The sequence below is a fragment of the Leptodactylus fuscus genome, unplaced genomic scaffold, assembly GCF_031893055.1.
Source record: "Leptodactylus fuscus isolate aLepFus1 unplaced genomic scaffold, aLepFus1.hap2 HAP2_SCAFFOLD_86, whole genome shotgun sequence".
Lineage (NCBI taxonomy): Eukaryota > Metazoa > Chordata > Amphibia > Anura > Leptodactylidae > Leptodactylus > Leptodactylus fuscus.
In genome coordinates this window covers 274,228-346,316 of record NW_027440904.1, presented here as the reverse complement: position 1 = coordinate 346,316, position 72,089 = coordinate 274,228, and the positions used below count along the sequence as shown (strand labels likewise).

The following is a 72,089-nucleotide window of genomic DNA, read 5'->3' as shown; positions in this document are numbered from 1 at the left end:
TATTATATGTATATTACCCTGTATGAAGTCATATTATATGTATATTACCCTGTATGAAGACATATTATATGTATATTACCCTGTATGAAGACATATTATATGTATATTACCCTGTATGAAGTCATATTATATGTATATTACCCTGTATGAAGTCATATTATATGTATATTACCCTGTATGAAGTCATATTATATGTATATTACCCTGTATGAAGCCATAATATATGTATATTACCCTGTATGAAGCCGCATTATATGTATATTACCCTGTATGAAGCCATAATATATGTATATTACCCTGTATGAAGCCGCATTATATGTATATTACCCTGTATGAAGTCATATTATATGTATATTACCCTGTATGAAGTCATATTATATGTATATTACCCTGTATGAAGACATATTATATGTATATTACCCTGTATGAAGTCATATTATATGTATATTACCCTGTATGAAGACATATTATATGTATATTACCCTATATGAAGCCGCATTATATGTATATTACCCTGTATGAAGTCATATTATATGTATATTACCCTGTTTGAAGACATATTATATGTATATTACCCTGTATGAAGCCATAATATATGTATATTACCCTGTATGAAGCCATATTATATGTATATTACCCTGCATGAAGCCATATTATATGTATATTACCCTGTATGAAGACATATTATATGTATATTACCCTGTATGAAGCCGCATTATATGTATATTACCCTGTATGAAGTCATATTATATGTATATTACCCTGCATGAAGCCATATTATATGTATATTACCCTGTATGAAGCCGCATTATATGTATATATCCCTGTATGAAGACATATTATATGTATATTACCCTGTATGAAGTCATATTATATGTATATTACCCTGTATGAAGACATATTATATGTATATTACCCTGTATGAAGACATATTATATGTATATTACCCTGTATGAAGACATATTATATGTATATTACCCTGTATGAAGTCATATTATATGTATATTACCCTGTATGAAGACATATTATATGTATATTACCCTGTATGAAGCCATGTTATATGTATATTACTCTGTATGAAGCCATATTATATGTATATTACCCTGTATGAAGTCATATTATATGTATATTACCCTATATGAAGTCATATTATATGTATATTACCCTGTATGAAGACATATTATATGTATATTACCCTGTATGAAGCCATATTATATGTATATTACCCTGTATGAAGACATATTATATGTATATTACCCTGTATGAAGTCATATTATATGTATATTACCCTGTATGAAGACATATTATATGTATATTACCCTGTATGAAGACATATTATATGTATATTACCCTGTATGAAGCCATATTATATGTATATTACCCTGTATGAAGACATATTATATGTATATTACCCTGTATGAAGACATATTATATGTATATTACCCTGTATGAAGACATATTATATGTATATTACCCTATATGAAGTCATATTATATGTATATTACCCTGTATGAAGACATATTATATGTATATTACCCTGTATGAAGACATATTATATGTATATTACCCTGTATGAAGTGTAAGAAAGTGACAGGTAAAGTCCTGTAAGGACGCTATATCTCCCCCAGAGTCCTCTCCTATGTGTGGTGAGTGAGGGCTTCATATAGCAGTGTAACCTCTTCTCATCCTACTGCAGGAAGGCACGTGCACAGGTGGGGACAGTTAGGCCTAATCACAGGCCTATAAAGCCTCTCCAGACTTCTGTCCTGGGCAGTTCCTGGGGGAGAGTGGTGGAGCCAGGTCCTGTCCATCCTAACGGAAAACTGGTGAGACCAGTGGCTGCTCCACAGCTTGTATTTTGTTGATTTCTTTTATCCGTGTGGTTGAAGCAAGCCACACGTATAGACAGAGTGCTGGTGTGTAGTTAGTCGCCGCCGGGCAGGTATTTGTGTTTCTGTTTTGCCTGAAGTAAAGGCCTGTTTATTTTGTTTGCCAACACCTTTAAACTTTTGTTGCAAAATAAACGCACAGGTAAACCCTATTGAACCTGATTTTGGTGTCTGTCTCTGACTGTCTGGGTCTGCTACTGCTACCGCTGAGCCTACCTCCCCCACAGAAGCCGTATTATATGTATATTACCCTGTATGAAGACATAGTATATGTATATTACCCTGTATGAAGCTGTATTATATGTATATTACCCTGTATGAAGCCGTATTATATGTATATTACCCTGTATGAAGACATAGTATATGTATATTACCCTGTATGAAGCTGTATTATATGTATATTACCCTGTATGAAGACATAGTATATGTATATTACCCTGTATGAAGCTGTATTATATGTATATTACCCTGTATGAAGACATAGTATATGTATATTACCCTGTATGAAGCTGTATTATATGTATATTACCCTGTATGAAGCTGTATTATATGTATATTACCCTGTATGAAGCCGTATTATATGTATATTACCCTGTATGAAGACATATTATATATTACTCTGTATGAAGACATATTATATGTATATTACCCTGTATGAAGACATATTATATGTATATTACTGTCGCGGGATGGTTAGAGTCTATACTATAGGCCATGTGTAATATATATTTCATGTGGAATGTATTCTCTAACCTGTTATATACATCAATGTGTAGTTGGCTGATTAGGGTCTAGTGTGTTAGCACATTGTATGCAAATACCTCTAACTAGTGAGGACCAGTGAGGACAATGGGTGGAGATAATCTGATCAGTGTCTCCAAGAAGATGTTGGATGGTGCATTGTCCATAGTAGACAGGGAGTCTGCTCTCCTTGGTATAGGTGAGGGGGGAAGGATCTGTGACTCAGCCCTTCCCCCCCACAGATATAGGTGTAACAGTCTTAGTATATAGTATATAGCTAGCAGTTAGTATGTGTTAGCCGGCCTGTGCACAGCTCTGCAGAGAGCCAGGATTTAGTTACAGGACCAAGGAGCCAAAGCTATCATTGGATTGTGACTTCTGTGGACTTATTGTTGTTACGGTTGATGTGACCGCTGCCGGCTACTAACTTTGTGGATTACAATAAATTGCTGTTGTCTCCCGACCTCTTGCGTCCGTGTTGATTCAAAAGACCATCCGGAGGAAGACGTATACCTTTGCTCCGTGACAACTGGTGGCAGCGGTGGGATCAACAGCGGACAGCGAGATGGACTACAGCAGCTCAGCGATTAATGGAGCCACAACCTCAGAATACAGGAACTGGACTATGGCAAGTCTACAAGTAAGGGCCCGGGAACTAAACCTGAGTTACCAGGGAAGAACGAAAGATCAACTGATCGAGGCACTGGAGGAGATGACCCTGCAAAGCGACCATGAGGAGGGCTGCCCCCAGGAGACAGTAGAGATACGGGAGTGGCAGGTACAGACCCAAAAGAGCAGATGGGTTGTTTTGTATGAGGAGGAATTGGCAGTGCTGGGGCTAGAAGCAACTGGAGAGCAAAGGAGTAGAGCATTACAGAGGGCTCAGGAAACGGAGAAGGAGGAACAGAGAATGGCGCATGAAAAGGAAAGAATGGCGCATGAAATGCGAATGGCTGAGATAACTACGCGGAATTATAATCAAACGTCGACCCCCAGCCCAACAGTGAGAGAACCACCATATGTCTCCCATAAACACTTCAAGACCTTTGATGAAGCGGCTGGGGATGTTGATGGATATTTTCAGGACTTCGAACACCAGTGCCACCTGATGGAAGTCCCAGAGAAGGATTGGGTCCGGTATCTGGTGGGGCACCTACGAGATGGGGCTGCGGAAGCTCTCAGAGCCATGGACCCTAGTGATCAGCGGGACTATGAGGCCATTAAAAGAGCGGTGCAGAAGTATTATGCAGTCACTCCAGAGACCTACCGAGTTCAGTTCCGCTCTTTGTCTTACAATGGGGGAAGCTCCTTCCACATGTTCGCCCACAAGTTGAAGCAAGCATGCAAGCGCTGGCTAGAAGGAGAGGAGGCTGTCACAGTCGATAAGATCCTCCAAGTCATACTTAAGGAACAGTTCTTTTCCCAGTGCCCCGCTGAGATCCGTGAGTGGGTGCTGGAACGGAACCCAGCCACAGTGGAGCAAGCTGCTTCCCTTGCAGATGAGGGCCTGACCATCAAGCCGCAGTGGAAGAGGTTGTTTGCAGAGGAGCGGAAAACTACCACAGTCCGCCAGACACCCTTCATCCAGCCACCCACCTTTCGTGTCCGGCCTCAGGATTACAATTCCCCCTCTACCCCTGCCCCAGCCCATCGGCCTCCAGCTATGAACAACCCTGTCCCTAGACAACGACCTACTGGAAGAATGCTAGAGCGCAGATGTTTTGGGTGCGGGCGGCCTGGACATTTGCAAGCTAGCTGCCCTGCTAACTTGGGGGCACGGGCCACCGTGGCATCCCGGCCTATTCCCTACCTGGGAACCACCCCTAGGACTGAAAGTTTGGCCCCATTTCCAGATGACTCCATGAATGACCCATCTGTTCCACCTCCAGGGGTCTATGGGATTCAGCCTTCCGCCACACATCCCGCAAACCTTCAGCGGAAGCACTTGCAGGAGGTCCTACTGGATGGCCGAACAGTTGTTGGATTCCGGGACTCGGGAGCTTTCCTAACGGTAGCGGACCCCCGAGTGGTTCGACCCGAGGCCCTAGAGGAGGGCCCTGGCATTTCTATCGAGTTGGCAGGAGGTACTCGGAAACGTATTCCTAAAGCTACCGTGGAACTCGACTATGGTTATGGACCAAAACGATGCACAATTGGTGTGATGAGCGGGCTGCCGGCCGATGTTCTGTTAGGCAACGATGTTGGAAATCTACAGTGCCACTTTGTGGGAGCAGTGACCCGAAGCCAAGCTCAGAGAGACGCCAACATGGATCCACCGGATTTTCTGCCAGATGCCAGCCCTTCAACCCAGGGGTGAACCTACCCCTTTCGCTGCCCGAGGCGAAGTGCAGAAAGCCGCCCCCCCCCCGCCGGGGGGAGGGGGCGGAGCGGGGCGTGGCTTAGCGGGGGCGTGGCTTAGCGCCGTTCGCCGGCAGAGAGCAGACCCGGAGACTGCCTGCGCTCTGCCTGAGCGTGCGGGGAGGCTGCTGGAGCAGCGCTGCTCCAGTGGCCTCCCCAAACCACCGCTCGGTTCTAAGCCAGTCCAGGACAGCTTGTCCTGGACTGGCTTAGATTAGCAAAAATGCCGCCCTCCCTGAGGCCCTGGCATAGTGCCGCCTGAAGCGCTCGCTTCAGGTCGCCTCATGGGAGGTGCGGCACTGCTTCAACCCTACAACTTTACCATTCAGTACCGCCGAGAGAGCCAACACCAGAACGCAGATGGGTTATCCCGGCAGGAGAACATATGAGCTATAGAGACTGATGTGCATTCCCCAGTTCACCTGTGTAGGCCAATTGTGTCATGCACATGTTGTGAGAGGGGGAGGGGTTGTCGCGGGATGTTTAGAGTCTATACTATAGGCAATGTGTAATATATATTTCATGTGGAATGTATTCTCTAACCTGTTATATACATCAATGTGTAGTTGGCTGATTGGGGTCTAGTGTGTTAGCACATTGTATGCAAATACCTCTAACTAGTGAGGACAATGGGTGGAGATAATCTGATCGGTGTCTCCAAGAAGATGTTGGATGGTGCATTGTCCATAGTAGACAGGGAGTCTGCTCTCCTTGGTATAGGTGAGGGGGGAAGGATCTGTGACTCAGCCCTTCCCACCCACAGATATAGGTGTAACAGTCTTAGTATATAGTATGTAGCTAGCAGTTAGTATGTGTTAACCGGCCTGTGCACAGCTCTGCAGAGAGCCAGGATTTAGTTACAGGACCAAGGAGCCAAAGCTATCATTGGATTGTGACTTCTGTGGACTTATTGTTATTACGGTTGATGTGACCGCCGCCGGCTACTAACTTTGTGGATTACAATAAATTGCTGTTGTCTCCTGTCCTCTTATGTCCCTGTTGATTCAAGATATCTCCGGAGGAAGGACGTATACCTCAGCTCCGTGACATGAGGGACATGATGGGGTTATTCCTATTAATATGGGACACACAGGGGTTAATATGAGGGACATGATGGGGGTTATTCCTATTAATATGGGGCACATGGAGTTACTAAGACTAAACTAATAACCCCAAGTGCCGGACACTAATGAGACCAGTAATCCTATGGACCTGTGTGATTTTCAGTGTTACTTTGCTAGCAGCTTCCTCTCCTCCTCGGGGAATTTTTAGGGACCTCGGACTTCATGTAACTCTTGCAGGTCTTGTGCTGCTGGCGTGCCAGTGAAATATGGCAGGAGTGCCACTCTTGTGCCAGGGGTTGCCGATCTCTGCTGTAGAGGGTAATATGAATTTTGTGGCTTGCTATGGTCCAAAGTGTGTGAGATTGCAGAGATAGTGATGTGAGTTTGGGTTTTGTGGGGGTCCTGGGAAAAACATATGTGCGCTATTGTGACGAAAAGTAGCCTATTGCGCAATCCAGTGTAGTGACTATGTTTGTGGAAAATTTCAGCCAAATCGGTGGAGCGGGTTTTGCGTGATTGAGGAACAAACATCCGAACATCCAAACACACAAACTTTCACCTTTTATAATATTAATAGGATTATCCTTTATGAATGTGATCAGTCACATGGGGAGCGGCTTATGTACCCCCGGACCAGTGATCGGTCACATGGGGAGCGGCTTATGTACCCCCGGACCAGTGATCGGTCACATGGGGAGCGGCTTATGTACCCCCGGACCAGTGATCGGTCACATGGGGAGCGGCTTATGTACCCCCGGACCAGTGATCGGTCACATGGGGAGCGGCTTATGTACCCCCGGACCAGTGATCGGTCACATGGGGAGCGGCTTATGTACCCCCGGACCAGTGATCGGTCACATGGGGAGCGGCTTATGTACCCCCGGACCAGTGATCGGTCACATGGGGAGCGGCTTATGTACCCCCGGACCAGTGATCGGTCACATGGGGAGCGGCTTACGTACCCCCGGACCAGTGATCGGTCACATGGGGAGCGGCTTACGTACCCCCGGACCAGTGATCGGTCACATGGGGAGCGGCTTACGTACCCCCGGACCAGTGATCGGTCACATGGGGAGCGGCTTACGTACCCCCGGACCAGTGATCGGTCACATGGGGAGCGGCTTACGTACCCCCGGACCAGTGATCGGTCACATGGGGAGCGGCTTACGTACCCCCGGTCCAGTGATCGGTCACATGGGGAGCGGCTTACGTACCCCCGGACCAGTGATCGGTCACATGGGGAGCGGCTTACGTACCCCCGGACCAGTGATCGGTCACATGGGGAGCGGCTTACGTACCCCCGGACCAGTGATCGGTCACATGGGGAGCGGCTTACGTACCCCCGGACCAGTGATCGGTCACATGGGGAGCGGCTTACGTACCCCCGGACCAGTGATCGGTCACATGGGGAGCGGCTTACGTACCCCCGGACCAGTGATCGGTCACATGGGGAGCGGCTTACGTACCCCCGGACCAGTGATCGGTCACATGGGGAGCGGCTTATGTACCCCCGGTCCAGTGATCGGTCACATGGGGAGCGGCTTATGTACCCCCGGTCCAGTGATCGGTCACATGGGGAGCGGCTTATGTACCCCCGGACCAGTGATCGGTCACATGGGGAGCGGCTTATGTACCCCCGGACCAGTGATCGGTCACATGGGGAGCGGCTTATGTACCCCCGGACCAGTGATCGGTCACATGGGGAGCGGCTTATGTACCCCCGGACCAGTGATCGGTCACATGAGGAGCGGCTTATGTACCCCCGGACCAGTGATCGGTCACATGGGGAGCGGCTTATGTACCCCCGGACCAGTGATCGGTCACATGGGGAGCGGCTTATGTACCCCCGGACCAGTGATCGGTCACATGGGGAGCGGCTTATGTACCTCCTGGGTTAGGTTTTGCAGCTTGGGTAATAACTGTCCTGAACCTGCACAGTCATGTCTATGGGGCAGTAGGGGGCACCGTCCTCTCTCTGGCTGCCCCATTAGCTCCAGGACTTGTCTTTCGCAATACGCAATTTCTTCACTGCAAGAACTGTCTCCCCTTTTAAGTGTAAAACCCTGGAATTAGCATTTCCCCCAGAGCTGCGCTCCCTAATTAGAGGCAGGGTGAGAGGCCGCTGATTGGCATTATAAAAGCGCTAGTTTGCCTTCATCTGTCCCAGGTGAGGCGCTGCTGCTGAGGAAGGGGCTGCTGTCGGGGGGCTACTGGTGAGGAAGGGGCTGCTGTCGGGGGGCTACTGGTGAGGAAGGGGCTGCTGTGGGGGGGCTGCTGAGGAAGGGGCTGTTGTGGGGGGGCTGCTGCTGAGGAAGGGGCTGCTGTCGGGGGGCTACTGGTGAGGAAGGGGCTGCTGGAGAGAGCTGGTGAGGAAGGGGCTGCTGTCGGGGGGCTACTGGTGAGGAAGGGGCTGCTGTGGGGGGGCTGCTGAGGAAGGGGCTGTTGTGGGGGGGCTGCTGCTGAGGAAGGGGCTGCTGTCGGGGGGCTACTGGTGAGGAAGGGGCTGCTGGAGAGAGCTGGTGAGGAAGGGGTTGCTGGAAGGGCTGCTGATGAGGGGGCTGCTGTGTGGGGGGGGGGCTTCTTGTGAGGGGGCTGCTGGGGAAGGAGAAGAATTGGAATGCTAATGATATCTACCTCTCCTTCATTGTTCCTTAAAGTTTTCATGTGAATGCAGATAAGAAACCATGAGCCACAGAGCCCCCTATCATCGGAGCCCCCTCTCATGTGCCGCGGAGCCCCCTCTCATGTGCCGCGGAGCCCCCTTCTCATGTGCCTCAGAGCCCCCTTCTCATGTGCCTCGGAGCCCCCTTCTCATGTGCCTCGGAGCCCCCTTCTCATGTGCCTCGGAGCCCCCTTCTCATGTGCCTCGGAGCCCCCTCTCATGTGCCTCGGAGCCCCCTCTCATGTGCCTCGGAGCCCCCTCTCATCTCCACAACTTCAGCTTGTTATCTTTTGTTTCTGAAACAGAAACTCCTGAGAGTGGACGGAGGAGCCGCACAAAGGTTACCGGAGCGGCTGTCAATACCAGGCGGGGGAGAGGGAGGGGGCACTTTGATATTTTGGAATGTTAGAAGGGTGAGTGTGAGGAATCAGAGGTTGGGGATCTAATTACTCCTCCATAATTGGGGGCTGGGGAATAAGCTGCGGAGTCCTCTCAACCCACCGCAGATCAATTATGTTAAGAGAACATCTGTAAGCAGCGCTTAATGAGCTCCATTAGAGCCCCGAGTAGACTCCGCGGCACATCCTCAGCTCCTCCAGGTACATCCGGGCACATCCTCAGCTCCTCGGAACCTCCAGGTGCATCCAGGCACATCCTCAGCTCCTCCCGGCACATCCTCAGCTCCTCCTGGCACATCCTCTGCTCCTCCAGGTACATCCGGGCACATCCTCAGCTCCTCGGAACCTCCAGGTGCATCCAGGCACATCCTCAGCTCCTCCCGGCACATCCTCAGCTCCTCCTGGCACATCCTCAGCTCCTCCAGGTACATCCGGGCACATCCTCAGCTCCTCCCGGCACATTCTCAGCTCCTCCCGGCACATTCTCAGCTCCTCCTGGCACCTCCTAGCACATCCTCAGCTCCTCCTGGCACATCCTCAGCTCCTCGGCACCTCAAGGTAAATCCTCGGCACATCCTCAGCTCCTCCTGGCACATCCTCAGCTCCTCCCGGCACATTCTCAGCTCCTCCTGGCACATCCTCAGCTCCTCCAGGTACATCCGGGCACATCCTCAGCTCCTCGGCACCTCCAGGTGCATCCGGGCACATCCTTAGCTCCTCCCGGCACATCCTCAGCTCCTCAGCACCTCCTGGCACATCCTCGGCACCTCAGGGTAAATCCTCGGCACATCCTCAGTTCCTCCCGGCACATCCTCAACTCCTCTTTGCTCTTCCTTGGCTCCTCCCGGCATATCCTTGGCTCCTCAGCTCCTCTTTGCACTTCCTGGCATATCCTCAGCTCCTTGGCACATCCTCAGCTCCTCCCGGCACATCCTCAGCTCCTCCTGGCACATCCTCTGCTCCTCCAGGTACATCCGGGCACATCCTCAGCTCCTCGGAACCTCCAGGTGCATCCGGGCACATTCTCAGCTCCTCCCGGCACATTCTCAGCTCCTCCCGGCACATTCTCAGCTCCTCCTGGCACCTCCTAGCACATCCTCAGCTCCTCCTGGCACATCCTCAGCTCCTCGGCACCTCAAGGTAAATCCTCGTCACATCCTCAGCTCCTCCTGGCACATCCTCAGCTCCTCCCGGCACATTCTCAGCTCCTCCTGGCACATCCTCAGCTCCTCCAGGTACATCCGGGCACATCCTCAGCTCCTCGGCACCTCCAGGTGCATCCGGGCACATCCTTAGCTCCTCCCGGCACATCCTCAGCTCCTCAGCACCTCCTGGCACATCCTCGGCACCTCAGGGTAAATCCTCGGCACATCCTCAGTTCCTCCCGGCACATCCTCAACTCCTCTTTGCTCTTCCTTGGCTCCTCCCGGCATATCCTTGGCTCCTCAGCTCCTCTTTGCACTTCCTGGCATATCCTCAGCTCCTTGGCACATCCTCAACTCCTCCTGGCACATCCTCGGCACCTCCTTGGCAGCTTCTTGGAGGAGAAGCCACTGTCGCTGTTGTCAAGTGTTTAACTGAAGGCTAAAGCTGCCACCCGAGAGGACTCAGCCCCGGACCCCCCTCCTCTCCCCCACAATTAGGACTTGGACCTTCGTGGATTCTGTACTTTATGAGCTGCCCTGCCCCCGAGGTGAGTGTCCAGCTCAGGGCTTCTCGGATTTGGCTGAATGACCCCCAGTTTCATGGTTGGGAGGGTTCATTGTTGCTTAACTTACCAGGAATACAATAACCCCCCCCCCCCCCCCCCGATCAGCAGTCACCGGGACACAGCAGCGGTGACCCCAATAATTACCAGCAGAGAAAGGGACCTCCAATATCTCTCTCAACCTAGACCTGGTTAGTGAAGGGTTAATAACAGTACATTAGGTCTGAGGTCTCTAACCCAGCACCTAAGGGGTTAATACCCTCTAAGATACAGAGATCTGGTCTAGCACACAGAGGGTTACCTGAAGTCAGTGCCCCCCTGACCCCCCCCCCCCCAACACAGACAGTGCCCCTCTGACCCCCCCAACACAGACAGTGCCCCCCTGACCCCCCCAACATAGACAGTGCCCCCCTGACCCCACACACAGACAGTGCCCCCCTGACCCCACACACAGACAGTGCCCCCCTGACCCCACACACAGACAGCGCCCCCCTGACCCCACACACAGACAGCGCCCCCCTGACCCCACACACAGACAGCGCCCCCCTGACCCCACACACAGACAGTGCCCCCCTGACCCCCCCAACATAGACAGTGCCCCCCTGACCCCACACACAGACAGTGCCCCCCTGACCCCACACACAGACAGCGCCCCCCTGACCCCACACACAGACAGTGCCCCCCTGACCCCCCCAACACAGACAGTGCCCCCCTGACCCCACACACAGACAGTGCCCCCTGACCCCACACACAGACAGTGCCCCCTGACCCCCCCACAACACAGACAGTGCCCCCCTGACCCCGCACACAGACAGTGCCCCCTGACCCCCCCAACACAGACAGTGCCCCCTGACCCCCCCAACACACACAGTGCCCCCCTGACCTCACACACAGACAGTGCCCCCCTGACCCCACACACAGACAGCGCCCCCCTGACCTCACACACAGACAGTGCCCCCCTGACCCCACACACAGACAGTGCCCCCTGACCCCACACACAGACAGTGCCCCCTGACCCCCCCAACAAAGACAGTGCCCCCTGACCCCACACACAGAGAGTGCCCCCCTGACTTCACACACAGACAGTGCCCCCCTGACTTCACACACAGACAGTGCCCCCTGACCCCACACACAGACAGTGCCCCCCTGACTTCACACACAGACAGTGCCCCCCTGACCTCACACACAGACAGTGCCCCCCTGACCCCTCACACAGACAGTGCCCCCCTGACCTCACACACAGACAGTGCCCCCTGACCCCCCCAACACAGACAGTGCCCCCCTGACCCCTCACACAGACAGTGCCCCCCTGACCTCAGACACAGACAGTGCCCCCTGACCTCACACACAGACAGTGCCCCCCTGACCTCAGACACAGACAGTGCCCCCCTGACCCCACACACAGACAGTGCCCCCCTGACCCCACACACAGACAGTGCCCCCCTGACCCCTCACACAGACAGTGCCCCCCTGACCCCTCACACAGACAGTGCCCCCCTGACCTCACACACAGACAGTGCCCCCCTGACCTCACACACAGACAGTGCCCCCCTGACCCCTCACACAGACAGTGCCCCCCTGACCCCTCACACAGACAGTGCCCCCCTGACCTCATACACAGACAGTGCCCCCCTGGCCCAACACACAGACACCGCCCCCCTGGCCCAACACACAGACACCGCCCCCCTGACCTCACACACAGACAGCGCCCCCCTTGCCCAACACACAGACACCGCCCCCCTGACCTCACACACAGACAGCGCCCCCCTTGCCCAACACACAGCGCCCCCCTGACCTCACACACAGACAGCGCCCCCCTGACCCCACACACAGACAGCGCCCCCCCTGACCCCACACACAGACAGCGCCCCCCTGACCCCACACACAGACAGTGCCCCCCTGACTTCACACACAGATAGTGCCCCCTGACTTCACACACAGACAGTGCCCCCCTGACCCCTCACACAGACAGTGCCCCCCTGACCCCACACACAGACAGCGCCCCCCTTGCCCAACACACAGACAGTGCCCCCCCGACCCCTCGCACAGACAGTGCCCCCTGACCCCACACACAGACAGCGTCCCCCTGACCTCACACACAGACAGCGCCCCCCTGACCTCACACACAGACAGCGCCCCCCTGACCTCACACACAGACAGCGCCCCCCTGACCTCACACACAGACAGCGCCCCCCTGACCTCACACACAGACAGTGTCCCCCTGACCTCACACACAGACAGTGCCCCCCTGACCCCACACACAGACAGTGTCCCCCTGACCTCACACACAGACAGCGCCCCCCTGACCTCACACACAGACAGCGCCCCCCTGACCTCACACACAGACAGCGCCCCCCTGACCTCACACACAGACAGCGCCCCCCTGACCTCACACACAGACAGCGCCCCCCTGACCCCACACACAGACAGCGCCCCCCTGACCCCACACACAGACAGCGCCCCCCTGACCTCACACACAGACAGCGCCCCCCCTGACCCCACACACAGACAGTGCCCGCCTGACCTCACACACAGACAGCGCCCCCCTGGCCCAACACAGACAGCAGCCCCCTGACCTCACACACAGACAGTGCCCCCCTGACCTCACACACAGACAGTGTCCCTCTGACCTCACACACAGACAGTGCCCCCCTGGCCCAATCCAATCTGCAGACCACCAACCATGTAAAATCTTTCTTGGATCTCCTTGGAGCAAACGAGCACTGACTGGGTGGCCCTTAGAAGAAGTTCTGTCTCTGGTGTTTGGGGTCCAGTGTTGGCTTGGGTGGTTTTTAGTCCAGCACCAACTGGGTTGACAGTAGAATAAGTTCTGTTTGTGCTCTTTGGAGTGACTCTGCGTCCTGCACTAGTGAGGATAACTCTGGGTCCTGCACTAGTGAGGATATCTCTGGGTTCTGCAGTAGTGAGGCTATCTCTGCGTCCTGCACTAGTGAGGATATCTCTGGGTTCTGCACTAGTGAGGGTATCTCTGGGACCTGCACTAGTGAGGATATCTCTGCGTCCTGCACTAGTGAGGATATCTCTGGGTTCTGCACTAGTGAGGATATCTCTGGGTCCTGCACTAGTGAGGATATCTCTGGGTTCTGCACTAGTGAGGATATCTCTGGGTTCTGCACTAGTGAGGATATCTCTGGGTCCTGCACTAGTGAGGATATCTCTGGGTCCTGCACTACTGAGGATATCTCTGGGTCCTGCACTATTGAGGATATCTCTGGGTCCTGCATTAGTGAGGATATCTCTGGGTTCTGCATTAGTGAGGATATCTCTGGGTCCTGCACTAGTGAGGATATCTCTGGGTTCTGCACTAGTGAGGATATCTCTGGGTCCTGCACTAGTGAGGATATCTCTGGGTCCTGCACTACTGAGGATATCTCTGGGTCCTGCACTATTGAGGATATCTCTGGGTCCTGCATTAGTGAGGATATCTCTGGGTCCTGCACTAGTGAGGATATCTCTGGGTCCTGCACTATTGAGGATATCTCTGGGTCCTGCACTAGTGAGGATATCTCTGGGTCCTGCACTACTGAGGATATCTCTGGGTCCTGCACTAGTGAGGATATCTCTGGGTCCTGCATTAGTGAGGATATCTCTGGGTTCTGCATTAGTGAGGATATCTCTGGGTCCTGCACTAGTGAGGATATCTCTGGATCCTGCACTAGTGAGGATATCTCTGGGTCCTGCACTAGTGAGGATATCTCTGGGTTCTGCACTAGTGAGGATATCTCTGGGTCCTGCACTAGTGAGGATATCTCTGGGTCCTGCACTACTGAGGATATCTCTGGGTCCTGCACTATTGAGGATATCTCTGGGTCCTGCATTAGTGAGGATATCTCTGGGTCCTGCACTAGTGAGGATATCTCTGGGACCTGCACTAGTGAGGATATCTGTGGGACCTGCACTACTGAGGATATCTCTGGGTCCTGCACTAGTGAGGATATCTCTGGGACCTGCACTAGTGAGGGTATCTCTGGGACCTGCACTAGTGAGGATATCTCTGGGTCCTGCACTAGTGAGGATATCTCTGGATCCTGCACTAGTGAGGATATCTCTGGGTCCTGCACTAGTGAGGATATCTCTGGGTCCTGCACTAGTGAGGATATCTCTGGGTTCTGCACTAGTGAGGATATCTCTGGGTCCTGCACTAGTGAGGATATCTCTGGGTCCTGCACTAGTGAGGATAACTCTGGGTTCTGCATTACTGAGGATATCTCTGTGTTCTGCATTAGTGAGGATATCTCTGGGTCCTGCACTAGTGAGGATATCTCTGGGTTCTGCATTAGTGAGGATATCTCTGGGTCCTGCACTAGTGAGGATATCTCTGGGTCCTGCATTAGTGAGGATATCTCTGGGTCCTGCACTACTGAGGATATCTCTGGGTCCTGCACTAGTGAGGATATCTCTGGGTTCTGCACTAGTGAGGATATCTCTGGGTCCTGCACTACTGAGGATATCTCTGGGTTCTGCACTAGTGAGGATATCTCTGGGTCCTGCACTAGTGAGGATATCTCTGGGTCCTGCACTACTGAGGATATCTCTGTGTTCTGCATTAGTGAGGATATCTCTGGGTCCTGCACTAGTGAGGATATCTCTGGGTTCTGCATTAGTGAGGATATCTCTGGGTCCTGCATTAGTGAGGATATCTCTGGGTCCTGCACTACTGAGGATATCTCTGGGTCCTGCACTAGTGAGGATATCTCTGGGTTCTGCACTAGTGAGGATATCTCTGGGTCCTGCACTAGTGAGGATATCTCTGGGTTCTGCACTAGTGAGGATATCTCTGGGTCCTGCACTACTGAGGATATCTCTGGGTTCTGCACTAGTGAGGATATCTCTGGGTCCTGCACTATTGAGGATATCTCTGGGTCCTGCACTACTGAGGATATCTCTGTGTTCTGCATTAGTGAGGATATCTCTGGGTCCTGCACTAGTGAGGATATCTCTGGGTTCTGCATTAGTGAGGATATCTCTGGGTCCTGCATTAGTGAGGATATCTCTGGGTCCTGCATTAGTGAGGATATCTCTGGGTCCTGCACTACTGAGGATATCTCTGGGTCCTGCACTAGTGAGGATATCTCTGGGTCCTGCACTAGTGAGGATATCTCTGGGTCCTGCACTACTGAGGATATCTCTGGGTTCTGCATTAGTGAGGATATCTCTGGGTCCTGCATTAGTGAGGATATCTCTGGGTTCTGCATTAGTGAGGATATCTCTGGGTCCTGCACTAGTGAGGATATCTCTGGATCCTGCACTAGTGAGGATATCTCTGGGTCCTGCACTAGTGAGGATATCTTTGGGTTCTGCACTAGTGAGGATATCTCTGGGTCCTGCACTACTGAGGATATCTCTGGGTTCTGCACTAGTGAGGATATCTCTGGGTCCTGCACTAGTGAGGATATCTCTGGGTCCTGCACTACTGAGGATATCTCTGGGTCCTGCACTATTGAGGATATCTCTGGGTCCTGCACTAGTGAGGATATCTCTGGGTCCTGCACTATTGAGGATATCTCTGGGTCCTGCACTAGTGAGGATAACTCTGGGTCCTGCACTAGTGAGGATATGTCTGGGTCCTGCACTAGTGAGGATATCTCTGGGTTCTGCACTGAATGGTTGACTGTGGGTCCATGACTTGATATGTTGACTATAGATCCATTTTTGGTTGGGTGGTTTTGGGTTCGGCACTGGTTACGGTGCGTTTGAGTCCCACACTGGCTGGGTGACCCTGGGTCCAGCAGTGTGATGACCATGTGGAGGACTTTAGGGAACAGTATGGTGGTTGTAAGTTTGAGTTTCTGGTCTTGTGGTCTTCAGGGGTGGAGTCAGATGTCTGACCCTACAGAGGTAGATTGAGGGTGTAGAGGCTAGTCTTTTGGGGATGTCCATTCTGAGATGACTCTGGACTGGGTGAGGGTCTCCAGCATGTGTGATGAGGGTGTGCTGTGGGAGGGGGCAGAGCTGGAGCTGGCAGTCATTTGCCTCTTCTCTCGTAGCTCTTTAGGATGTCTATTATGAGGCTCTCTGACTGGTGAAGCGCTGAGAGAGTAGCACATGGTGTCACCTCCTACCCTCTGGCCGCCCGGTAAGTGTCGGGGCACCTGCACTCACTCACTAATCCGCTTCTCTGCTCCATCGCCCTCCTTGTGTCCTGCAAGTTGCTCCTTTCCTTCTGAGGTTGGAGCAGTCGGTGTCTTCTGCACTACAAGTTGGTGGCGCTTCCTTGTCCTGGGGGGGGGGGGGGGGTGCAGCAGCTGGTTTTATTTACCTTGTTGCCTGGGTGCTGGGATGTTTTGGGGTGCACTATTGTGGATCTTGTGGTCTGTGCTCTATTGGTATCTGATTTCAGACTTTGCAGGTGGCTTCTCCTTCCTCAGTGCCGAGGTGGTTGTAACTGTTGGTGAGATGCTTTACATTGGGGTGCATTGCAGAGTGTAATCGGGGTGCTGATCTGGCTGGCATTGTCCAGTATAGGGGGGCTGCTGTCCTCAGTGCTGATCTGGCTGCAGTTGGTCAGGGGTGTATAGTATTGGGGGTCATTCTCCATCATGGGGGGCCGCTGTCCTTAGTGTAAGTACCAGGCTTAGTACAAGGAGCTGTCCATCCCTCAGTGCTGATCTGGCTGGGCGTGCGTAGTATTGGGGGTCATTGTCCAGTATAGGGGGGCTGCTGTCCTCAGTGCAGGGTCCATCGCTCAGTGCTGATCTGGCTGGGGGTGCGTAGTATTGGGGGTCATTGTCCAGTATGGGGGGGCTGCTGTCCTCAGTGCAGGGTCCATCACTCAGTGCTGATCTGGCTGGGCGTGCGTAGTATTGGGGGTCATTGTCCAGTATAGGGGGGCTGCTGTCCTCAGTGCAGGGTCCATCGCTCAGTGCTGATCTGGCTGGGGGTGCGTAGTATTGGGGGTCATTGTCCAGTATGGGGGGGCTGCTGTCCTCAGTGCAGGGTCCATCCCTCAGTGCTGATCTGGCTGGGCGTGCGTAGTATTGGGGGTCATTGTCCAGTATAGGGGGGCTGCTGTCCTCAGTGCAGGGTCCATCGCTCAGTGCTGATCTGGCTGGGGGTGCGTAGTATTGGGGGTCATTGTCCAGTATGGGGGGGCTGCTGTCCTCAGTGCAGGGTCCATCACTCAGTGCTGATCTGGCTGGGCGTGCGTAGTATTGGGGGTCATTGTCCAGTATAGGGGGGCTGCTGTCCTCAGTGCAGGGTCCATCGCTCAGTGCTGATCTGGCTGGGGGTGCGTAGTATTGGGGGTCATTGTCCAGTATGGGGGGGCTGCTGTCCTCAGTGCAGGGTCCATCACTCAGTGCTGATCTGGCTGGGGGTGCGTAGTATTGGGGGTCATTGTCCAGTATGGGGGGGCTGCTGTCCTCAGTGCAGGGTCCATCACTCAGTGCTGATCTGGCTGGGCGTGCGTAGTATTGGGGGTCATTGTCCAGTATAGGGGGGCTGCTGTCCTCAGTGCAGGGTCCATCGCTCAGTGCTGATCTGGCTGGGCGTGCGTAGTATTGGGGGTCATTGTCCAGTATGGGGGGGCTGCTGTCCTCAGTGCAGGGTCCATCGCTCAGTGGTGATCTGGCTGGGGGTGCGTAGTATTGGGGGTCATTGTCCAGTATGGGGGGGCTGCTGTCCTCAGTGCAGGGTCCATCACTCAGTGCTGATCTGGCTGGGCGTGCGTAGTATTGGGGGTCATTGTCCAGTATAGGGGGGCTGCTGTCCTCAGTGCAGGGTCCATCGCTCAGTGCTGATCTGGCTGGGCGTGCGTAGTATTGGGGGTCATTGTCCAGTATGGGGGGGCTGCTGTCCTCAGTGCAGGGTCCATCGCTCAGTGCTGATCTGGCTGGGCGTGCGTAGTATTGGGGGTCATTGTCCAGTATGGGGGGGCTGCTGTCCTCAGTGCAGGGTCCATCGCTCAGTGCTGATCTGGTTGCAGTTGGTCGGGGGTGCGTAGTATTGGGGGTCATTGTCCAGTATGGGGGGGCTGCTGTTCTCAGTGCAGGGTCCATCGCTCAGTGCTGATCTGGCTGGGCGTGCGTAGTATTGGGGGTCATTGTCCAGTATGGGGGGGCTGCTGTCCTCAGTGCAGGGTCCATCGCTCAGTGCTGATCTGGCTGGGGGTGCGTAGTATTGGGGGTCATTGTCCAGTATGGGGGGGCTGCTGTCCTCAGTGCAGGGTCCATCGCTCAGTGCTGATCTGGCTGGGCGTGCGTAGTATTGGGGGTCATTGTCCAGTATGGGGGGGCTGCTGTCCTCAGTGCAGGGTCCATCGCTCAGTGCTGATCTGGCTGGGGGTGCGTAGTATTGGGAGTCATTGTCCAGTATGGGGGGGCTGCTGTCCTCAGTGCAGGGTCCATCGCTCAGTGGTGATCTGGCTGGGGGTGCGTAGTATTGGGGGTCATTGTCCAGTATAGGGGGGCTGCTGTCCTCAGTGCAGGGTCCCTCGCTCAGTGCTGATCTGGTTGCAGTTGGTCGGGGGTGCGTAGTATTGGGGGTCATTGTCCAGTATGGGGGGGCTGCTGTCCTCAGTGCAGGGTCCATCGCTCAGTGCTGATCTGGCTGGGGGTGCGTAGTATTGGGGGTCATTGTCCAGTATGGGGGGGCTGCTGTCCTCAGTGCAGGGTCCATCGCTCAGTGCTGATCTGGCTGGGCGTGCGTAGTATTGGGGGTCATTGTCCAGTATGGGGGGGCTGCTGTCCTCAGTGCAGGGTCCCTCGCTCAGTGCTGATCTGGCTGGGGGTGCGTAGTATTGGGGGTCATTGTCCAGTATGGGGGGGCTGCTGTCCTCAGTGCAGGGTCCATCGCTCAGTGCTGATCTGGCTGGGCGTGCGTAGTATTGGGGGTCATTGTCCAGTATGGGGGGGCTGCTGTCCTCAGTGCAGGGTCCCTCGCTCAGTGGTGATCTGGCTGGGGGTGCGTAGTATTGGGGGTCATTGTCCAGTATAGGGGGGCTGCTGTCCTCAGTGCAGGGTCCATCGCTCAGTGGTGATCTGGCTGGGGGTGCGTAGTATTGGGGGTCATTGTCCAGTATGGGGGGGCTGCTGTCCTCAGTGCAGGGTCCATCACTCAGTGCTGATCTGGCTGGGCGTGCGTAGTATTGGGGGTCATTGTCCAGTATGGGGGGGCTGCTGTCCTCAGTGCAGGGTCCATCGCTCAGTGGTGATCTGGCTGGGCGTGCGTAGTATTGGGGGTCATTGTCCAGTATGGGGGGGCTGCTGTCCTCAGTGCAGGGTCCATCGCTCAGTGCTGATCTGGCTGGGGGTGCGTAGTATTGGGGGTCATTGTCCAGTATGGGGGGGCTGCTGTCCTCAGTGCAGGGTCCATCGCTCAGTGGTGATCTGGCTGGGCGTGCGTAGTATTGGGGGTCATTGTCCAGTATGGGGGGGCTGCTGTCCTCAGTGCAGGGTCCCTCGCTCAGTGCTGATCTGGCTGGGGGTGCGTAGTATTGGGGGTCATTGTCCAGTATGGGGGGGCTGCTGTCCTCAGTGCAGGGTCCATCGCTCAGTGGTGATCTGGCTGGGCGTGCGTAGTATTGGGGGTCATTGTCCAGTATGGGGGGGCTGCTGTCCTCAGTGCAGGGTCCATCGCTCAGTGCTGATCTGGCTGGGGGTGCGTAGTATTGGGGGTCATTGTCCAGTATGGGGGGGCTGCTGTCCTCAGTGCAGGGTCCATCGCTCAGTGGTGATCTGGCTGGGCGTGCGTAGTATTGGGGGTCATTGTCCAGTATGGGGGGGCTGCTGTCCTCAGTGCAGGGTCCATCGCTCAGTGCTGATCTGGTTGGGCGTGCGTAGTATTGGGGGTCATTGTCCAGTATGGGGGGGCTGCTGTCCTCAGTGCAGGGTCCATCGCTCAGTGCTGATCTGGTTGCAGTTGGTCGGGGGTGCGTAGTATTGGGGGTCATTGTCCAGTATGGGGGGGCTGCTGTCCTCAGTGCAGGGTCCATCGCTCAGTGCTGATCTGGCTGGGGGTGCGTAGTATTGGGGGTCATTGTCCAGTATGGGGGGGCTGCTGTCCTCAGTGCAGGGTCCATCGCTCAGTGCTGATCTGGCTGGGGGTGCGTAGTATTGGGGGTCATTGTCCAGTATGGGGGGGCTGCTGTCCTCAGTGCAGGGTCCCTCGCTCAGTGCTGATCTGGCTGGGGGTGCGTAGTATTGGGGGTCATTGTCCAGTATGGGGGGGCTGCTGTCCTCAGTGCAGGGTCCATCGCTCAGTGCTGATCTGGCTGGGCGTGCGTAGTATTGGGGGTCATTGTCCAGTATGGGGGGGCTGCTGTCCTCAGTGCAGGGTCCATCGCTCAGTGCTGATCTGGCTGGGGGTGCGTAGTATTGGGGGTCATTGTCCAGTATGGGGGGGCTGCTGTCCTCAGTGCAGGGTCCATCGCTCAGTGCTGATCTGGCTGGGCGTGCGTAGTATTGGGGGTCATTGTCCAGTATGGGGGGGCTGCTGTCCTCAGTGCAGGGTCCATCGCTCAGTGCTGATCTGGCTGGGGGTGCGTAGTATTGGGGGTCATTGTCCAGTATGGGGGGGCTGCTGTCCTCAGTGCAGGGTCCCTCGCTCAGTGCTGATCTGGCTGGGGGTGCGTAGTATTGGGGGTCATTGTCCAGTATGGGGGGGCTGCTGTCCTCAGTGCAGGGTCCCTCGCTCAGTGCTGATCTGGCTGGGCGTGCGTAGTATTGGGGGTCAGTGTCCGGTATCCTAGCATGGTCCTGCTGCTCTGCCCTCTATTATACTGGGAGCAGTCCCCTCCCCTGCAGTTGGTCTGGGGTACATAGAATTGGGGGTCAGCAGAATATGAGGCTGAGGCCTGGGTCATTGTCCAGTATTAGGGGGTCCGCGCCGCTCTGTGTCTGCTCCTCCTCCCTCCGCCCCTCTATGCTGGGATCTGTCCCCTCCCCCAGTGCTGATCTGGCCATCACTGCTGCTGCTGGTGACACATTTGCTAGGATTAGGGGATTATTCTCCTCCGGACAGAGTAGGGGACATGCGGCTTTGTGGCGCTCGGGGCTTCGTGTGACATTGTGTCCGGGGAACAAAAGGTTCCAGGCCCAGCTGCTCCCAGAGACCCCCAACCCGAGCTCCATGAGGGGCTTCTCCCACCTACCCATGCACAGAGGGGAGAAAAGTTTTGGTACGTAAGTAATGCAAGGCATGTATGTATAGTGTGTGTATAATGTGTATAGTGAGTACAATGTGTGTATAGTGTATGTATAATGTGTGTATAGTGTGTGTATAATGTGTATAGTGTATGTATAATGTGTATAGTGTGTGTATAATGTGTATAGTGAGTACAATGTGTGTATAGTGTATGTATAATGTGTGTATAGTGTGTGTATAGTGTACAGTGTATGTATAATGTGTATAGTGAGTACAATGTGTGTATAGTGTGTGTATAGTGTACAGTGTATATAATGTGCATACAATATGTATAGTGTGTATATAGTGAGTACAATGTGTGTATAGTGTATGTATAATGTGTGTATAGTGTGTATAGTGTATGTATAATGTGTATAGTGAGTACAATGTGTGTATAGTGTGTGTATAGTGTACAGTGTATATAATGTGCATACAATGTGTATAGTGTATGTATAGTGTATAGTGTGTACAATGTGTGTATAGTGTGTGTATAGTGTACAGTGTATATAATGTGCATACAATATGTATAGTGTGTATATAGTGAGTACAATGTGTGTATAGTGTATGTATAATGTGTGTATAGTGTGTGTATAGTGTACAGTGTATATAATGTGCATACAATGTGTATAGTGTATGTATAGTGTATAGTGTGTACAATGTGTGTATAGTGTGTGTATAGTGTACAGTGTATATAATGTGCATACAATATGTATAGTGTGTATATAGTGAGTACAATGTGTGTATAGTGTATGTATAATGTGTGTATAGTGTGTGTATAGTGTACAGTGTATGTATAATGTGTATAGTGTGTACAATGTGTGTATAGTGTATAGTGTGTACAATGTGTATAGTGTGTGTATAGTGTACAGTGTATGTATAATGTGTATAGTGTGTACAATGTGTGTATAGTGTGTGTATAGTGTACAGTGTATGTATAGTGTGTACAATGTGTATAGTGTATGTATAGTGTGTATAATGTGCATACAATATGCATAGTGTGTGTATACACTGTGTACAATGTGTGTATAGTGTATGTATAGTGTACAGTGTATGTATAGTGTGTATAATGTGTATAGTGTGTGTGTATAGTGTGTACAATGTGTATAGTGTGTATAGTGTATGTATAGTGTGTATAATGTGTATAGTGTGTGTGTATAGTGTGTATAGTGTACAGTGTATGTATAGTGTGTATAGTGTATGTATAGTGTGTACAATGTGTATAGTGTGTGTGTAGAGTACAGTGTATATAATGTGCATATGATAAGTATAGTGTGTGTATATAGTGTGTATAGTGTATGTATGTGTATAGTGTGTACAATGTGTATAGTGTGTATAGTGTGTGTGTATACTGTATGTATAATGTGTATAGTGTGTATGTATACTGTATGTATAATGTGTATAGTGTGTGTGTGTACAGTATGTATAGTGTGTATAGTGTACAGTGTATATAATGTGCATACAATATGTATAGTGTGTATATAGTGAGTACAATGTGTGTATGGTGTATGTTTAGTGTATGTATAATGTGTATAGTGTGTACAATGTGTATAGTGTATGTATAGTGTGTGTGTGTATATACTGTATGTATAATGTGTATAGTGTGTGTGTATAGTGTGTACAATGCGTATAGTGTATGTATAATGTGTATAGTGTGTGTGTATAGTGTGTACAATATGTATAGTGTGTATATAGTGAGTACAATGTGTGTATAGTGTGTATAGTGTACAGTGTATGTATAATGTGTATAGTGTGTACAATGTGTATAGTGTATGTATAGTGTGTACAATGTGTATAGTGTGTGTATACACTGTGTACAATGTGTATAGTGTATGTATAGTGTGTATAGTGTGTACAATGTGTATAGTGTATGTATAGTGTGTATAGTGTGTACAATGTGTATAGTGTGTGTGTATAGTGTGTATAGAGTACAGTGTATATAATGTGCATATGATATGTATAGTGTGTGTATATAGTGTGTATAGTGTATGTATGTGTATAGTGTGTACAATGTGTATAGTATTTGTGTATACTGTATGTATAATGTGTATAGTGTGTGTGTGTGTATAGTGTGTACAATATGTATAGTGTATGTATAGTGTGTGTGTATAGTGTATGTATAGTGTATATAATGTGCATACAATATGTATAGTGTGTATATAGTGAGTACAATGTGTGTATAGTGTATGTATAGTGTGTACAATGTGTATAGTGTATGTATAGTGTGTATATTGTGTACAATGTGTGTATAGTGTACAGTGTATGTATAATGTGTATAGTGTGTACAATGTGTGTATAGTGTACAGTGTATGTATAATGTGTATAGTGTGTACAATGTGTATAGTGTGTGTATCGTGTATGTATAATGTGTATAGTGTGTACAATGTGTATAGTGTGTGTATCGTGTATGTATAATGTGTATAGTGTGTACAATGTGTGTATAGTGTACAGTGTATGTATAATGTGTATAGAGTATGTATAGTGTGTACAATGTATGTATAGTGTATGTATAGTGTACAGTGTATGTATAATGTGTATAGTGTGTGTTTAATGTGTGTATAGAGTATGTATAGTGTGTACAATGTATGTATAGTGTATGTATAGTGTACAGTGTATGTATAATGTGTATAGAGTATGTATAGTGTGTACAATGTGTATAGTGTGTATAGTGTATGTATAGTGTGTATAGTGTGTACAATATGTATAGTGTATGTATAGTGTGTGTATAGTGTGTATAGTGTATGTATAGTGAGTGTGTATATATATATATTTTGGCCCTTTATTGATCAGATTGCAACGTACAAACTCTTAGTGTTCAGTTCTGTTTCTCTTGTGTTGCGGAATTATTTTGGTGCACTTGGGTTGCAGGATACTACTGGTGCCCAATTGTTGGAAAGTCAAGTTGGTGCTTTAGTTTAAATCTGCTATGTTGGGTGCGTTGTTTCGCAGTGCCCCTATTTCTCACTGGCATTCCTGGTCCTGAAAGGCAGTGGAAGGGGGAGGGGGCATGTGACTCATATCATAGGGATCTAAGCAAGTGCTACATCACATACATTGTATCCTATATTATACAGGGGGTCACATACATTGTATCCTATATTATACAGGAGGTCACATACATTGTATCCTATATTATACAGGAGGTCACATACATTGTATCCTATATTATACAGGAGTCACATACATTGTATCCTATATTATACAGGGGGTCACATACATTGTATCCTATATTATACAGGGGGTCACATACATTGTATCCTATATTATACAGGGGGTCACATACATTGTATCCTATATTATACAGGAGGTCACATACATTGTATCCTATATTATACAGGGGGTCACATACATTGTATCCTATATTATACAGGGGGTCACATACATTGTATCCTATATTATACAGGGGGTCACATACATTGTATCCTATATTATACAGGGGGTCACATACATTGTATCCTATATTATACAGGAGTCACATACATTGTATCCTATATTATACAGGGGGTCACATACATTGTATCCTATATTATACAGGAGGTCACATACATTGTATCCTATATTATACAGGAGGTCACATACATTGTATCCTATATTATACAGGGGGTCACATACATTGTATCCTATATTATACAGGGGGTCACATACATTGTATCCTATATTATACAGGGGGGTCACATACATTGTATCCTATATTATACAGGAGGTCACATACATTGTATCCTATATTATACAGGGGGTCACATACATTGTATCCTATATTATACAGGGGGTCACATACATTGTATCCTATATTATACAGGGGGTCACATACATTGTATCCTATATTATACAGGGGGGTCACATACATTGTATCCTATATTATACAGGAGGTCACATACATTGTATCCTATATTATACAGGGGGTCACATACATTGTATCCTATATTATACAGGGGGGTCACATACATTGTATCCTATATTATACAGGAGGTCACATACATTGTATCCTATATTATACAGGAGGTCACATACATTGTATCCTATATTATACAGGGGGTCACATACATTGTATCCTATATTATACAGGGGGTCACATACATTGTATCCTATATTATACAGGAGGTCACATACATTGTATCCTATATTATACAGGGGGTCACATACATTGTATCCTATATTATACAGGGGGTCACATACATTGTATCCTATATTATACAGGAGGTCACATACATTGTATCCTATATTATACAGGAAGTCACATACATTGTATCCTATATTATACAGGGGGTCACATACATTGTATCCTATATTATACAGGGGGTCACATACATTGTATCCTATATTATACAGGAGTCACATACATTGTATCCTATATTATACAGGAGGTCACATACATTGTATCCTATATTATACAGGAGGTCACATACATTGTATCTTATATTATACAGGAGTCACATACATTGTATCCTATATTATACAGGAGTCACATACATTGTATCCTATATTATACAGGAGGTCACATACATTGTATCCTATATTATACAGGAGGTCACATACATTGTATCCTATATTATACAGGAGTCACATACATTGTATCCTATATTATACAGGAAGTCACATACATTGTATCCTATATTATACAGGAGGTCACATACATTGTATCCTATATTATACAGGAGTCACATACATTGTATCATATATTATACAGGAAGTCACATACATTGTATCCTATATTATACAGGAGGTCACATACATTGTATCCTATATTATACAGGAGTCACATACATTGTATCATATATTATACAGGGGGTCACATACATTGTATCCTATATTATACAGGAGGTCACATACATTGTATCCTATATTATACAGGGGGTCACATACATTGTATCCTATATTATACAGGGGGTCACATACATTGTATCCTATATTATACAGGGGGTCACATACATTGTATCCTATATTATACAGGAGTCACATACATTGTATCCTATATTAACATTACTTATTACTCATTATAATAACAATAAGATTAAGGGATGAACAAGCCTTTGGCTCACTCATCCCTCTCGTTGGCCTTTGCCGCAGGTGGAGGTTCTGTCATTGTTGGGGGCGCTGTGCAGGTTGTATGTGCCCATCTTGGGCTCGCTCATCCCTCTCGTTCGCCTTTGCTGCAGGTGGGGGGTCTGTCATTATTGGGGGCGCTCTGCAGGTTGTATGTGCCTGTCTTTGGCTCGCTCATCCCTCTCGTTGGCCTTTGCCGCAGGTGGAGGGTCTGTCATTGTTGGGGGTGCTGTGCAGGTTGTATGTGCCCGTCTTGGGCTCGCTCATCCCTCTCGTTGGCCTTTGCCGCAGGTGGAAGGTCTGTCATTGTTGGGGGCGCTGTGCAGGTTGTATGTGCCCATCTTTGGCTCGCTCATCCCTCTCGTTGGCCATTACCACAGGTGGAGGTTCTGTCATTGTTGGGGGTGCTGTGCAGGTTGTTTGTGCCCATCTTGGGCTCACTCATCCCTCTCGTTGGCCTTTGCCGCAGGTGGAGGTTCTGTCATTGTTGGGGGCGCTGTGCAGGTTGTATGTGCCCGTCTTGGGCTCGCTCATCCCTCTCGTTGGCCATTACCACAGGTGGAGGTTCTGTCATTGTTGGGGGTGCTGTGCAGGTTGTTTGTGCCCATCTTGGGCTCGCTCATCCCTCTCGTTGGCCTTTGCTGCAGGTGGGGGGTCTGTTGTTTTGGGGGGTGCTGTGCAGGTTGTATGTGCCCATCTTGGGCTCGCTCATCCCTCTCGTTGGCCTTTGCCGCAGGTGGAGGGTCTGTCATTGTTGGGGGCGCTGTGCAGGTTGTATGTGCCCATCTTGGGCTCGCTCATCCCTCTCGTTGGCCTTTGCCACAGGTGGAGGGTCTGTCATTGTTGGGGGCGCTGTGCAGGTTGTATGTGCCCATCTTGGGCTCGCTCATCCCTCTCGTTGGCCTTTGCCGCAGGTGGAGGGTCTGTCATTGTTGGGGGTGCTGTGCAGGTTGTATGTGCCCGTCTTGGGCTCGCTTATCCCTCTCGTTGGCCTTTGCTGCAGGTGGGGGGCTCTGTTGTTTTGGGAGGTGCTGTGCAGGTTGTATGTGCCCATCTTGGGCTCGCTCATCCCTCTCGTTCGCCTTTGCTGCAGGTGGGGGGCTCTGTTGTTTTGGGGGGTGCTGTGCAGGTTGTATGTGCCCATCTTGGGCTCGCTCATCCCTCTCGTTGGCCTTTGCTGCAGGTGGGGGGCTCTGTTGTTTTGGGGGGTGCTGTGCAGGTTGTATGTGCCCGTCTTGGGCTCGCTCATCCCTCTCGTTGGCCATTACCACAGGTGGAGGGTCTGTCATTGTTGGGGGTGCTGTGCCGGTTGTTTGTGCCCGTCTTGGGCTCGCTCATCCCTCTCGTTGGCCATTACCACAGGTGGAGGGTCTGTCATTGTTGGGGGTGCTGTGCAGGTTGTATGTGCCCATCTTGGGCTCGCTCATCCCTCTCGTTGGCCTTTGCTGCAGGTGGGGGGCTCTGTTGTTTTGGGGGGTGCTGTGCAGGTTGTATGTGCCCGTCTTGGGCTCGCTCATCCCTCTCGTTGGCCAGTACCACAGGTGGAGGGTCTGTCATTTTTGGGGGTGCTGTGCAGGTTGTATGTGCCCGTCTTGGGCTCACTCATCCCTCTCGTTGGCCATTACCACAGGTGGAGGGTCTGTCATTGTTGGGGGTGCTGTGCAGGTTGTATGTGCCCATCTTGGGCTCGCTCATCCCTCTCGTTGGCCTTTGCTGCAGGTGGGGGGTCTGTCATTGTTGGGGGTGCTGTGCAGGTTGTTTGTGCCCGTCTTGGGCTCGCTCATCCCTCTCGTTGGCCCTTACCACAGGTGGAGGTTCTGTCATTGTTGGGGGCGCTGTGCAGGTTGTATGTGCCCATCTTTGGCTTGCTCATCCCTCTCGTTGGCCTTTGCCGCAGGTGGAGGGTCTGTCATTGTTGGGGGTGCTGTGCAGGTTGTATGTGCCCATCTTGGGCTCGCTCATCCCTCTCGTTGGCCTTTGCTGCAGGTGGGGGGCTCTGTTGTTTTGGGGGGTGCTGTGCAGGTTGTATGTGCCCATCTTGGGCTCGCTCATCCCTCTCATTGGCCTTTGCTGCAGGTGGGGGGCTCTGTTGTTTTGGGGGGTGCTGTGCAGGTTGTATGTGCCCGTCTTGGGCTCGCTCATCCCTCTCGTTGGCCTTTGCTGCAGGTGGGGGGCTCTGTTGTTTTGGGGGGTGCTGTGCAGGTTGTATGTGCCCGTCTTGGGCTCGCTCATCCCTCTCGTTGGCCTTTGCTGCAGGTGGAGGGTCTGTCATTGTTGGGGGTGCTGTGCAGGTTGTATGTGCCCATCTTGGGCTCGCTCATCCCTCTCGTTGGCCTTTGCTGCAGGTGGGGGGCTCTGTTGTTTTGGGGGGTGCTGTGCAGGTTGTATGTGCCCGTCTTGGGCTCGCTCATCCCTCTCGTTGGCCTTTGCTGCAGGTGGAGGGTCTGTCATTGTTGGGGGCGCTGTGCAGGTTGTATGTGCCCGTCTTGGGCTCGCTTATCCCTCTCGTTGGCCTTTGCTGCAGGTGGGGGGCTCTGTTGTTTTGGGGGGTGCTGTGCATGTTGTATGTGCCCGTCTTGGGCTCGCTCATCCCTCTCGTTGGCCATTACCACAGGTGGAGGGTCTGTCATTGTTGGGGGTACTGTTCAGGTTGTATGTGCCCATCTTGGGCTCGCTCATCCCTCTCGTTGGCCTTTGCTGCAGGTGGGGGGCTCTGTTGTTTTGGGGGGTGCTGTGCAGGTTGTATGTGCCCGTCTTGGGCTCGCTCATCCCTCTCGTTGGCCTTTGCCAGGCGCTCGCACTTTGCTGCTATGGAAACAGTAATTAAACTGATAAGAGTGGAAAAATGTCAGAATCTCTCAGCTCTGCAGCTGCACCGAGGAAGGGGGAAGCAAATTGGTTCCCAGCTCCAGCGCTCAAAAAGGAGGGGGTATGGGGAAGGCTGAGGAGGGGGCTGCTCAGAGCTGGGGACCTAGATTAGCATTGGGGGCTGCAGGGGTCTCTGGACCGTTGAGCAGAGGAAAACAAGGCCCATTTCAGAATGCGAGAGGGAAGAGGAAGCTTTGTCTGCCCTCCCCTGGCGTGTGAATGGCCGCCTGGAGCAATGCTCCGGGTACAGCACTGAGTAGAGCCGCCTCACCCCAGAACAGGTAGGTAGTCACCGCGTGCACCTGCTGCCCTCTGGGGGGGAAGGGGTGCATCTGTACAGAAGGATGTATAACGTCTGTCCATAGAGGAGATGATGGGGTTACTGTGGACCTTGTCTGGAGAGGATGTTGGTGGTGGTGGGAGTTATGGGGTAGGGGAGTGAGGAGCGGCCACCTGTAGAGGGGAGGATGGGAGCAGTAGTCGCAGGAGGCAGCTCGTGGTCAGCAGCTGATCGGCTACGGATACTTTGTAGTGGGACTGTGCGGATGGATGACACAGAACAAGGGGATAATGGGGGCGCTCAGGCGTGGGCACCGCGCTATACAACCCACCAGACAATCCCGCCAATTAACAGCTCAGCAGATTCTCAATGAGCCGCTTGTGCTGAGCAGACCCCTTAACCCTTAAAGTGCTGGCAGCAGGAAAGATCAGGTGGCTCCTTATCTTCTCCAAATTTCTGCGCTCCCCGGAGCAGTATTAGGGGACAGGATGAGGTGCGGAGCCAGCGCCAAGTCTAATGCACTCTCTGGTCAAGATGTCAAAAATGTAGAGAGTACAAGGACACGTGCAATCCGGAAAATGGGGCTGCGAAATAAGAAAGTGAAGGGGGAGGCGAAACCACGGCGGCAAATGGGTGAGGGGTAGAAAACTACAAAACACGAGAAAGTGGCAATAACCGATGGCAAGAACGTGGGATGTCAGACATAATGTGCAACACAATGTATGTGACCTCCGGTATAATGTACAACACAATGTATGTAACCCCCTGTATAATATAGGATACAATGTATGTGACCCCCTGTATAATATAGGATACAATGTATGTGACCCCCTGTATAATATAGGATACAATGTATGTGACCTCCGGTATAATGTGCAACACAATGTATGTGACCTCCGGTATAATGTACAACACAATGTATGTAACCCCCTGTATAATATAGGATACAATGTATGTGACCCCCTGTATAATATAGGATACAATGTATGTGAGTCCTGTATAATATAGGATACAATGTATGTGACCCCCCCTGTATAATATAGGATACAATGTATGTGACCCCCCCTGTATAATATACGATACAATGTATGTGACCTCCTGTATAATATAGGATACAATGTATGTGACCTCCTGTATAATATAGGATACAATGTATGTGACCCCCCTGTATAATATAGGATACAATGTATGTGACCCCCCCTGTATAATATAGGATACAATGTATGTGACCCCCCCTGTATAATATAGGATACAATGTATGTGACCTCCTGTATAATATAGGATACAATGTATGTGACCTCCTGTATAATATAGGATACAATGTATGTGACCCCCCTGTATAATATAGGATACAATGTATGTGACCCCCCCTGTATAATATACGATACAATGTATGTGACCTCCTGTATAATATAGGATACAATGTATGTGACCTCCTGTATAATATAGGATACAATGTATGTGACCTCCTGTATAATATAGGATACAATGTATGTGACCTCCTGTATAATATAGGATACAATGTATGTGACCTCCTGTATAATATAGGATACAATGTATGTGACCCCCTGTATAATATAGGATACAATGTATGTGACCTCCTGTATAATATAGGATACAATGTATGTGACCCCCTGTATAATATAGGATACAATGTATGTGACCTCCTGTATAATATAGGATACAATGTATGTGACCTCCTGTATAATATAGGATACAATGTATGTGACCTCCTGTATAATATAGGATACAATGTATGTGACCCCCTGTATAATATAGGATACAATGTATGTGACCTCCTGTATAATATAGGATACAATGTATGTGACTCCTGTATAATATATGATACAATGTATGTGACTCCTGTATAATATAGGATACAATGTATGTGACCCCCTGTATAATATAGGATACAATGTATGTGACTCCTGTATAATATAGGATACAATGTATGTGACCTCCTGTATGATATAGGATACAATGTATGTGACCCCCTGTATGATATAGGATACAATGTATGTGACCCCCTGTATGATATAGGATACAATGTATGTGACCCCCTGTATGATATAGGATACAATGTATGTGACCCCCTGTATGATATAGGATACAATGTATGTGACCCCCTGTATAATATAGGATACAATGTATGTGACTCCTGTATAATATAGGATACAATGTATGTGACTCCTGTATAATATAGGATACAATGTATGTGACCTCCTGTATAATATAGGATACAATGTATGTGACCCCCTGTATAATATAGGATACAATGTATGTGACCCCCTGTATAATATAGGATACAATGTATGTGACCCCCTGTATAATATAGGATACAATGTATGTGACCTCCGGTATAATGTGCAACACAATGTATGTGACCTCCGGTATAATGTACAACACAATGTATGTAACCCCCTGTATAATATAGGATACAATGTATGTGACCCCCTGTATAATATAGGATACAATGTATGTGACCCCCTGTATAATATAGGATACAATGTATGTGACCTCCGGTATAATGTGCAACACAATGTATGTGACCTCCGGTATAATGTACAACACAATGTATGTAACCCCCTGTATAATATAGGATACAATGTATGTGACCCCCTGTATAATATAGGATACAATGTATGTGAGTCCTGTATAATATAGGATACAATGTATGTGACCCCCCCTGTATAATATAGGATACAATGTATGTGACCCCCCCTGTATAATATACGATACAATGTATGTGACCTCCTGTATAATATAGGATACAATGTATGTGACCTCCTGTATAATATAGGATACAATGTATGTGACCCCCCTGTATAATATAGGATACAATGTATGTGACCCCCCCTGTATAATATAGGATACAATGTATGTGACCCCCCCTGTATAATATAGGATACAATGTATGTGACCTCCTGTATAATATAGGATACAATGTATGTGACCTCCTGTATAATATAGGATACAATGTATGTGACCCCCCTGTATAATATAGGATACAATGTATGTGACCCCCCCTGTATAATATACGATACAATGTATGTGACCTCCTGTATAATATAGGATACAATGTATGTGACCTCCTGTATAATATAGGATACAATGTATGTGACCTCCTGTATAATATAGGATACAATGTATGTGACCTCCTGTATAATATAGGATACAATGTATGTGACCTCCTGTATAATATAGGATACAATGTATGTGACCCCCTGTATAATATAGGATACAATGTATGTGACCTCCTGTATAATATAGGATACAATGTATGTGACCCCCTGTATAATATAGGATACAATGTATGTGACCTCCTGTATAATATAGGATACAATGTATGTGACCTCCTGTATAATATAGGATACAATGTATGTGACCTCCTGTATAATATAGGATACAATGTATGTGACCCCCTGTATAATATAGGATACAATGTATGTGACCTCCTGTATAATATAGGATACAATGTATGTGACCCCCCTGTATAATATAGGATACAATGTATGTGACCCCCTGTATAATATAGGATACAATGTATGTGACCCCCTGTATAATATAGGATACAATGTATGTGACCCCCTGTATAATATAGGATACAATGTATGTGACCTCCTGTATAATATAGGATACAATGTATGTGACCCCCCTGTATAATATAGGATACAATGTATGTGACCCCCTGTATAATATAGGATACAATGTATGTGACCTCCTGTATAATATAGGATACAATGTATGTGACCTCCTGTATAATATAGGATACAATGTATGTGACCCCCTGTATAATATAGGATACAATGTATGTGACTCCTGTATAATATATGATACAATGTATGTGACTCCTGTATAATATATGATACAATGTATGTGACTCCTGTATAATATAGGATACAATGTATGTGACCCCCTGTATAATATAGGATACAATGTATGTGACTCCTGTATAATATAGGATACAATGTATGTGACCTCCTGTATGATATAGGATACAATGTATGTGACCCCCTGTATGATATAGGATACAATGTATGTGACCCCCTGTATGATATAGGATACAATGTATGTGACCCCCTGTATGATATAGGATACAATGTATGTGACCCCCTGTATGATATAGGATACAATGTATGTGACCCCCTGTATAATATAGGATACAATGTATGTGACTCCTGTATAATATAGGATACAATGTATGTGACTCCTGTATAATATAGGATACAATGTATGTGACCTCCTGTATAATATAGGATACAATGTATGTGACCCCCTGTATAATATAGGATACAATGTATGTGACCCCCTGTATAATATAGGATACAATGTATGTGACCCCCTGTATAATATAGGATACAATGTATGTGACCCCCTGTATAATATAGGATACAATGTATGTGACCCCCTGTATGATATAGGATACAATGTATGTGACCTCCTGTATAATATAGGATACAATGTATGTGACCTCCTGTATAATATAGGATACAATGTATGTGACCCCCTGTATAATATAGGATACAATGTATGTGACCTCCTGTATAATATAGGATACAATGTATGTGACTCCTGTATAATATAGGATACAATGTATGTGACCCCCCTGTATAATATAGGATACAATGTATGTGACCTCCTGTATAATATAGGATACAATGTATGTGACCCCCTGTATAATATAGGATACAATGTATGTGACCCCCTGTATGATATAGGATACAATGTATGTGACCCCCTGTATGATATAGGATACAATGTATGTGACCCCCTGTATAATATAGGATACAATGTATGTGACCCCCTGTATAATATAGGATACAATGTATGTGACTCCTGTATAATATAGGATACAATGTATGTGACTCCTGTATAATATAGGATACAATGTATGTGACCTCCTGTATAATATAGGATACAATGTATGTGACCCCCTGTATAATATAGGATACAATGTATGTGACCCCCTGTATAATATAGGATACAATGTATGTGACCCCCTGTATGATATAGGATACAATGTATGTGACCCCCTGTATGATATAGGATACAATGTATGTGACCTCCTGTATGATATAGGATACAATGTATGTGACCTCCTGTATAATATAGGATACAATGTATGTGACCCCCTGTATAATATAGGATACAATGTATGTGACCTCCTGTATGATATAGGATACAATGTATGTGACCTCCTGTATAATATAGGATACAATGTATGTGACCCCCTGTATGATACAGGATACAATGTATGTGACCTCCTGTATAATATAGGATACAATGTATGTGACCCCCTGTATGATATAGGATACAATGTATGTGACCTCCTGTATAATATAGGATACAATGTATGTGACCTCCTGTATAATATAGGATACAATGTATGTGACCCCCTGTATAATATAGGATACAATGTATGTGACCTCCTGTATAATATAGGATACAATGTATGTGACTCCTGTATAATATAGGATACAATGTATGTGACCCCCCTGTATAATATAGGATACAATGTATGTGACCTCCTGTATAATATAGGATACAATGTATGTGACCCCCTGTATAATATAGGATACAATGTATGTGACCCCCTGTATGATATAGGATACAATGTATGTGACCCCCTGTATGATATAGGATACAATGTATGTGACCCCCTGTATAATATAGGATACAATGTATGTGACCCCCTGTATAATATAGGATACAATGTATGTGACTCCTGTATAATATAGGATACAATGTATGTGACTCCTGTATAATATAGGATACAATGTATGTGACCTCCTGTATAATATAGGATACAATGTATGTGACCCCCTGTATAATATAGGATACAATGTATGTGACCCCCTGTATAATATAGGATACAATGTATGTGACCCCCTGTATGATATAGGATACAATGTATGTGACCCCCTGTATGATATAGGATACAATGTATGTGACCTCCTGTATGATATAGGATACAATGTATGTGACCTCCTGTATAATATAGGATACAATGTATGTGACCTCCTGTATAATATAGGATACAATGTATGTGACCTCCTGTATAATATAGGATACAATGTATGTGACCTCCTGTATAATATAGGATACAATGTATGTGACCCCCTGTATAATATAGGATACAATGTATGTGACCCCCTGTATAATATAGGATACAATGTATGTGACCCCCTGTATAATATAGGATACAATGTATGTGACCCCCCTGTATAATATAAGATACAATGTATGTGACCTCCTGTATAATATAGGATACAATGTATGTGACCCCCTGTATAATATAGGATACAATGTATGTGACCTCCTGTATAATATAGGATACAATGTATGTGACCTCCTGTATAATATAGGATACAATGTATGTGACCCCCTGTATAATATAGGATACAATGTATGTGACCTCCTGTATAATATAGGATACAATGTATGTGACTCCTGTATAATATATGATACAATGTATGTGACTCCTGTATAATATAGGATACAATGTATGTGACCCCCTGTATAATATAGGATACAATGTATGTGACTCCTGTATAATATAGGATACAATGTATGTGACCTCCTGTATGATATAGGATACAATGTATGTGACCCCCTGTATGATATAGGATACAATGTATGTGACCCCCTGTATGATATAGGATACAATGTATGTGACCCCCTGTATGATATAGGATACAATGTATGTGACCCCCTGTATAATATAGGATACAATGTATGTGACCCCCTGTATAATATAGGATACAATGTATGTGACCCCCTGTATAATATAGGATACAATGTATGTGACCCCCTGTATGATATAGGATACAATGTATGTGACCTCCTGTATAATATAGGATACAATGTATGTGACCCCCTGTATAATATAGGATACAATGTATGTGACCTCCTGTATAATATAGGATACAATGTATGTGACTCCTGTATAATATAGGATACAATGTATGTGACCCCCCTGTATAATATAGGATACAATGTATGTGACCTCCTGTATAATATAGGATACAATGTATGTGACCCCCTGTATAATATAGGATACAATGTATGTGACCCCCTGTATAATATAGGATACAATGTATGTGACCCCCTGTATGATATAGGATACAATGTATGTGACCCCCTGTATAATATAGGATACAATGTATGTGACCCCCTGTATAATATAGGATACAATGTATGTGACTCCTGTATAATATAGGATACAATGTATGTGACTCCTGTATAATATAGGATACAATGTATGTGACCTCCTGTATAATATAGGATACAATGTATGTGACCCCCTGTATAATATAGGATACAATGTATGTGACCCCCTGTATAATATAGGATACAATGTATGTGACCCCCTGTATGATATAGGATACAATGTATGTGACCCCCTGTATGATATAGGATACAATGTATGTGACCTCCTGTATGATATAGGATACAATGTATGTGACCTCCTGTATAATATAGGATACAATGTATGTGACCCCCTGTATAATATAGGATACAATGTATGTGACCTCCTGTATAATATAGGATACAATGTATGTGACCCCCTGTATGATATAGGATACAATGTATGTGACCCCCTGTATAATATAGGATACAATGTATGTGACCCCCTGTATAATATAGGATACAATGTATGTGACCCCCTGTATAATATAGGATACAATGTATGTGACTCCTGTATAATATAGGATACAATGTATGTGACTCCTGTATAATATAGGATACAATGTATGTGACCTCCTGTATAATATAGGATACAATGTATGTGACCCCCTGTATAATATAGGATACAATGTATGTGACCCCCTGTATAATATAGGATACAATGTATGTGACCCCCTGTATAATATAGGATACAATGTATGTGACCCCCTGTATGATATAGGATACAATGTATGTGACCTCCTGTATAATATAGGATACAATGTATGTGACCTCCTGTATAATATAGGATACAATGTATGTGACCCCCTGTATAATATAGGATACAATGTATGTGACCTCCTGTATAATATAGGATACAATGTATGTGACTCCTGTATAATATAGGATACAATGTATGTGACCCCCCTGTATAATATAGGATACAATGTATGTGACCTCCTGTATAATATAGGATACAATGTATGTGACCCCCTGTATGATATAGGATACAATGTATGTGACCTCCTGTATAATATAGGATACAATGTATGTGACCTCCTGTATAATATAGGATACAATGTATGTGACCCCCTGTATAATATAGGATACAATGTATGTGACCCCCTGTATGATATAGGATACAATGTATGTGACCTCCTGTATAATATAGGATACAATGTATGTGACCTCCTGTATAATATAGGATACAATGTATGTGACCCCCTGTATGATATAGGATACAATGTATGTGACCTCCTGTATAATATAGGATACAATGTATGTGACCTCCTGTATAATATAGGATACAATGTATGTGACCCCCTGTATAATATAGGATACAATGTATGTGACCCCCTGTATAATATAGGATACAATGTATGTGACCCCCTGTATAATATAGGATACAATGTATGTGACTCCTGTATAATATAGGATACAATGTATGTGACCTCCTGTATAATATAGGATACAATGTTTGTGACCTCCTGTATAATATAGGATACAATGTATGTGACCTCCTGTATAATATAGGATACAATGTATGTGACTCCTGTATAATATAGGATACAATGTATGTGACTCCTGTATAATATAGGATACAATGTATGTGACCCCCTGTATGATATAGGATACAATGTATGTGACCCCCTGTATAATATAGGATACAATGTATGTGACCTCCTGTATAATATAGGATACAATGTATGTGACCCCCCTGTATAATATAGGATACAATGTATGTGACCTCCTGTATAATATAGGATACAATGTATGTGACCTCCTGTATAATATAGGATACAATGTATGTGACCTCCTGTATAATATAGGATACAATGTATGTGACCCCCTGTATAATATAGGATACAATGTATGTGACCTCCTGTATAATATAGGATACAATGTATGTGACCTCCTGTATAATATAGGATACAATGTATGTGACCCCCCTGTATAATATAGGATACAATGTATGTGACCTCCTGTATAATATAGGATACAATGTATGTGACCCCCCTGTATAATATAGGATACAATGTATGTGACTCCTGTATAATATAGGATACAATGTATGTGACCCCCCTGTATAATATAGGATACAATGTATGTGACCTCCTGTATAATATAGGATACAATGTATGTGACCCCCCTGTATAATATAGGATACAATGTATGTGACTCCTGTATAATATAGGATACAATGTATGTGACCCCCTGTATAATATAGGATACAATGTATGTGACACTCATCACATTTTGGTGGTATTTCCTGCGTCTTGGCCCTGGCGCCGTTGCTCGTATCTCACGTTTCTCTTTTCTCTTGCAGGTATACAAATGCTTTCAGTTCAGCCAGACACGAAGCCGAAAGGTTGTGCTGGCTGCAACCGCAAGATAAAGGACCGATACCTGCTGAAAGCCCTGGACAAATACTGGCACGAGGACTGTCTGAAATGTGCCTGCTGCGACTGCCGCCTGGGGGAGGTGGGGTCTACGCTCTACACTAAAGCCAATCTCATCCTCTGCCGGAGGGACTACCTGAGGTAAGACCCCCCCCCCCATCATCCCTAACCCTAATCTCTATATCACACACAATGTATCACCCCCATCATCCCTGACCCAAGAGCTGACAATCTAATTTATATCAAACACACACATCATACATACACCTAGTGCTATACATCATACATACACCTAGTACTAGACATCATAGATACACCTAGTATTATACATCATACATACACCTAGTGCTATACATAATACATACACCTAGTGCTATACATCATACATACACCTAGTACTATACATAAAACATACACCTAATGCTATACATCATACATACACCTAGTAATAGACATCATACATACACCTAGTGCTATACATAATACATCTAATACTATACATCATACATACACGTAGTACTAGACATCATACATACACTTAGTGCTATACATAATACATCTAGTACTATACATCATACATACACCTAGTACTAGACATCATACATACACCTAGTACTAGACATCATACATACACCTAGTACTAGACATCATACATACACCTAGTACTATACATAAAACATACACCTAATGCTATACATCATACATACACCTAGTAATAGACATCATACATACACCTAGTGCTATACATAATACATCTAATACTATACATCATACATACACGTAGTACTAGACATCATACATACACTTAGTGCTATACATAATACATCTAGTACTATACATCATACATACACCTAGTACTAGACATCATACATACACCTAGTACTATACATCATACATACACCTAGTACTAGACATCATACATACACCTAGTACTAGACATCATACATACACCTAGTACTAGACATCATAGATACACCTAGTGCTATACATAATACATACACCTAGTACTATACATAAAACATACACCTAATGCTATACATCATACATACACCTAGTAATAGACATCATACATACACCTAGTGCTATACATAATACATCTAATACTATACATCATACATACACGTAGTACTAGACATCATACATACACTTAGTACTATACATCATACATACACCTAGTACTATACATCATACATACACCTAGTGCTATACATCATACATACACCTAGTACTATACATCATACATACACCTAGTGCTATACATAATACATACACCTAGTGCTATACATCATACGTACACCTAGTGCTATACATCATACATACACCTAGTACTATACATAAAACATACACCTAATGCTATACATCATACATACACCTAGTAATAGACATCATACATACACCTATTGCTATACGTCATACATACACTTAATGCTATACATCATACATACACCTAGTGCTATACATCATACATAAACCTACTACTATACATAATACATCTAATACTATACATCATACATACACGTAGTACTAGACATCATACATACACTTAGTGCTATACATCATACATCTAGTTCTATACATCATACATACACCTAGTGCTATACATCATACATACACCTAGTGCTATACATCATACATACACCTAGTGCTATACATCATACATAAACCTAGTGCTATATGTCATACATACACCTAGTGCTATACATCATACATACACCTAGTGCTATACATCATACATACACCTAGTACTATACGTCATACATACACCTAGTTCTATACATCATACATACACCTAGTGCTATACATCATACATACACCTAGTGCTATACATCATACATACACCATGTATTATACATAACACATACACCTAATGCTATACATCATACATACACCTAGTACTATACATCATACATACACCTAGTACTAGACATCATACATACACCTAGTACTAGACATCATACATACACCTAGTACTAGACATTATACATACACCTAGTACTAGACATCATTGATACACCTAGTGCTATACATAATACATACACCTAGTACTATAAATCATACGTACACCTAATGCTATACATCATACATACACCTAGTAATAGACATCATACATACACCTAGTACTAGACATCATTGATACACCTAGTGCTATACATAATACATACACCTAGTACTATACATCATACGTACACCTAATGCTATACATCATACATACACCTAGTAATAGACATCATACCTACACCTAGTACTAGACATCATACATAAACCTAGTACTAGACATCATACATACACCTAGTACTAGACATCATAGATACACTTAGTGCTATACATCATACATACACCTAGTTCTATACATAATACATCTAATACTATACATCATACATACACGTAGTACTAGACATCATACATACACTTAGTGCTATACATCATACATCTAGTACTATACATCATACATACACCTAGTACTATACATTATACATACACCTAGTATTATACATAACACATACACCTAATGCTATACATCATACATTCACCTAGTGCTATACATCATACATACACCTAGTGCTATACATAATACATACACCTAGTACTATAACATTATACATACAACTAGTGCTATACATAATACATACACCTAGTACTATAACATCATACATACACCTAGTGCTATACATCATATATACACCTAGTACTATACATCATACACCTAGTTCTATACGTCATACGTACACCTAGTGCTATATATCATACATATACCTAGTACTAGACATCATACATACACCTAGTGCTATACATCATACATACACCTAGTACTATACATAACACATACACCTAATGCTATACATCCTACATACACCTAGTAATAGACATCATAGATACACCTAGTACTAGACATCATAGATACACTTAGTGCTATACATAACACATACACCTAATGCTATACATCATACATACACCTAGTGCTATACATCATACATACACCTAGTACTAGACATCATACATACTCCTAGTGCTATACATCATACATACACCTAGTTCTATACGTCGTACATACACCTAGTGCTATACATCATACATACACCTAGTACTATGCATCATACATACACCTAGTGCTATACATCATACATACACCTAGTACTATACATCATACATACACCTAGTACTATACATCATACATACACCTAGTTCTATACGTCGTACATACACCTAGTGCTATACATCATACATACACCTAGTTCTATGCATCATACATACACCTAGTGCTATACATCATACACCTAGTGCGATACATCATACATACACCTAGTACTATACATCATACATACACCTAGTATTATACATAACACATACACCTAATGCTATACATCATACATACACCTTGTAGTATACATCATACATTCACCTAGTGCTATACATCATACACCTAGTTCTATACGTCATACATACACCTAGTGCTATACATCATACATACACCTAGTACTATACATCATACATACACCTAGTTCTATACGTCGTACATACACCTAGTGCTATAAATCATACATACACCTACTACTATACATCATACATACACCTAGTGCTAAACTTCATACATACACCTAGAACCATACATCATACACCTAGTTCTATACGTCATACATACACCTAGTATTATACATCATACATACACCTAGTTCTATACGTCATACATACACCTAGTGCTATACAGCATACATACACCTAGTACTATACATCATACATACATCTAGTTCTATACGTCATACATACACCTAGTGCTATAAATAATACATACACCTACTACTATACATCATACATACACCTAGTGCTATACATCATACATACACCTAGTTCTATACGTCGTACATACACCTAGTGCTATAAATAATACATACACCTACTACTATACATCATACATACACCTAGTGCTATACATCATACATACACCTACTACTATACATCATACATACACCTAGTACTAGACATCATGCATACACCTAGTACTAGACATCATACATACACCTAGTGCTATACGTCATACATACACCTAGTGCTATATGTTATACATACACCTAATACTATACATCATACATACACCTAGTGCTATACATCATAAATACACCTAGTATTATACATCATACATACACCTAGTGCTATACATCATACATACACCTAGTACTATACATCATACATACACCTAGTTCTATACGTCGTACATACACCTAGTGCTATACATCATACATACACCTAGTTCTATACGTCGTACATACACCTAGTGCTATACATCATACATACACCTAGTGCTATACATCATACATACACCTAGTGCTATACATCATACACCTAGTGCTATACATCATACATACACCTAATGCTATACATCATACATACACCTAGTTCTATACGTTGTACATACACCTAGTGCTATAAATAATACATACACCTACTACTATACATCATACATAAACCTAGTGCTATACATCATACATACACCTAGTGCTATACATCATACATACACCTAGTTCTATATGTTGTACATACACCTAGTGCTATAAATCATACATACACCTACTACTATACATCATACATACACCTAGTGCTATACATCATACATACACCTAGTGCTATACGTTGTATACACACCTAGTGCTATGCATCATACATACACCTAGTGCTATACATCATACATACACCTAGTGCTATACATCATACATACACCTAGTACTATACATCATACATACACCTAGTGCTATACTTCCTACATACACCTAGTGCTATATGTCATACATACACCTAGTGCTATACATCATACATACACCTAGTATTATACACCATACACCTAGTTCTATATGTCATACATACACCTAGTGCTATACATCATACATACATACACCTAGTACTATACATCATACATACACCTAGTATTATACATCATACATACACCTAGTGCTATAATCATACACCTAGTGCTATACATCATACATACACCTAATGCTATACATCATACATACACCTAGTATTATACATCATACATACACCTAGTGCTATAATCATACACCTAGTGCTATACATCAAAAATACACCTAGTGCTAGACATCATACATACACCTAGTATTATACATCATACTTCTAGTACTATACATCATACATACACCTAGTGCTATACATCATACACCTAGTGTTATACATCATACATACACCTAGTGCTATACATCATACTTCTAGTACTATACATCATACATACACCTAGTGCTATACATCATACATACAACTAGTACTATACATCATACACCTAGTACTATACGTCATACATACACCTAGTACTATACGTCATACATACACCTAGTGCTATACATCATACACCTAGTGCTATACATCATACATACACCTAGTGCTATACATCATACATACACCTAGTATTATACATCATACATACACCTAGTATTATACATCATACATACACCTAGTACTATACATCATACCTACACCTAGTGCTATACATCATACATACACCTAGTACTATACATCATACATACACCTAGTATTATACATCATACATACACCTAGTGCTATAATCATACACCTAGTGCTATACATCATACACCTAGTACCATATGTCATACATACACCTAGTGCTATACATCATACATACACCTAGTGCTATACATTATACATACACCTAGTGCTATACATCATACACCTAGTACAATACGTCATACATACACCTAATGCTATACATCATACATACACCTAGTATTATACATCATACATACACCTAGTGCTATACATCATACATACACCTAGTGCTATACATCATACACCTAGTACTATACATCATACATACACCTAGTGCTATACATCATACACCTAGTACTATATGTCATACATACACCTAGCGCTATTCATCATACATACACCTAGTACTAGACATCATAGATACACCTAGTGCTATACATCATACATACACCTAGTACTATACATCATACATACACCTAGTGCTATACATCATACATACACCTAGTACTATACATCATACATACACCTAGTATTATACATCATACATACACCTAGTGCTATACATCATACATTCACGTAGTACTATACACCATACACCTAGTATTATACATCATACATACACCTAGTGCTATTCATAACACACCTAGTGCTATACATCATACATACACCTAGTGCTATACATCATACATACACCTAGTTCTATATGTCGTACATACACCTAGTGCTATAAATCATACATACACCTACTACTATACATCATACATACACCTAGTGCTATACATCATACATACACCTAGTGCTATACGTCGTATACACACCTAGTGCTATACATCATACATACACCTAGTGCTATACATCATACATACACCTAGTGCTATACTTCCTACATACACCTAGTGCTATATGTCATACATACACCTAGTGCTATACATCATACATACACCTAGTATTATACACCATACACCTAGTTCTATATGTCATACATACACCTAGTGCTATACATCATACATACATACACCTAGTACTATACATCATACATACACCTAGTATTATACATCATACATACACCTAGTGCTATAATCATACACCTAGTGCTATACATCATACATACACCTAATGCTATACATCATACACCTAGTACCATATGTCATACATACACCTAGTGCTATACATCAAAAATACACCTAGTGCTATACATCAAAAATACACCTAGTGCTAGACATCATACATACACCTAGTATTATACATCATACTTCTAGTACTATACATCATACATACACCTAGTGCTATACATCATACATACAACTAGTACTATACATCATACACCTAGTACTATACGTCATACATACACCTAGTGCTATACATCATACACCTAGTACTATACGTCATACATACACCTAGTGCTATACATCATACACCTAGTGCTATACATCATACATACACCTAGTGCTATACATCATACATACACCTAGTATTATACATCATACATACACCTAGTATTATACATCATACATACACCTAGAACTATACATCATACCTACACCTAGTGCTATACATCATACATACACCTAGTACTATACATCATACATACACCTAGTATTATACATCATACATACACCTAGTGCTATAATCATACACCTAGTGCTATACATCATACATACATCTAATGCTATACATCATACACCTAGTACCATATGTCATACATACACCTAGTGCTATACATCATACATACACCTAGTGCTATACATTATACATACACCTAGTGCTATACATCATACATACACCTAGTACTATACATCATACATACACCTAGTGCTATACATCATACACCTATTACAATACGTCATACATACACCTAGTGCTATACATCATACATACACCTAGTATTATACATCATACATACACCTAGTGCTATACATCATACATACACCTAGTGCTATACATCATACACCTAGTACTATACATCATACATACACCTAGTGCTATACATCATATACCTAGTACTATACGTCATACATACACCTAGCGCTATTCATTATACATACACCTAGTACTAGACATCATAGATACACCTAGTGCTATACATCATACATACACCTAGTACTATACATCATACATACACCTAGTGCTATACATCATACATACACCTAGTACTATACATCATACATACACCTAGTATTATACATCATACATACACCTAGTGCTATACATCATACATTCACGTAGTACTATGCATCATACATACACCTAGTGTTATACATCATACATACACCTAGTGCTATACATCATACATACACCTAGTGCTATACATCATACACCTAGTGCTATACACCATACATACACCTAGTACTATACATCATACATACACCTAGTGCTAAACTTCATACATACACCTAGAGCTATACATCATACACCTAGTATTATACATCATACATACACCTAGTGCTATTCATAACACACCTAGTGCTATACATCATACATACACCTAGTGCTATACATCATACATACACCTAGTATTATACATCATACATACACCTTGTATTATACATCATACATACACCTAGTGCTATTCATCATACACCTATTTCTATACGTCATACATACACCTAGTGCTATACATCATACATACACCTAGTGCTATTCATCATACACCTAGTGCTATACATCATACATACACCTAGTGCTATACATCATACACCTTGTATTATACATCATACATACACCTAGTGCTATACATCATACACCTAGTATTATACACCATACATACACCTAGTATTATACATCATACATACACCTAGTGCTATACATCATACATACACCTAGTGCTATTCATCATACACCTAGTACTATACGTCATACATACACCTAGTGCTATTCATCATACATACACCTAGTATTATACATCATACATACACCTAGTGCTATTCATCATACATACACCTAGTATTATACATCATACATACACCTAGTGCTATACATCATACATACACCTAGTATTATACATCATACATACACCTAGTATTATACATCATACATACACCTATTTATCACTGACGGGTAGTTACTCACATAAAGACTAAATCACTGTAGGAGTAAATAAAATATAACTTTTAATAATCTTTCTTAAAAATGGCCTCGATTTATTTAATGTTTTTTAAATATTTTATTTAAAAAAAAACTGTACTATGACCTCATTGATAAAGGGTAACCAATAATTATTAAGTCAATCCCTGTCTGGTACAGCCATTAACAGTTTCATTCCCTGATAGTGTGCCAGGAGCTAATCTGGTATGCCCCAGTACACCTATATATCCCTGGAACTCTAGATGAAATCAGGTGCGAGGAAATCTAGATACAAATCCCTAGTGGTTCCACATAGGCTGTGAGTAAGGCCAGAGGGAGGTCCTGGAGGAGAAAGCTTTGTGAGCAGTCTCTGTCACTGACAAATTAACCCCCGTATATGATAATGACAGCAGGAGCTATATTGAAACGGAGGATATTCAATACAGTACAGTCTCACGTTCTCACAAGCCGTATTCCACTCAACTACACCTCACACAATGCCCTACTGATCTCAAGTATGCTCCAATTGCCTATGTTAACATTGTTGCCACTTAGGGTATAGTTACATTAGCCCTATTAGTCTCTATTCATGGGCTACGTATCCTAACTAGATAAATACAATATATGGTCCCTGATGTATCCACCACCTATTGTATAAGTTTTCCCTCACACTTCCCTCAACGCGTTTCGCTAGGGGTCTAGCCTAGCTCATCAGGAGGATGATAATGCAGGAGATGATAATATTTGCAGTTAAAACTGCATTTCCCGCGCCCTTGATGGTAGGACACAGTATCAATATGTGGCCGGCGAGCCAGACTGCCGTGATTTTTTTTAAATAAAATATTTAAAAAACATTAAATAAATCGAGGCCATTTTTAAGAAAGATTATTAAAAGTTATATTTTATTTACTCCTACAGTGATTTATCATACATACACCTAGTACTAAACATCATACATACACCTAGTGCTATACATCATACATACACCTAGTGCTATACATCATACATTCACGTAGTACTATGCATCATACATACACCTAGTGCTATACATCATACATACACCTAGTGCTATACATCATACATACACCTAGTGCTATACATCATACCTACACCTAGTGCTATACATCATACATACACCTATTACTATACATCATACATACACCTAGTGCTAAACTTCATACATACACCTAGTCCTATACATCATACACCTAGTACTATACATCATACATACACCTAGTGCTAAACTTCATACATACTCCTAGTGCTATACATCATATACCTAGTTCTATACGTCATACATACACCTAGTATTATACATCATACATACACCTAGTGCTATACATCATACACCTAGTGCTATACATCATACATACACCTAGTGCTATTCATCATACACCTAGTGCTATACATCATACATACACCTAGTGCTATACATCATACATACACCTAGTATTATACATCATACATACACCTTGTATTATACATCATACATACACCTAGTGCTTTTCATCATACACCTAGTTCTATACGTCATACATACACCTAGTGCTATACATCATACATACACCTACTGCTATACATCATACATACACCTAGTACTATACATCATACATACACCTAGTGATATACATCATATATACACCTAGTGCTATACATCATACACCTTGTATTATACATCATACATACACCTAGTGCTATACATCATACATACACCTAGTGCTATTCATCATACACCTAGTGCTATACATCATACACCTAGTTCTATACGTCATACATACACCTAGTACTATACATCATACACCTTGTATTATACATCATACATACACCTAGTGCTATACATCATACATACATCTAGTGCTATTCATCATACACCTAGTGCTATACATCATACATACACCTAGTACTATACATCATACATACACCTAGTATTATACATCATACATACACCTTGTATTATACATCATACATACACCTAGTGCTATACATCATACATACACCTAGTGCTATACATCATACATACACCTAGTACTATACATCATACCTACACCTAGTTCTATACGTCATACATACACCTAGTACTATACATCATACATACACCTAGTATTATACATCATACATACACCTTGTATTATACATCATACATACACCTAGTACCATACATCATACATACACCTAGTACTATACTTCATACATAACCTAGTGCTATACATCATACATACACCTAGTGCTATACATCATACATACAGCTAGTGCTATACATCATATATACACCTAGTTCTATACGTCGTACATACACCTAGTGCTATAAATCATACATACACCTACTACTATACATCATACATACACCTAGTCACCTAGTGCTATACATCATACATACACCTAGTGCTATACATCATACATACACCTAGTGCTATACATCATACATACACCTAGTGCTATACATCATACACCTTGTATTATACATCATACATACACCTAGTGCTATACATCTTACATACACCTAGTATTATACATTATACATACACCTTGTATTATACATCATACATACACCTAGTGCTATTCATCATACACCTAGTTCTATACGTCATACATACACCTAGTGCTATACATCATACATACACCTACTGCTATACATCATACATACACCTAGTGCTATACATCATACATACACCTAGTACTATACATCATACATACACCTAGTGCTATACATCATACATACACCTAGTGCTATACATCATACATACACCTAGTGCTATACATCATACACCTTGTATTATACATCATACATACACCTAGTGCTATACATCATACATACACCTAGTGCTATACATCATACATACACCTAGTGCTATACATCATACACCTTGTATTATACATCATACATACACCTAGTGCTATACATCATACATACACCTAGTACTATACATCATACCTACACCTAGTTCTATACTTCATACATACACCTAGTGCTATACATCATACATACACCTAGTGCTATACATCATACATACACCTAGTGCTATACATCATACACCTTGTATTATACATCATACATACACCTAGTGCTATACATCTTACATACACCTAGTATTATACATCATACATACACCTTGTATTATACATCATACATACACCTAGTGCTATTCATCATACACCTAGTTCTATACGTCATACATACACCTACTGCTATACATCATACATACACCTAGTGCTATACATCATACATACACCTAGTAATATACATCATACATGCACCTAGTGCTATTCATCATACACCTAGTGCTATACATCATACATAGACCTAGTGCTATACATCATACACCTTGTATTATACATCATACATACACCTAGTGCTATACATCATACATACACCTAGTACTATACATCATACCTACACCTAGTGCTATACGTCGTACATACACCTAGTACTAGACATCATACATACACCTACTACTATACATCATACATACACCTAGTGCTATAGGACTGTGGTATAGTTAAGCAGTGTGACTATGGGTTTTCCATCTCGGTGTCTTCTTCCTGGCCATTGATTGCCTTCTCCATGATCTCTTGAGCTCGGCTCCAGTTCATACAGAGGATCTATCGCTGCGTTTTCCGGATAGTTTGATGAGATTTCTCACCGTTCCGTCCGTCCGAGTGCTGACAGTTCAGTAAAAGGTTTCTGTGTAAATTGCCCCTCAGAGGGAAAGGGGCAATAATTCATCATTAGGGCTTCAGAGTCTGGGGGCAGATGAGAAGTGATGGAGCCTCCGAGCCGCAGCAGAACCTCCGATGTGAAGCCAATTCCCCGGGTACGGAGGGGAGAAGGCTGTGCCCGAGATGTCCTGACAGGCACCAAGGACTTGCTTTAGGTGCAACAAATCATTTGTCTCTTATTAACCCAGAGCTTGTAATTCTGCAGATTGTCTGAGCCTGGTGGGTGCGAGCGCGCTCATTCATCATGCAGAGTGATGGCGGTGCGGCCGCTGCCTAATGTACCGGCTAATTAACTGTCATCTGGCTGCTAATAGGCTGATGATCAATGGGTGTGTGGAAACCAATACTAATCAGGGAACTGATGGATGTCTCCTGCCCCCGCCACCCCCATCACTGCCACCACATCCGCCACTGCCACCCAGTGGTGAACCTAGCCTTTCTACTGCCTGAGGCGGACGATCAAAGGACACCCCTCCCCCCCCCCACCACCGTATTGAGTCCAGGGGGGAGGGGTTGTTGTTCATCTTTTGATCGTCCGCCTCAGACAGCGGCCCCTGCAGCCTATATTATAGTGGCACAATAGACTGTAGGGTATAATAGAGGTTACAGGGGCCACAGTGGACCCTTCAAGCTCTATTATGCCCCACAGTTGCCCACCCATGAACTATTATTATATTAGGGGGTCTCTTCAAACCCCCGAGTATAATAATCGGAGCCCCAGGGGAGGCGAAGGAACATAATAAACAATGTTACTCACCTCTCCGGGATCCGTTGTTACTCCTAGCAGGCTTCGGGCCTATTTGGTAATGTGTCAGACATCACGTGGACTGGGATATTACCATACAGGCCCAAAGCCTGTGCTAGCAGTGACATACAGGCCCAAAGCCAGTGCTAGCGTAATTGGCTATTACTACCAGCAAAGGCTTCGGGCCTATATGGTAATATCCCAAACCATGTGATGTCTGACATATTACCATATAGGCCCGAAGCCTGCTAGGAGTAACACCGGATCCCGGAGAGGTGAGTAACAGTGTTTATGTTCCCTCACCTCCCCTGGGGCTCCGATTATTATACTCGGGGGTCTGAAAAGAAAAAGTATAACCCCCATCATCAGTGTGTATATATATATAGTAGTATAACCCCCATCATCAGTGTATATATATATATATAGTAGTATAACCCCCATCATCAGTGTATATATATATAGTAGTATAACCCCCATCATCAGTATATATATATATATATATATATATATATATATATATATATATATAGTAGTATAACCCCCATCATCAGTGTGTATATATATATATATAGTAGTATAACCCCCATCATCAGTGTATATATATATATATATATATAGTAGTATAACCCCCATCATCAGTGTATATATATATAGTAGTATAACCCCCATCATCAGTATATATATATATATATATATATATATATATATATATATAGTAGTATAACCCCCATCATCAGTGTGTATATATATATATATAGTAGTATAACCCCCATCATCAGTATATATATATATATATATATATAGTAGTATAACCCCCATCATCAGTGTATATATATATATAGTAGTATAACCCCCATCATCAGTGTATATATATATATATAGTAGTATAACCCCCATCATCAGTATATATATATATATATATATATATATATAGTAGTATAACCCCCATCATCAGTGTGTATATATATATATATATATATATATATATATATATATATATATATATATATATATATAGTAGTATAACCCCATCATCATGTGTGTGTGTATATATATATATATATATAGTAGTACAACCCCCATCATCAGTGTATATATATATATAGTAGTATAACCCCCATCATCAGTGTATATATATATATATATATATATATAGTAGTATAACCCCCATCATCAGTATATATATATATATATATATATATATATATATATATATATATATATATATATATATAGTAGTATAACCCCCATCATCAGTGTGTATGTATATATATATATATATATATATATATATATATATATATATATATATAGTAGTATAACCCCCATCATCATGTGTGTGTGTATATATATATATATATATATATATATATATATATATATATATATATATATATATAGTAGTATAACCCCCATCATCAGTGTATATATATATATATATATATATATATATATATATATATATATATAGTAGTATAACCCCCATCATCATGTGTGTGTGTGTGTGTGTATATATATATATATATATATATATATATATATATATATATATATATATATATATATATATATAGTAGTATAACCCCCATCATCAGTGTATATATATATATATATAGTAGTATAACCCCCATCATCATGTGTGTGTGTATATATATATATATATATATATATATATATATATATATATATATAGTAGTATAACCCCCATCATCAGTGTATATATATATATATATATATATATATATAGTAGTATAACCCCCATCATCAGTGTATATATATATATATATATATATAGTAGTATAACCCCCATCATCAGTATATATATATATATATATATATATATATATATATATATAGTAGTATAACCCCCATCATCAGTGTATATATATATATATAGTAGTATAACCCCCATCATCAGTGTATATATATATATATATATATATATATATAGTAGTATAACCCCCATCATCAGTGTATATATATATATATATATAGTAGTATAACCCCCATCATCCTCACTGACTGATTGTGACTTTTGCGCAGGTTATTCGGTGTGACGGGGAATTGCGCAGCGTGCAGTAAACTGATCCCAGCCTTCGAGATGGTGATGCGGGCGAAGGACAATGTCTATCACCTGGACTGCTTCGCCTGTCAGCTGTGCAATCAGAGGTGGGTGGAGTCTGTGCTGCTAGGCCCCGCCTCTGCTCTCACAGGATACCGGAACGAACGCAGCCCCACCCACCACATATACAATATGGTAATAGCTCCCCCAATGGCCAAGTTGTATATAACGTCCATGCTAGGTGGGACTGACCCATGAGATTGTTACATGGCGTAGCGGGGCACACGACCTATATGACCTGTGAGATTATTACATGGCGTAGCGGGGCACACGACCTATATGACCTGTGAGATAATTACATGGCGTAGCGGGGCACACGACCTATATGATCTGTGAGATTATTACATGGCGTAGAGGGACATACGACCTATATGACCTATGAGATTATTACATGGCGCAGAGGGACACACAGCCTGTATGACCTATGAGATTATTACATGGCGTAGCGGGGCACACGACCTATATGACCTATGAGATTATTACATGGCGTAGAGGGGCACACGACCTATATGACCTATGAGATAATTACATGGCGTAGCGGGGCACACGACCTATATGACCTGTGAGATTATTACATGGCGTAGCGGGGCACACGACCTATATGACTTGTGAGATTATTACATGGCGTAGCGGGGCACACGACCTATATGACTTGTGAGATTATTACATGGCGTAGAGGGGCACACGACCTATATGACCCGTGAGATTATTACAAGGTGTAGCAGGGCACACGACCTATATGAGACGTGAGATTATTACATGGTGTAGCGGGGCACACGACCTATATGACCTATGAGATTATTACATGGCGTAGAGGGGCACACGACCTATATGACACGTGAGATTATTACATGGTGTAGCGGGGCACACGACCTATATGACCTATGAGATTATTACATGGCGTAGAGGGGCACACGACCTATATGACCTGTGAGATTATTACATGGTGTAGAGGGGCACACGACCTATATGACCTGTGAGATTATTACATGGCGTAGCGGGGCACACGACCTATATGACCTATGAGATTATTACATGGCGTAGAGGGGCACACGACCTATATGAGACGTGAGATTATTACATGGTGTAGAGGGGCACACAACCTATATGATCTGTGAGATTATTACATGGCGTAGAGGGACACACAGCCTGTATGACCTATGAGATTATTACATGGCGTAGCGGGGCACACAACCTATATGACCTATGAGATTATTACATGGCATAGAGGGGCACACGACCTATATGACCTATGAGATTATTACATGGCGTAGCGGGGCACACGACCTATATGACCTGTGAGATTATTACATGGCGTAGTGGGGCACACGACCTATATGACCTGTGAGATTATTACATGGCGTAGCGGGGCACACGACCTATATGACCTATGAGATTATTACATGGCGTAGCGGGGCACACAACCTATATGACCTATGAGATTATTACATAGCGTAGAGGGGCACACGACCTATATGACCTATGAGATTATTACATGGCGTAGAGGGGCACACGACCTATATGACCTATGAGATTATTACATGGCGTAGCGGGGCACACGACCTATATGACCTATGAGCTTATTACATAGCGTAGCGGGGCACACGACCTATATGACCTATGAGATTATTACATGGCGTAGAGGGACATACGACCTATATGACCTATGAGATTATTACATGGCGCAGAGGGACACACAGCCTGTATGACCTATGAGATTATTACATGGCGTAGCGGGGCACAAGACCTATATGACCTATGAGATTATTACATGGCGCAGAGGGGCACACGACCTATATGACCTGTGAGATTATTACATGGCGTAGCGGGGCACACGACCTATATGACCTATGAGCTTATTACATGGCGTAGCGGGGCACACGACCTATATGACCTATGAGATTATTACATAGCGTAGAGGGGCACACGACCTATATGACCTATGAGATTATTACATGGCGTAGAGGGGCACACGACCTATATGACCTATGAGATTATTACATGGCGTAGCGGGGCACACGACCTATATGACCTATGAGCTTATTACATGGCGTAGCGGGGCACACGACCTATATGACCTATGAGATTATTACATAGCGTAGAGGGGCACACGACCTATATGACCTGTGAGATTATTACATGGCGTAGCGGGGCACACGACCTATATGACCTATGAGATTATTACATGGCGTAGAGGGGCACACGACCTATATGACCTATGAGATTATTACATGGCGCAGAGGGACACACAGCCTGTATGACCTATGAGATTATTACATGGCGTAGCGGGGCACACGACCTATATGACCTATGAGATTATTACATAGCGTAGAGGGGCACACGACCTATATGACCCGTGAGATTATTACATGGTGTAGCGGGGCACACGACCTATATGACCTATGAGATTATTACATGGCGTAGAGGGGCACACGACCTATATGACCTATGAGATTATTACATGGTGTAGCGGGGCACACGACCTATATGACCTATGAGATTATTACATGGCGTAGAGGGGCACACGACCTATATGACACGTGAGATTATTACATGGTGTAGAGGGGCACACGACCTATATGACCTGTGAGATTATTACATGGCGTAGCGGGGCACACGACCTATATGAGACGTGAGATTATTACATGGTGTAGAGGGGCACACAACCTATATGACCTGTGAGATTATTACATGGCGTAGCGGGGCACACGACCTATATGACCTATGAGATTATTACATGGCGTAGAGGGACATACGACCTATATGACCTATGAGATTATTACATGGTGCAGAGGGACACACAGCCTGTATGACCTATGAGATTATTACATGGCGTAGCGGGGCACACGACCTATATGACCTATGAGATTATTACATAGCGTAGAGGGGCACACGACCTATATGACCTGTGAGATTATTACATGGCGTAGAGGGACATACGACCTATATGACTTGTGAGATTATTACATGGCGTAGCAGGGCACACGAGCTATATGACTTGTGAGATTATTACATGGCGTAGAGGGGCACACGTCCTATATGACCTGTGAGATTATTACATGGTGTAGCGGGACACACGACCTATATGACCTGTGAGATTATTACATGGCGTAGAGGGACATACGACCTATATGACCCATGAGATTATTACATGGCGCAGAGGGACACACAGCCTGTATGACCTATGAGATTATTACATGGCGTAGCGGGGCACACGACCTATATGACCTATGAGATTATTACATAGCGTAGAGGGGCACACGACCTATATGACCCGTGAGATTATTACATGGTGTAGCGGGGCACACGACCTATATGACCTATGAGATTATTACATGGCGTAGAGGGGCATACGACCTATATGATCTGTGAGATTATTACATGGTGTAGCGGGGCACACGACCTATATGACCTATGAGATTATTACATGGCGTAGAGGGACACACGACCTATATGACCTATGAGATTATTACATGGCGCAGAGGGACACACAGCCTGTATGACCTATGAGATTATTACATGGCGTAGCGGGGCACACGACCTATATGACCTGTGAGATTATGACATGGCTTAGAGGGGCACACGACCTATATGACCTGTGAGATTATTACATGGCGTAGCGGGGCACACGACCTATATGACTTGTGAGATTATTACATGGCGTAGAGGGGCACACGTCCTATATGACCTGTGAGATTATTACATGGCGTAGCGGGGCACATGACCTATATGACACGTGAGGTTATTACATGGCGTAGCGGGGCACACGACCTATATGACCTATGAGATTATTACATAGCGTAGAGGGGCACACGACCTATATGACCCGTGAGATTATTACATGGCGTAGAGGGGCACACGACCTATATGACCCGTGAGATTATTACATGGCGTAGTGGGGCACATGACCTATGAGATTATTACATGGCGTAGCGGGGTACACGACCTATATGACATGTGAGATTATTACACGACCTATATGACCTGTGAGAATATTACATGGAGTAGCGGGGCACAAGACCTATATGACCTGTGAGATTATTACATGGTGTAGCGGGACACACGACCTATATGACCCGTGAGATTATTACATGGCGTAGCGGGGCACACGACCTATATGACCCGTGAGATTATTACATGGCGTAGCGGGGCACACGACCTATATGACCCGTGAGATTATTACATGGTGTAGTGGGACACACGACCTATATGACCCGTGAGATTATTACATGGCGTAGCGGGGCACACGACCTATACGACCGGTGAGATTATTACATGGCGTAGCGGGGCACACGACCTATATGACCGGTGAGATTATTACATGGCGTAGCGGGTCAACGACCTATATGACCTATGAGATTATTACATGGCGTAGCGGGGCACAAGACCTATATGACCTATGAGATTATTACATGGCGTAGCGGGGCACACGACCTATATGACTTGTGAGATTATTACATGGCGTAGCGGGGCACACGACCTATATGACCTATGAGCTTATTACATGGCGTAGCGGGGCACACGACCTATATGACCCGTGAGATTATTACATGGCGTTGCGGGGCACACGACCTATATGACCTTTGAGATTATTACATGGCGTAGCGGGGCACACGACCTATATGACCCGTGAGGTTATTACATGGCGTATAGGGGCACACGACCTATATGACCTGTGAGATTATTACATGGCGTAGCGGGGCACACGACCTATATGACCTTTGAGATTATTACATGGTGTAGCGGGACACACGACCTATATGACCCGTGAGATTATTACATGGCGTAGCGGGGCACACAACCTATATGACCTGTGAGATTATTACATGGCGTAGCGGGGCACATGACCTATATGACACGTGAGGTTATTACATGGCGTAGCGGGGCACACGACCTATATGACCTGTGAGATTATTACATGGCGTAGAGGGGCACACGACCTATATGACCCGTTAGATTATTACATAGCGTAGAGGGGCACACGACCTATATGACCTATGAGATTATTACATGGCGTAGCGGGGCACATGACCTATATGACCTATGAGATTATTACATGGCGTAGAGGGGCACACGACCTATATGACCTATGAGATAATTACATGGCGTAGCGGGGCACACGACCTATATAACCTGTGAGATTATTACATGGCGTAGAGGGGCACACAACATATATGACCCGTGAGATTATTACATGGCGTAGCGGGGCACACAACCTATATGTCCTTTGAGATTATTACATGGCGTAGCGGGGCACACGACCTATATGACACGTGAGATTATTACATGGCATAGAGGGGCACACAGCCTATATGACCTATGAGATTATTACATGGCGTATAGGGGCACATGACCTATATGACCTGTGAGATTATTACATGGCGTTTAGGGGCACATGACCTATATGACCTGTGAGATTATTAAATGGCGTAGAGGGGCACACGACCTATATGACCTGTGAGATTATTACATAGTTTAGCGGGGCACATGACCTATATGACCTGTGAGATTATTACATGGCGTATAGGGGCACACAACCTATATGACCCGTGAGATTATTACATGGCGTATAGGGGCACACGACCTATATGACCCGTGAGATTATTACATGGCGTATAGGGGCACACGACCTATATGACCCGTGAGATTATTACATGGCGTAGAGGGGCACACGACCTATATGACCTGTGAGATTATTACATGGCGTAGAGGGGCACACGACCTATATGACCTGTGAGATTATTACATGGCGTAGAGGGGCACACGACCTATATGACCTGTGAGATTATTACATGGTGTAGCGGGGCACACGACCTATATGACCTGTGAGAGTATTACATGGCGTAGAGGGGCACACGACCTATATGTCCTGTGAGATTATTACATGGTGTAGCGGGGCACACGACCTATATGACCTGTGAGATTATTACATGGCGTAGAGGGGCACACGACCTATATGACACGTGAGATTATTACATGGCGTAGAGGGGCACACGACCTATATGACCTGTGAGATTATTACATGGCGTAGAGGGGCACACGACCTATATGACCTATGAGATTATTACATGGTGTAGCGGGGCACACGACCTATATGACCTGTGAGATTATTACATGGCGTAGAGGGGCACACGACCTATATGACCTGTGAGATTATTACATGGCGTAGAGGGGCACACGACCTATATGACCTATGAGATTATTACATGGCGTAGCGGGGCACACGACCTATATGACCTATGAGATTATTACATGGCGTAGAGGGGCACACGACCTATATGAGACGTGAGATTATTACATGGTGTAGCGGGGCACACGACCTATATGACCTGTGAGATTATTACATGGCGTAGAGGGACATACGACCTATATGACCTATGAGATTATTACATGGTGTAGCGGGGCACACGACCTATATGACCTATGAGATTATTACATGGCGTAGAGGGGCACACGACCTATATGACCTATGAGATTATTACATGGTGTAGCGGGGCACATGACCTATATGACACGTGAGGTTATTACATGGCGTAGAGGGGCACACGACCTATATGACCTATGAGATTATTACATGGTGTAGCGGGGCACATGACCTATATGACACGTGAGATTATTACATGGCGTAGCGGGGCACACGACCTATATGACCTGTGAGCTTATTACATGGCGTAGCGGGGCACACGACCTATATGACCTATGAGATTATTACATGGTGTAGAGGGGCACACGACCTATATGACCTATGAGATTATTACATGGCGTAGCGGGGCACACGACCTATATGACACGTGAGATTATTACATGGTGTAGCGGGGCACACGACCTATATGACACGTGAGGTTATTACATGGCGTAGAGGGGCACACGACCTATATGACACGTGAGGTTATTACATGGCGTAGAGGGGCACACGACCTATATGACCTATGAGATTATTACATGGCGTAGAGGGGCACACGACCTATATGACCCGTTAGATTATTACATGGTGTAGCAGGGCACACGACCTATATGACCCGTTAGATTATTACATGGCGTAGCGGGGCACACGACCTATATGACCCGTGACCTGGGGCCAAATACAAGCTGATTTTTCGACGCTTTGCTTTTCTAGAAGTTTCATTATTTCCATTTCTTGCTTTTCTTCAGGTTTTGTGTGGGAGACAAGTTTTTTCTAAAGAACAACATGATTCTGTGCCAGACGGACTATGAGGAGGGTTTGATGAAGGAGGGCTACGTGGCGCAGGTGCGCTGAGCGAACGCCCCTGTACATTGAACGGCTGGGACTTCATCTAGGGGACGGATGGCGGAGCTGGACATTGGAACGTCACTGGCTGCAGAAGTCGCCATCCCCTACAGACCCTGCACAGACTGCGGATCATTGCCATTATTATTTTGGGAGCCCTCCACCCCTTTACTTTTGCTTGCACCGGTTCGGTCGGCTCGGCATGAGACTGTACATAACGTATCGTACGACACAAATGGGATACAGTTTTATTGTGTTGCCGTTTGTGTCGCTGTCGCTTCCTTTGTAATTGTTGCATTTCGTACAATCAGTGTTTACACAATGAAATCTTCTGCGTTCTGTATCCGGCGCCATTTTACACAAACCGGAACTTTCTATAGGAAATATTAAAGAGCAGAACATGTTGGTATATAAAAGGCTCCTCTTCTGTCTGGTCAGGAAAGACCCCAGGAAAGGGGGGGGGGGATGCTGTTGGGAGTTGGGTTCTGTTAGCTTTATGGCCGTCCTCCGCACAATCACCAGTAATTACACCAATGGGGGAGAAGGATGGGATCAAAAATAGCGAGAGAAATGACAACGTACTTGTAAGAGAATTTCCAATTCATGGAAGTGTAGGAGTAGCCGTAGAGAAGGATAGAAGGAGTGGCGCATAGAAATATCAGAGCGCCAAGTATCGGAGCGGCCAAGTATCGGAGCGGCCAAGTATCGGAGCGTCCAAGCATCGGAGCGGCCAAGTATCAGAGCATCCAAGTATCTTTTTTTTTTTTTAGGCGCCGCCCCCCTGAGGGGCTTGGCTGCCTTGATGCAGTGCTCCAAGCTGGGAGCAAACTTTTCTTTCCTTTTTCACTCTTTTTCTCTGTAACTTCAAGAATCCGGTAACCAAGCAATCTAGCACTATGAATTTAGCAACTATAAATCGAATGGAAGACCCTGTGGAGTTTTTTGTTCCTTTTGTTTCCATTGTAAAGCATGGACTCAAGACCTGGTTCAGCTGGTTTCCACATGTGCCTGTTACCATCCCCCCCAGCTAGGACAGCATGGCTCAACATGCGGCAAGGAGGAGAAACCTACATGGAAATGCGGACTTCTTCGTTCAAGGAGATGATTTCTGGCGTCAATTGCTGATGTGTGAAGATGCTACAGCTGACTGGTATTTCTTTCTATTACTGTGGACACGTGGGACACTGTTACAACCTGGGAACCTACCATCACCCACCTACCCCTGGAGTTATGGAAGCTTGGCAAGAGAGCAGCACCATGTATACCTGGATGGTCTCTGACTTCCTTGGGGCAGTAGAACACTGTGGTAAGGAGGAGGAGGGCTTGTGATGAAGGACATTTGGGGCATTTTTTGTGGTTAAAAGGACAATAGTGCTGATACAAGATACCGAACTATCAGCTGTGAGCAGGAGATCTCACCACCTACCAAAGGAACTGCCACATGTTATCATGATAGCTGCATATGTCCCCCACCTCTGCAAAATTTCTGCTTGTTATATCCACATGCTGTGACCCCCCTCCTCGTGTCCTACAACCAAGTCGGCTGTATTATTATTATTATTATAATTATTAACATCACTCCGCACAGAGAACTAAATGATCCTGCAGTGTGTCTGTTTCTTTCTTTTTCGTTGCTCTGATTCCTAGGATTTCTCTATCTGCCATGAGCTTCTATGTGTTTCTCTCTTGTTATATACTACTGTACCATCTATGAAACTGTATCACTGAAATTTCCCCATTGTGGGACTATTAAAGGAATATCTTATCTTATCTTATCTGAGCGGCCACGTATCGGAGCAGCCAGGAATTGGAGCGTCCACTTATCGGAGCAGCCAAGTATCAGAGCAGCCAAGTATCAGAGCAGCCAAGTATTGGAACGGCCAAGTATCGGAGCGGCCAGGAATTGGAGCGGCCAAGTATAGGAGCATCTAAGTATCAGAGCGGCCCAGTATTGGAGCGGCCCAGTATTGGAGCAGCCCAGTATTGGAGCGGCCAAGTATCTGAGCGGCCAAGAATCAGAGCGTCCAAGTATCCGAGCACCAAGTATCTGAGCAGCCAAGTATCTGAGCGGCCAAGTATCCGAGCGGCCAAGAATCAGAGCGTCCAAGTATCTGAGCGGCCAAGTATCCGAGCGCCAAGTATCTGAGCTGCCAAGAATCAGAGTGTCCAAGTATCAGTGCGGCCAAGTATCAGAGCGTCCAAGTCTCGGAGCGTCCACGTATCCGAGCGCCAAGAATCAGAGCGTCCAAGTATCCGAGCGGCCAAGTATCAGAGCGGCCAAGAATCAAAGCGTTCAAGTATCTGAGCGGCCAAGTATCCGAGCGGCCAAGTCTCGGAGCATCCATGTATCTGAGCGCCAAGTATCTGAGCAGCCAAGTATCCGAGCGGCCAAAGATCAGAGCGTCCAAATATCCGAGCGCCAAGTATCCGAGCGGCCAAGAATCAGAGTGTCCAAGTATCGGAGCTGCCAAGTATCAGAGCGTCCAAGTCTCGGAGCATCCACGTATCTGAGCGCCAAGAATCAGAGCGTCCAAGTATCCAAGCGGCCAAGTATCAGAGCGGCCAAGAATCAAAGCGTTCAAGTATCTGAGCGGCCAAGAATCAGAGCGTCCAAGTATCGGAGTTGCCAAGTATCAGAGTGTCCAAATCTCGGAGCGTCCACGTATCCGAGCGACCAAGTATCCGAGCGGCCAAGTATCCGAGCAGCCAAGTATCCGAGTGGCCAAGGATCAGAGCGGCCAAGTATTGGAGCAGCCAAGTATCTGAGCGACCAAGTATTGGAGCGGCCAAGAATCAGAGCATCCAAGTATCTGAGCGGCCATGTATCGGAGCAGCCACGTATTGGAGCGGTCAGGAATTGGAGCGTCCACTTATCGGAGCGGCCAAGTATCAGAGCGGCCAGGAATTGGAGCGGCCAAGTATAGGAGCATCTAAGTATTGGAGCGGCCCAGTATTGGAGCGGCCACGTATCGGAGCGGCCAGGAATTGGAGCGGCCAAGTATAGGAGCATCTAAGTATCGGAGCGGCCACGTATCGGAGCGGCCAGGAATTGGAGCGGCCAAGTATAGGAGCATCTAAGTATCGGAGCGGCCCAGTATCGGAGCGGCCAAGTATCGGAGCGGCCAAGTATCGGAGCGGCCCAGTATCGGAGCGGCCAAGTATCGGAGCGGCCAAGTATCGGAGCGGCCAAGTATCGGAGCGGCCACGTATCGGAGCGGCCAGGAATCGGAGCGGCCAAGTATCGGAGCGGCCAAGTATCGGAGTGGCCACCTATTGGAGCGTTGAAGTTTCGGAGTATCTCTGCGGCTGCTAATGATGATGCCGCCAGGTAATGAGCTGTGGCTCGGGGTCATACTGATGGGCCGGGTACAAGAAGGAGCGCTAAGACTCTAAGGAAAGAGCTGAAAGGGAAGTTTTCTCCAAACTCAAAAGGATAAACAGCAAATTACAGGATTCAATGTCGAGCAGAGGAACATCGATCCCCCCGTATAAGTATCTGCCTGAGAGTGACCTGTGCTCCAGGCCGGGGGAGCGATGGAGAGGCAGAGCCGTGGCCACGTCTCTTCCCCTCCAGGCCAGGCCCTGACTACAAGCTCCTCCGAGACGTCTCATGTTGGGAGCGCAAAGCAAAATTCTAATCAATACTTTCCAAAAATAATTGGAGAAAAATCTTGTTTAAGCGCAAAACATGAGAGGCCGCTCGCTACGTCCTGGGGCTCAGGCCGAGGGACAATCACTACAAAGGTGTCTGCGGGAACGTCTTGTCCTCACCAACCTCAGCCAGGGCCGAGGAATCTCACTGCTATTAACCCTTCACAAGCAGACGGCAAAATATTACTAGACCTGACCGGAAGGTTCTACCGTCACATCGTCATCTACGTCTAAGGGTCAAGTATACTGCGGGCCCCCCATATCTCCTGGGGGCCCCCAATAACTCCTGGCTCCACGTAGCCAGACATCACACCCAACACACGACAGGTCTCTATACAGTACACTGCCTCTATATACTACACAGAGCTGTATTATATACTGTACAGTACACTGCCTCTATATACTACACAGACCTGTATTATATACTGTACAGTACACTGCCTCTATATACTACACAGAGCTGTATTATATACTGTACAGTACACTGCCTCTATATACTACACAGACCTGTATTATATACTGTACAGTACACTGCCTCTATATACTACACAGACCTGTATTATATACTGTACAGTACACTGCCTCTATATACTACACACACCTGTATTATATACTGTACAGTACACTGCCTCTATATACTACACACACCTGTATTATATACTGTACAGTACACTGCCTCTATATACTACACACACCTGTATTATATACTGTACAGTACACTGCCTCTATATACTACACAGAGCTGTATTATATACTGTACAGTACACTGCCTCTATATACTACACAGAGCTGTATTATATACTGTACAGTACACTGCCTCTATATACTACACACACCTGTATATATACTGTACAGTACACTGCCTCTATATACTACACAGACCTGTATTATATACTGTACAGTACACTGCCTCTATATACTGCACAGACCTGTATTATATACTGTACAGTACACTGCCTCTATATACTACACACACCTGTATTATATACTGTACAGTACACTGCCTCTATATACTACACAGACCTGTATTATATACTGTACAGTACACTGCCTCTATATACTGCACAGACCTGTATTATATACTGTACAGTACACTGCCTCTATATACTACACACACCTGTATTATATACTGTACAGTACACTGCCTCTATATACTGCACAGACCTGTATTATATACTGTACAGTACACTGCCTCTATATACTGCACAGACCTGTATTATATACTGTACAGTACACTGCCTCTATATACTACACACACCTGTATTATATACTGTACAGTACACTGTCTCTATATACTACACACACCTGTATTATATACTGTACAGTACACTGCCTCTATATACTGCACAGACCTGTATTATATACTGTACAGTACACTGCCTCTATATACTACACACACCTGTATTATATACTGTACAGTACACTGCCTCTATATACTACACACACCTGTATATATACTGTACAGTACACTGCCTCTATATACTACACACACCTGTATTATATACTGTACAGTACACTGCCTCTATATACTACACACACCTGTATTATATAGTGTACAGTACACTGCCTCTATATACTACACACACCTGTATTATATACTGTACAGTACACTGCCTCTATATACTGCACACACCTGTATTATATACTGTACAGTACACTGCCTCTATATACTACACAGACCTGTATTATATACTGTACAGTACACTGCCTCTATATACTACACAGACCTGTATTATATACTGTACAGTACACTGCCTCTATATACTACACAGACCTGTATTATATACTGTACAGTACACTGCCTCTATATACTGCACAGACCTGTATTATATACTGTACAGTACACTGCCTCTATATACTACACACACCTGTATTATATACTATACAGTACACTGCCTCTATATACTACACAGACCTGTATTATATACTGTACAGTACACTGCCTCTATATACTGCACAGACCTGTATTATATACTGTACAGTACACTGCCTCTATATACTACACACACCTGTATATATACTGTACAGCACACTGCCTCTATATACTACACACACCTGTATTATATACTGTACAGTACACTGCCTCTATATACTGCACAGACCTGTATTATATACTGTACAGTACACTGCCTCTATATACTACACACACCTGTATTATATACTGTACAGTACACTGCCTCTATATACTGCACAGACCTGTATTATATACTGTACAGTACACTGCCTCTATATACTACACACACCTGTATTATATACTGTACAGTACACTGCCTCTATATACTACACACACCTGTATTATATACTGTACAGTACACTGCCTCTATATACTACACACCTGTATATATACTGTACAGTACACTGCCTCTATATACTACACAGACCTGTATTATATACTGTACAGTACACTGCCTCTATATACTGCACAGACCTGTATTATATACTGTACAGTACACTGCCTCTATATACTACACACACCTGTATTATATACTGTACAGTACACTGCCTCTATATACTGCACAGACCTGTATTATATACTGTACAGTACACTGCCTCTATATACTGCACAGACCTGTATTATATACTGTACAGTACACTGCCTCTATATACTACACACACCTGTATTATATACTGTACAGTACACTGTCTCTATATACTACACACACCTGTATTATATACTGTACAGTACACTGCCTCTATATACTGCACAGACCTGTATTATATACTGTACAGTACACTGCCTCTATATACTACACACACCTGTATTATATACTGTACAGTACACTGCCTCTATATACTACACACACCTGTATATATACTGTACAGTACACTGCCTCTATATACTACACACACCTGTATTATATACTGTACAGTACACTGCCTCTATATACTGCACAGACCTGTATTATATACTGTACAGTACACTGCCTCTATATACTACACACACCTGTATTATATAGTGTACAGTACACTGCCTCTATATACTACACACACCTGTATTATATACTGTACAGTACACTGCCTCTATATACTGCACAGACCTGTATTATATACTGTACAGTACACTGCCTCTATATACTACACACACCTGTATTATATACTATACAGTACACTGCCTCTATATACTACACAGACCTGTATTATATACTGTACAGTACACTGCCTCTATATACTGCACAGACCTGTATTATATACTGTACAGTACACTGCCTCTATATACTACACACACCTGTATATATACTGTACAGTACACTGCCTCTATATACTACACACACCTGTATTATATACTGTACAGTACACTGCCTCTATATACTACACACACCTGTATTATATACTGTACAGTACACTGCCTCTATATACTACACACACCTGTATATATACTGTACAGTACACTGCCTCTATATACTACACACACCTGTATTATATACTGTACAGTACACTGCCTCTATATACTACACAGACCTGTATTATATACTGTACAGTACACTGCCTCTATATACTACACACACCTGTATTATATACTGTACAGTACACTGCCTCTATATACTACACAGACCTGTATTATATACTGTACAGTACACTGCCTCTATATACTACACACACCTGTATATATACTGTACAGTACACTGCCTCTATATACTACACACACCTGTATTATATACTGTACAGTACACTGCCTCTATATACTACACACACCTGTATATATACTGTACAGTACACTGCCTCTATATACTACACACACCTGTATTATATACTGTACAGTACACTGCCTCTATATACTGCACACACCTGTATTATATACTATACAGTACACTGCCTCTATATACTACACAGAGCTGTATTATATACTGTACAGTACACTGCCTCTATATACTGCACACACCTGTATTATATACTATACAGTACACTGCCTCTATATACTACACAGAGCTGTATTATATACTGTACAGTACACTGCCTCTATATACTACACAGACCTGTATTATATACTGTACAGTACACTGCCTCTATATACTACACAGACCTGTATTATATACTGTACAGTACACTGCCTCTATATACTACACAGACCTGTATTATATACTGTACAGTACACTGCCTCTATATACTACACAGACCTGTATTATATACTGTACAGTACACTGTCTCTATATACTACACAGACCTGTATTATATACTGTACAGTACACTACCTCTATATACTGCACACACCTGTATTATATACTGTACAGTACACTGCCTCTATATACTACACAGACCTGTATTATATACTGTACAGTACACTGTCTCTATATACTACACAGACCTGTATTATATACTGTACAGTACACTGCCTCTATATACTACACACACCTGTATTATATACTGTACAGTACACTGCCTCTATATACTACACAGACCGGTATTATATACTGTACAGTACACTGCCTCTATATACTACACACACCTGTATTATATACTGTACAGTACACTGCCTCTATATACTACACACACCTGTATATATACTGTACATTACACTGCCTCTATATACTACACACACCTGTATTATATACTGTACAGTACACTGCGTCTATATACTACACACACCTATATTATATACTGTACAGTACACTGCCTCTATATACTGCACAGACCTGTATTATATACTGTACAGTACACTGCCTCTATATACTACACAGACCTGTATTATATACTGTACAGTACACTGCCTCTATATACTGCACACACCTGTATTATATACTGTACAGTACACTGCCTCTATATACTACACAGACCTGTATTATATACTGTACAGTACACTGCCTCTATATACTGCACACACCTGTATTATATACTGTACAGTACACTGCCTCTATATACTACACAGACCTGTATTATATACTGTACAGTACACTGTCTCTATATACTACACAGACCTGTATTATATACTGTACAGTACACTGTCTCTATATACTACACAGACCTGTATATATACTGTACAGTACACTGCCTCTATATACTACACAGACCTGTATTATATACTGTACAGTACACTGCCTCTATATACTGCACACACCTGTATTATATACTGTACAGTACACTGCCTCTATATACTACACAGACCTGTATTATATACTGTACAGTACACTGTCTCTATATACTACACAGACCTGTATTATATACTGTACAGTACACTGCCTCTATATACTACACAGACCTGTATATATACTGTACAGTACACTGTCTCTATATACTACACACACCTGTATTATATACTGTACAGTACACTGCCTCTATATACTACACACACCTGTATTATATACTGTACAGTACACTGCCTCTATATACTACACACACCTGTATTATATACTGTACAGTACACTGCCTCTATATACTACACACACCTGTATTATATACTGTACAGTACACTGCCTCTATATACTACACACACCTGTATTATATACTGTACAGTACACTGCCTCTATATACTACACACACCTGTATTATATACTGTACATTACACCGCCTCTATATACTACACAGACCTGTATTATATACTGTACAGTACACTGCCTCTATATACTACACACACTTGTATATATACTGTACAGTACACTGCCTCTATATACTACACACACCTGTATATATACTGTACAGTACACTGCCTCTATATACTACACACACCTGTATTATATACTGTACAGTACACTGCCTCTATATACTACACAGACCTGTATTATATACTGTACAGTACACTGCCTCTATATACTACACACACCTGTATATATACTGTACAGTACACTGCCTCTATATACTACACACACCTGTATTATATACTGTACAGTACACTGCCTCTATATACTACACAGACCTGTATTATATACTGTACAGTACACTGCCTCTATATACTACACAGACCTGTATTATATACTGTACAGTACACTGCCTCTATATACTACACAGACCTGTATTATATACTGTACAGTACACTGCCTCTATATACTACACAGACCTGTATTATATACTGTACAGTACACTGCCTCTATATACTACACAGACCTGTATTATATACTGTACAGTACACTGCCTCTATATACTACACACACCTGTATTATATACTGTACAGTACACTGTCTCTATATACTGCACAGATCTGTATATATACTGTACAGTACACTGCCTCTATATACTACACACACCTGTATTATATACTGTACAGTACACTGCCTCTATATACTACACACACCTGTATATATACTGTACAGTACACTGCCTCTATATACTACACACACCTGTATATATACTGTACAGTACACTGCCTCTATATACTACACAGAC

At 44.2% G+C, this 72,089-nt stretch overlaps 1 protein-coding gene across 3 annotated transcripts; it reads left to right on the top strand.

Annotated features, from left to right (window-relative positions):
• The first annotated feature begins 21,760 nt into the window (after window positions 1–21,760).
• LMO3 (LIM domain only 3) lies at window positions 21,761–62,183 on the top strand. 3 transcript variants are annotated; one of them, XM_075262063.1, is made up of 4 exons: window positions 21,761–21,957; window positions 39,644–39,857; window positions 54,796–54,921; window positions 62,027–62,183. In XM_075262063.1, the coding sequence occupies exons 1-4, from the start codon at window positions 21,909–21,911 to the stop codon at window positions 62,130–62,132; spliced, it is 495 nt and encodes a 164-aa protein (XP_075118164.1). In that variant the 5' UTR covers window positions 21,761–21,908; the 3' UTR covers window positions 62,133–62,183. The 3 variants fall into 3 exon arrangements, with proteins under 3 accessions (XP_075118164.1, XP_075118167.1, XP_075118165.1); XM_075262066.1 differs by having other exon boundaries at window positions 21,761–21,961; XM_075262064.1 differs by lacking the exon at window positions 21,761–21,957 and adding an exon at window positions 29,979–30,151.
• The last annotated feature ends 9,906 nt before the right edge of the window (window positions 62,184–72,089 follow it).

Bases quoted from the DNA above. Each gene is read 5' to 3' on its own strand.
- LMO3 (XM_075262063.1), top strand. From the start codon at position 21,909: ATGAGGGGCTTCTCCCACCTACCCATGCACAGAGGGGAGAAAAGTTTT. The intron at 21,958-39,643 runs GTACGTAAGTAA...TTTCTCTTGCAG, and splicing joins CAGAGGGGAGAAAAGTTTTG to GTATACAAATGCTTTCAGTT. The intron at 39,858-54,795 runs GTAAGACCCCCC...ACTTTTGCGCAG, and splicing joins TGCCGGAGGGACTACCTGAG to GTTATTCGGTGTGACGGGGA.